General features: G+C 42.1%; 1 protein-coding gene across 1 annotated transcript; it reads left to right on the top strand.

The window, feature by feature from the left end:
• Window positions 1-61,616: 61,616 nt before the first annotated feature.
• On the top strand, window positions 61,617-66,038 carry Lratd1 (LRAT domain containing 1). Its single transcript, XM_057791303.1, has 2 exons — window positions 61,617-61,873; window positions 62,892-66,038. The coding sequence occupies exon 2, from the start codon at window positions 62,928-62,930 to the stop codon at window positions 63,804-63,806; it is 879 nt and encodes a 292-aa protein (XP_057647286.1). The 5' UTR covers window positions 61,617-61,873; window positions 62,892-62,927; the 3' UTR covers window positions 63,807-66,038.
• The last annotated feature ends 6,051 nt before the right edge of the window (window positions 66,039-72,089 follow it).

The raw sequence follows: 72,089 nt of genomic DNA, 5'->3' as shown, positions 1-72,089 counted from the left end.
CTCCACCAACAGTGCCCTAGGAAGAAAGAACTCTCTAAAAACCAAAAAAGCATAAAATCTGGAAATATAGTTTTATGTGCTTTAATATTCTTCTTTCCAAAGTCGGAGAAAGTTGAACCGGCCTGCAGATCACAGGCCACCTGAGAGATACTATGTTACCTTCTGAGTTTTCGTTTTCCTGTCTGTTGTCTATGTGATAAAACAAGGCTTCATGTCCTAGGGCAGGAATATGAGGAGGTGGGAAGTAAAAGTCTTTCTCAGCTCACACGAAAATAAACCCCCATCGTGATCAATGGTAGTACTCACACACAGTTAAAACAATCAACACAAGGAGAACAGCTTACCAGATAGTTTCAAAACCACACTTTAAAGCCAGTAAGTGTCATTTCTACATACAGAATCTTAGAGAAAAATCCCAGGAGGCCTCTTCTGCTAAATTGGAATGTGCTTGGCATCCTGGGTCTCTCTTTTATCTGTTACTCAGGATTCCACCAACACTGGCATGGGACCATCTGGATTGAGAACTCAGTCTTAGGGCTCAGAAATTAGATTTGTCAATCAGAGGGTCAATGGCTCTTTCTCATGAATGCACACACACACACACACACACACACACACACACACACATCAGAACCTGGCTTCTGTCTTCCTCATTCTCTCAGGACAGCCTAGCTATTTTGGATCTCCCCTGAGAGTTCTAGTTTGTTCTTTTCTGGGGAAGACACAGTTTCCATATAGGAAAACACATCAAGAAAACACGTCAGTTACTATTGTCACCACATCTTGGGTTGATTTTCTATTAAGAGTCCTCTGTGCTCATTCATCACAGTTCCCTTCTTGGGAAAAATCAACAGCTGTAAGCACAGTGAATTCTCTCCTGCATTGATTGTCTACCCAATGCCAATGCCTTGCTTTACATGTCCATTAAAATGTAAGCAAATATGAGAGTTTGCTCAGCCTCTTGCATTGGTGTTATTCCACAAGCTCCTTTCACACAAGGATCTTGGGTTATTCACCAGAGGGCAGGGCCTGCCAGAGCCAATCCATCACAAAGGGCAGTGACTAGTAGAAAGGATGAATGAACACATGAGCAGTTAAAATTGTGTGTTGTTATAGGGTGCTAAGGATAGTCATTGGTGTAAGAAGACTGGTTTCAGAGATCAGTTAGAGCAAAGGTATTCTGTCCTGACAACCTCCCAGAATTTTCCCAACATGACAGAAGGTAGGAAAAAGTGAAAGAAAGGGACGGGGGGGGGGGGAGAGAAGGGGAGTGATTTACAGACTCATTTCTCATAGTGAACTGAAAATTTTTAGGAGTTATCTATAAACCCAGGAAGAGTTCATCTTAAAATAATTAAAGAAATCATGAATCAAGAAAGAAATTAATTGAAGACACTGATGTAGCTGATGTTATTGCCAGTTATAGGTCACATAAACCCTTAATGTGGTCATGCATATTTTGTACAACTAAGAAGTCAGGACCATCATATACAGCAAATGGGGCCAACAGAGAATTGACTGCATGGTTGGCTATAACATTTTAACTATCTTGAGAACTCAATATACAACATACAGCATCAATGCCCTGCTCCACACAGTGAATAAACCACCTGACAGAGAAGTTCTGCATCCATTTCCACTTCCTGAGCCCACTGAGCCCTGCATTCATGTCATAAACGGGGAGAGCTGAATGACCTTAGAACCCTGAAGTTCTTTCTTCCATTTCAAGCTCCTGTTACAGGCAACCAAACAACTACATTTTAATTCCACAAATAAGAAAATGCATGAGTTTCCAGTACCACAGATCAAGAGAAGCAAAAGAGCATAGAACACTGTGTGATTAATAATCTTGAATTATAAATGTGGATAGCACCACAGACTTTTGGATTAGGCCATGCTTTCCTGGTCCCTCTATCTCTTAGTAGAAGTATGGACCCATTTTCTTTAGCTACAGCTCTTGAGTTTCATTTCCTCTTCTACAAAAGGGACATGATTGTCCACACTTTTCCATTTTGGCAAGAGTCTATATATCTAACAGCTCTCTACCAAGTGTTCTGTGATCATGATATCTTGATATAAAGATAAAATTGTTGTTGCTATGGAAAAGAAGAAGAGGAGGAAAAGCAGCAGAAAGATAAAACAGAAATAGGGATAGCACTGATTCCCAAAAGTGGCAGGAACTAAGGTACAAGGAGAAGGGAATAGGAAGAGTGGAAAGAAACTGGGGAGAACCATCTGACGATAGTCTCTATATATACAGACTGACACACAAACTGGAAAAAGTTTTCTCCCTTGTGTAGAATGTAAAACTAATACTCAAGAGCTACAGATTCAGAAAGTAGGGTCATAGTGTTTCTAGAGAAGGGGGAACCAGAAAACATGTCTCCTGGTTCAAAAGTCTGGCTTCATCAGAGGGAAGGCAGACAACGGGAGAGGATTCCTTAGGATTCTTTACATAGTCTGGCAACTTTATCTCTGCACCTGCTATTTGAAGAAAAAAATTATCTTCTGCCTCAGCCTGGGCAAGCATAGATAAGACTCAGAACTAATCTATCGCGGTAGAGCCAGCCTAATGTACCATCAGCTCAGCCACAGATTATCTGTACATATATATACATATATATATATATGTATATATATGTACAGGGTCTTGTTGGTGAAGGCATTGATGCCAAATTTAACAATCTGAGTTTGATTCCTAGGACCCACATGATAGAAGAGAACAGATTCTCATGAATTGTCCTCAGATCTTCCAACACACACACACACACACACACACACACACACACACACACACACACACTGCTCCTAAATAAATAAAACAAAATAAGGCTCATGTATTTTCTTCTAGAGGAAGTAAAAAATCTGAGGAAGCAGAAGTGGCATCTTGTGGAGCCCTAGGGTGAGTGCCAGTGCCAAGAGTCAGATGAAACCACAGGAGAACGGAGTCCGGGTCTTGGAGTATCCAATCTACCCTAGATAGGAGTCTCACTTTTTCCTTTAGGGTTTAGCATGAGTCAGTTCTTCTCATAAACGTCTCCTGCCTTTTCCATTTTAAAGCCATAATCATATCCCATGCATTGCATGTGGTCACCACCTTTTTCTCTCCCGGTTGTATAAAAATTTGTCTCTCTGAAGCATCCCCTGGGTAGTAAGATTAACTTCATGACTGGTACCGGCAGTAGTGAACAGATGTTTACAATTTCCAAGCATTTTGAATCTTTCATCTCATCTGAGTCTCTTAACTCAAAGGGCAAGTAGGGTAGAAATCAACAATTTCATAAGTAAGAACCCTCAATTCCAGCAGTTCAACAAAAGTGAGCAGACAGAGAAGCCTACCTCCCATTTCTAATCCACTAAAGAACCTCCTGCTTAGAGGAGGCAAGGAATCCCACCAAAAGGATGTGTACTCCCTACACTTCAGTCTCTTCATGCATCCTGTGCTTTAAAGTTCTTCGATGGTTCACCCTTTCTCAATGTGAAAAGCTTTGGGAACTACTTAAACTAAAATTCCTATCCATTTTTTTTTAAATCACATTTTGTTTAAAAGCTGGTAATGTTGAGAGCAGGATAAAATAGTCTTCCTTAGAGAAGAGCTCTCCAACCAGTTGAGTGATACTAAATGGTCAGCCTTTGAAGCATAAATTATATAGACAGAACAGATTTTTTAAAAGTAAGTAAAAAAAAAAAGTAGAGGCAATGGGATACATAGGAAAGTTTGTAAGGTGAAATTATACAATTATAATGTCAAAAAATATTTTAAAAACCAAATAACCATGAATTTTTAGGAAAGCATGTGGTTGCAGTGAGTTCATCATTAATGTACAGTTGAGACATCTGCTACCTTATAACTAGCCATGAACCATAAATGAAAGGCAACGTGGGTACTGAGCCTTTGTGAACTTGCAGATTCAGGACTAGTTAACTACTACAAACCTGTCAAAATGTTCTGAAACCCTGATCCATCGTCATTTCATGAGCAGAGTGAAGAATACTCAAGTGAATCATATGTTCAGACCTAGAATGTTCCCCGTAACCCTGGAGTAACAGACACCTACCAATAAGCCATGAGAACTCTTGTTTTGTTGCAGGGTTTCTGTCCACATGGCTGCAGCCTGGCAGGATTCTTAGCAGCCAACCAATCACATTATACTTGAGCTCATAGAGCAATGACTTTCCCAAGTCATAAAGTAACTTCAAAATGATACTCAGAGTGGAGTTGTAGAGTCAACAGTCTGAGGCTAAGTCCTTTTCTATTTAGTTTTGAAAACTTTTAGATGAATTTACTTGAAATTAAAGCAATTATAACTTAACTCCTTTTAAAAGTTTAAAAAAATCTGCAATGTAATCCTTATTTTGTCTTCTTTAAAAATCCTTGGAACCAGGTTAAGTATAGAATAGGAGAAATTGCACAGATGTCTTCAGAGTTTGAGGAAAGAAATTCTCAACATCACTCATGACATTTGTTTTAAATTTTGAATAAAATGCAAATACAAGCCAGCTTTTAGGGCATAGCACTGTTAACAATTTGCCCAGAAGATTAACAAACAGGAAACATTATAAAAAATAAAGCTTGACAAATTTGAAGATGAGGGTGGAGCCACAGGGGAGATGAAAGGTAGCTATCAAGGCCAGCAAGGCCAGGTATGATAGGAATGGAGCATCCGGCAGCATTGGTCTATTCACTGATGAGTTTGAACAGCAACCTGGTCCTAGCACTTCTTAGAACTGCCTTTGGTCATTGCGCCTTTTGAATTGCTTCCTTAAATATTTACCTCATGCCGTGTTTCTGCCCTCTGAGAATTAGACCATGCTAGTATGATCAGTCCCTTTACAAAAAGTAAACCAATTTGGGAAGGAATACAATATTCTTGTGTTACCACTAACCATCAGCCAGGAAAGCCAATAGACGTGATTGCCGCAGGGCACTGTTGAGACTTGATTGGGAAATCACTTGACTTGCAGAATTGCCAAACATTTGGGCATTGTGTCACCACACTGTCTGAACACCTACAGAGTTCACTTTTAAAAACTGCCTGACCGAGATAAACTAACAAATAAAATCACACAAAAGTATCTTATTACATTTGAAGTACATTTGCAATTTTGTATTGGTCTCCATTCATAACACACAGCCCGTGGGTTGCAAGTTGAATAGGCTTGTGGGTTCACTCCCTCTCTTGCACAGTCCCACACCTAAGCCTTATGTATCTACGTTAAAAGGAGTGACATAATTCAGAAGAAATTATTAGTCATTTTGTGTAACCATCTCCTATTATTTGAAACAATACATCCTGGAGGGAGGCTCCTTTAAGACCCAAAAAGAACACACACATCATCATCATCATCATCATTATCAGGAGGTTTCTCTGATGTAGAAGCCCTCTATGGCAGATCCCCATGGTCTTCGAAGCAGTAACAACTTTGAAGAAAAGACTCTTTGCCCAACTGCTGAGCCTCACAGACGTCAGGCACAAAGCCCTGGGGATGTAGGTTTGGGAGCCCATGCATCAGTGGGCTTTCTGCGGTTGGAGCCACCCTTGAGCCTTCTGTATTTGTAACTCCTCAAGCATGCTCCATAAGTAAGCCTAGTCAACTCATTACTTCACAGTGGGAATCATTACTTCAGTCGGCTTTTTGGTCCCATCTCAGCAATGAGCAGACATTCGTTCATGTGCCTCAGGAAAAGGTCACACAAGGGTCTGCTTGCAGGTGCTTATAATGTGAACTTTGAGATCCTAAGACACTGAATAATGGCATATTTGTTTCATGGAAAAAAATCTCAGACAAACCTAATCTGAAGCACATAAAACAAGCTTCCAGGCCATTTGAACCATTTTCTACCATAACAGGTTTAGGGCAAGATCCTGGATTCTCTGTACCTCAGCAGGGGGGATCATCTCGAATGTGCTGCTCTTCAGTCTTGTCACACCTTGTACACCATCTGCAGAGGCTACAGGCATCGCAGGAAACATCTGTTCGCACCACCCACCTTCAGCGCATCTACTTTCTGAAGACCCTGGGACTATCATGTGTAGGCTAGAAGAGTTCATTCCCCCTTTGGCCTAGCTCATTTTCCAAGATCTGGCTGATATATCCTGACTGGCTGCATTGCTAACACATTGCTTTATATAATTATGCAAATGTGAATGCTCTTTGCAAACTGACAGTAATTGCCATACTGAAAATTCACTACACTGGTCATATTTCCTGGGAGCACTCCTTAGGAGGAGGGTGGTGAGTGACCTCTTCATTTGTCTGAGCAAATATGAAAGAAAATTATTGACTCTGTTTTTTAAATATTTACTTGCTTCCCCGTCAGAATAATTTACATCAATAAGCGTATCAGGTGCTTGTGTTCATGGCGTGCATTGGAATTTCACCCTCCCTAGCACTCAAGGCTATTTCCGTTCTAGGGCTCCAGCTGTTTAAGCTCCTCTGCCACCAGGAAATGAAATTTGTATTTAAGATGTTACATTCTGCAGGCTCTGTGCTGAGGAATGAACCTTCTTAGCATCACCCTTGGAAAGAAACCCCAATCGCACATTAGCTTCCCACAATTCTGTTGAGACTCGGTTTGACCCGCCTTTGTTTTAAGTACTCTGATAATTTTTAAATAAACTTTCCTTCCTGTCCATGATCGCACCCATGTGCACCTTATCAATAAGCTGGAAATGCATGTAGCAAGGGTGATTAATCAATTGGGCCTGTTGTGATTAGATAATTAATAAAGGAAACGTACTTGACAAAAGGGATAGATTTTAAATTTTTAATGCCTTATCATGAATTAGTGAGCAGAATTTTAATGGGCACTTCAACTTCCTACTGTTCAATTTGGCAAGGAAGAAAAAGGCAGCCTTTCTGGGTTTTCTGGGCAGTGTGGAGAGTAGTGAAGATCTGGCTGGATCCAGGGGGTGGTGTTTCTAAGTAATGAGCTATGCTGATCATTGTGACATTCAGGCCTCACTTTACCTGTCTGCACATGCAGGGGTAACCAGCAGTGGCTAATATCCTTATCATTTGTTCTTGGTATACAGTGGTGAGCATCAAGCTGAAGATCTTGCCATACTGGACAAACATTTTTCCCCTGAGCTCCACCTCAGTCCCACAAAGAACTTGGTGTTATGTATTCAGAGTACTCTACAGCCAGCCAACCAAACAAAAGAAAAGGGGAAAATAAGATGCTTACCAAATTCCATTTCTCAAGATAGATGTCAGAAAATGCCTTTTTTGAACTCTTTAAAAAATTCTCAATGTCTCAAGGTGGGAAAAGTCATTATTTAAATACAAGGTAGTTGAGTTTATTAGAGACCTAAGAGTTTCACACATCTGTGCATTTGTCCTAGACCTCCAGATTAAACTGGGCTGGCTAGCCCAAGAGTTAAAGGAGTCCACCGCCTCTCCTGCTCCAGTAGTGGCATTACAAGTATCCACTAGTATGCATGATTTATAAATTCTCGAGGTCAAATTTCATCCTTAGTGTTGCAAAGCAAGAATTTTGACAACTGACCCCTCTCCCTAGACCCCAGGCTAGAGAGCTATTCAACATCACTAAAACACTGCAATTCCCTGAATCATCATAATACTAGAAGATATACAAGATCACATTTTGCTCTAAAATTCTACAGAATTGTATAATGAAAGACTGCCCAAACCCATATCTAGATATTTTTTAAAATTATAGACCCTCTTAAGATGGCTTTCCCTAACTGAGCTTTCTGTTTGCAAAAAGGTAGTAGTGTCAATTTTAGGTGGAAGACTGGCTCCTATGTTTTTCCAATTTAATCTCATGATTAATTTGATAATAGAAGAGCCTAGAATTTTATTGAATTACACTCTAATGACTGCTATTACACCTTGAAGCTTTACATTTCTTTTCTAATTGTGATTTACAGAACAATCTTTGAACAGTTGACTTATTTCAATTGTTATGTTAATGTATTTTTGATGGGGAAATACAGTATACTAACAGACTATGAATCTTTATGCATTTTGTGCATACCGTACAGAAGAAATGACAATTGCATACCTTGAATTACATTACCGTTACCTTTTATTCTGCTGCCTCTGAGAAATGTAGGTAAAAGTGACATTGCTTATCCTGTTGTTTGTGGTCACTACCAAGCATATAAGATGCAGCAGCCATCTGAAAGCACCATATGATCTAAAGAATTTTGAAGTAATTGGAATTCATAAAAATTAGTTACAATAATTGACAGCTTGGATATTGATTATTAAAAAGAATGTAAGATCATGTGATATAATTTATTCAGACTAAACAGGTTATATTTGGGGATATATATATTTGTAGCCATAATTTTAAAAAAGGACCATGAATTTGAATGATGCCAAGGATGGGTGAATGGGATGGTTTGAATGAAAGAAGGGATGGCAGAATTAATATAATTGTAGTCTCAAAGTAAAAGAAAAATACTGCTTCTTAATAATTAACTAAACTTTACAAATATCACATGGAAATGGAAAATGGAATTCAGGTTATTTTTTCCTTCAATTCCTAAACAACAGATTTGTCACATGTAAGGGGAAATGAATTTCTCTAAATTTATAGAAAAATGGAGGTTATTACAGGAACAATTAAATCAAATGAGACAAAGTAAAGCAGAATATAAATGAAGCCCATTATAGATAAATATGACAGAAAATTCATGCCACATGGATTTGCTAAATGTAGTAATTGGGATATTTTTATAACCTAGAATAGATTACAATGCTCCAAATAAATGACTTAATCTAACAAAGAATTGCTACTATTATTTTTCATTTTTTCAACTAAAAAATCGTAAATTGTTCATTCGTTGTGAAGATTTTTGCTGAGTTTTTCAAACCATGGCATCGGATCACAGAATGTTAGAACAGTAGAAATGGGTGAAGACTCAGAAATGATCCAGTGACAGGGGCCCTTGATTGACGACTGGTGAGATGGAATCAGAAACTCACTTTGCTTTTCACTTCTAAGTAGGATGTTTACTGACTTCCATGATGCTTCAAGACCATACTTGGCACAAGGTTTCTAGTAGCTAAGAGCATGGCTCCCCAGGAAGTGGGCCATTGTATTGATAAGAGTTTTTTCTCGTGGGAAAGAAAACCATGGCTTCCTTTGAAGATGCATTCCAGAAGCTTCTATCCTGGTGTACCTATATGGAGGAGTCTGTCTAAAAACTGGCTTCTAGGAAGGGTTCACTCTGCAATAGACTGGGGTGACGTCACCAGGAACAACAGGTACTTATGGCAGAGTCATGGTCTCATAGATAAAATACTTTTTTAAAGACACAGAAGGAACTTTAACGAACAATATTTTTGGTGTTTGAGGCTAATTACTATGGGGGTGGGAAGAGACAAACTGAAAATGTCAGCCTTTTCCGGGCGCTGAAGAAGAGGAAAGAGCAACAGAAATGCCATTTGTGCTTTCTGACTTAGAGGACAGAGCGCTAGCAACCTCAGCGATGGAGGAGCAGTTGTAGAAAGGGACTCTTGGACTGTGAACATGCCCCGAGTGCCAAAAGCCTTAGGGGTTTTCCTGGTGTGAAAGGGGGAAGTGCAATCTAAAACTATACCTTTCTGAATTAGAGCTCGGAAAGCGGCAGGCTTCTACAAGCAGTGTATCAAGGGAGGGCCTTCTGGAGACTGTAAATACATTCCTCACAACAGAGACAGACATTCTGATCATTGCCTAACACACCTTCTGATACATCACATTTCTTTTCAACCATATGGCTTCAGTCTTTCCTCATGGTGGAAAATAAAAATTTTCTACTTGTCACAAGGGGTCTTGACCTTTGTCTGGAGAACAGGAGCTCCTATCAGCTACACCCAATGCTAATGCCAACGAATGAAGATGCAAGCTGTAGAGACTAGTGGCAGTTAACCATCCTGTTTGTATCAGAGCATGGCAGGAAGTTGGCATTCCTGCACCTGAAGCAGATCTCCAGATATGGGAGGTGTTTTCTGTCTGAATTAGGAAGGATCTCATCAGCCAGGAATCACATTATTTTTATCAGAGGAGGCTGATATGAATAGCCATTACATCTCAGATGTATGGGAAGTAGTTGATTGCAAATGGCCTGTTTTATTCCCCATCTCTCTGTCTCGCAGCCTCTATCCACAAGCTGCTCCGAAAAACAAAATCCACGAAGGCTCAGAGAGGATTTGGTGCTCAAAACAGAGAATGGGAGGAAAGTATGGCCCAAGATTCAAAAAGCTATGTGTACCTTCTACAGCAAGAACCATGAGCAAAATCCCTACTAAGGCTAATCACTGCATCTTTACTTCTTTAACACCCTGAGACAATTGTTCATTTGAGGGAAAAAAGTAAAGAAAGGAAGGAAGAGTAGTTAAGGTGTGAAATGTAAGAGCAAGGTTACCATGGACTCTGGTGTAGCCTGTTAGATAGAAACTCCTAGTTTCTCCACAAAACACCACTTCAATGGCGAAGGGAGTAATTTGAAATACACCACAAAATCAGGAGGAGATGGTTGTAAAAGTTGAGGTAGAGAAATGAGGCCAAAGGATTTTTATGTTATTAAGATTATAGCTAATGCTCAGGTTCTAGTTATCCCAAGCACTGCACCATAACCTCCATTGCCCCTCACTCACCTTCAGTAAATGTCAGTCACAGCGTCGGTTGAAGCCACTTTTGAGATTGAAAACATAGGAGCAGGCCTTTTAGACTGAAGTCTACGTCTATGACATTGGTGTGGTAGGAGGCAGGAACCAGAACCCAATGAAAAGGCACTTGTGAGGCAGGCTCGCTGTGCACAGGTTCCCACTTGAACCTTACTGGTTACTTCTCTCGTTGCCATGACTTGATACCTAGGGGCAAACAACGTAAGGGAGTACGGATTCACTCTGATTTACAGTTTAAGAAGGCACGCAGTGCACCAGGTGGGACAGTCACAGTAGCCACAAGTTGAGGTAGCTAGCCACATCCCATCCACATCCATGAAGGAAAGAGAGTGAGATTGCGGCCTGTGCTCAGTTCCTTCTGTCTTCTTCATTCAATCTGCAACCTAGTACAAGGAAAGTTGCTGCAGACAATCAGGCTGGGTATTCTTTTCTCAGTCAATACTTTCTGGTAACACCCTCAAAGACACACAGACTCCGAGGTCCGTTGCCATGGAGGTTCTAGGTCCCAGAAAACAGTAATCTCCTGCATCTTCATCTACACTTCTGGCACTGCCTGCCTCTGGAGAGCTAGGACAGGCACACACTCACAGCTCATATGAGCTAGGTTCTTTGCTTCCAGGGAAACAGAAGAGACTGAAGATCTACAATTCAGGACAAGGGTGTTGTCGAGGTTCAGAATATCATGCCAAGGCAGATATACTGTCTTCTGCTTAAAAACTATAGGTGAGACATTTAAAAAAGAAAAAAGAAAATGAAAAAGAAAGCCTGCCTTCAGTTCACATCCCAAGAAAGCACAAAAAGGAGCTTGACACAGAGAAATAAAGCATTAAGGGACATTGATTTCCAGAAAGAACTAAGACAGGCTCTGAGTGCTCACAGCTGGTTTCTGCTCTTGGAATGCACATTTCAGAACACTTGACATGTTCTACAGTTTCCTTGATATCTACAAGTGAAAAAGAGAAGTAGAAACTAGGTCCAACCATTGTCACCCAGTATCCAATGACTGGAAAACACTTAAGTCGCCCGAAGAAGACCTAGTGGTGTCGTGTGCAATGGGAGGCTTAGCTCAGCTGTTTCCAAATCTGAGAACAACCTATATAAGAAGCAAGAGACAACTTTCAAAGTCAACTGGGAGAAGAAAAATGCAAACGAGGTCCAGAGTCGGGGGTGGGGTGTATAAATTTGCGTGGTACTAAGCCATGCAGTATGTAAGGAAGTCGGGTCATTCCAACTACTTGATTAAACAACTAATCATAATCAGTAATGCTGTATGACTTAGCTAACCTGATTAAGGAAGATGTGTGAAGCTGTCATATTACACCTGCAACAGCAGAGTGATGTCTATGGCATTGGAATGTCAGGAGAATATTTCACTTGGGTATATAGGTGTTGCCTCTGTGACGACTTCTTTAACATCTATTCAGCCTGCTCTTGGCTTTCCTGAATATGAATTTTTATCTTTCTTCCAGTGTAGAAAATCTCTAGTTCTAGAGTTTAAATGACCTGCATATTAATTCTGACTTGCGGTTTACAAACGGGAATCCGCAAGCACAGTATTGATCCTCCCTCATCCAGGGTTGCCTCTCATAGCCTTCTATGGGGATGCAATGGGAGCATGTGTGCAAGTCACACAGCAGGACTGCCTCACATGACACTCTCCTGGTGATTAGCTGCTGTTAGTACTCCCCAGGTATCCTCAGCAATTTTTCAGTGTGTCAGACATATTTGCACTTTTTTTTTTTTTTGGTTTTTCAAGACAGGGTCTCTCTGTAGCTTTGAAGCCTGTCCTGGAACTGGCTCTTGTAGACCAGTCTGGCCTCAAACTCACAGAGATCCGCCTGCCTCTGCCTCCTGAGTGCTGGTATTAAAGGCATGCGCCACCACCCAGCTTATTTGCACATTTCAAGAGCTCTCTACCTCTGCTGACAACATTAAAATCTCAGTTTGCGTATGGTCAGAATCATGAGAAAAACACATGATTCTGACTTCCTAATGTTGTCAGCGTTACATGAGCAGCCATGATAAAAGCCAGCAAAAGAAGGAGCATGGTCAAGAGATCAAACGAGGAAAGCAGAAGGAGAGGAAAGGAGAAGGAAATAGAATCCTAATCTGAAGATATAAAATGCTTCAGAATTCCAAGCGTCATTAGCTCCAGCAAGAACCAACAGTCAAAAAGTCTGGGGCAGTGGTTCCACCGGCAAAGGGCTTGCCACACAAGCCTGAGTACCCAGATTTGATGCTCGGCACACACAGAAAAGCTTGGCGTGTGCCTGCCAACAATGCTAGGGCTGGCGATGTGAAAACCGGGATGATCTCTAGGGCTCTCTGGCCAGCCAGTCTTGCTGAATCAACAAACTCCAGGCTCAATAAGAAGTCCTATATCAGAAAGGTAACTAGATAAGGAGCTATCCACTATACCCTGATGGGCTCTTCCAAACCCATGGTCATGCTAGTAATCCTGGATAGACTCAATGGGCTTCAAAAAAGAAAAAAAAAAAGAAAGGAAGGAAAGAAGGATGGAAGGGAAGGACAGAGGGAAAGAAAGAGATGTATGAAGCTGTCAAAGAACACATTCTATTAAAATTTTCAAAAATTAGGTTGAGAGCAATTGGAGAAGACTTGTGATGTCAATCCCTGAATCACATAGTCAAGGCACACACACATTCACATGTACCTTCCCCCTACACACACGCACATAAGTGCACACACACATGCACACACCAAGATGTCATAAGTAGAAAAACACCAAAAACCCCACTCCTGACTTCACTGAACAGATTGGAATCAAAATGCAGAGTAAAAATATTGTTTAAACTTAGTGTCAGATTATTTGCATAGGTGTCTGAGAAACCTGAAGAATTTGCTTCCTCTTGTGCCCCAACATCCACAATATCTCATTATATAAATGCAAATATTTAAAAATAAAGAAATCTGAAATACTTCTGATTGAAACATCTTGAATAAAATGCACTCGACATGTCTTAAAACAGTTAGACTGTTGAACATTACAAGAAAATATGAGCCAGTGGTGATACGGATTCTCAAAGATGGGGAACAGTTTGTGCTTGTCTATGTGGTCAGCAGCAACTTATTTCCCACAATGTCTGTCTTTTAATAGTCAATATTATGAATGCACTTCATTAAGCTAAAGCCTGTACTTTCCACTGAAATAAATCCAATAAAAGCTAAGATCTATTGGTAAGAACATCAGCCAATTGTCTACTATGTATTCTGGGGTAAGTATAAAGATCCAAAGACAGTTGCTAACAATGTTTATCTGTAATGCTTCAACAGCAACAGATACGCAAACAGCAAGCAAGCTCAAAAAGTAACAAAATGTGTCACTGTTTGCCCTGAACTTTGTTCATCTAATTTACCACCTCCCAACGGCCCTTCAGACACAAATAAATATTTCTCTCCGATGGAAAGCTAATTTATTTTGAACTCATCTGATACAAAAACAATGCTATTTCCATTTTCACTTCAAATTATTTGCTTAAAACTCAAATCTTTAAACAGCTTTAAAGGTAAGCCTGTGTGGACAGCATAGAGACGCAAACAGTCCTAAGTGAAAATTCCACGTCTGCGAACATTGATTACACAGAGTAGATATTAGGAAGCCAGCCCAGTAGGTGGATATCTCAGATAAAATAACATGACTTGCTGGCCATGGTGTCAGGCAGGTTCTAAGCTCCCTGTAGAACAATAGCAATTGTTCCACCAACAAAATTATTGCTTACAGAAAGAGCGATCTGATCAATGTCACCTCAAATAAATAATAGCAACAAATCAGATACTAAAACACTGGTTCGCCTTGAGCTATGAGAGTCAAGGCTGTTTGTATACTTTCATCTCATCCTGTATCTCTGGAACTAGAACATTCCTGACCCAGCAAAAGTGCTTCAGACACGCTGAATGGGCTAATGAAGAGCTTGGGGAAATCGCTTTCAAATAGCTCCCTTCAGAAATACCATGATTCCCTTTCCTTCCCAGGAGTCACACCTGCCGCTTGAGCAATTTGCATGAGAAAGAATGTCCTGCCTGGTGAGAGCCCTACAGTCAAGGATCCTGTGTGTCCCTTCAATCAGTTAAATACAAACTATTTCTGTCTTTTCAGGAGGAAAGTGAAGTCAGCTCCAGGACCAAAGAACACCAGTACTAAATAGTACACTCCGAAATCCTCCTGCTTTCCCCAGCTGTGTGGTCTTGAGGTCTCAGAAATAACCAACAGTTAATAGACCTCAAGCATTTCTGTAGCTATGGGAAGTCAGAGATAGAGTCAACAAGGAAGAGAAATAAAGTACAGAAATGGTATGTGTGTTTTTCCCTTCCACAGAAAGAAGAAATCGTCCTTAATTTGCCCACACACTATATCGTGCCTTAAAAGATCAAATCAAAGTACTTGAGAACGGTTGCCACATAAAACAGCCGATAGCATCTTTATGCAGCCAGGCTCGTGCCACTGTATTTCAGTAAATCTGCAGCTTATGAAAAAGAATGTGCAAAAAGCACTGGGGGAGAAGAGAGAGAGAGGAACACCCAGCTGCTAATAAAGAAGCATCTGACATGGAAGACAGGAAGAAAGTGGCCAAGGGTTTTAAAATGTGATCCAATTCAAAACGCTCCTCCGGGATGTCACTTTAAAGTTGAATCAATTCAGAAGCTACTGGTTTTTGAACTTGAGCCCCCAAATTTATACATACAAATAAAAAAAAAGCCCTTCTGCTCATGTTTTAGCTGGTAGAGAAGAAAACAAAATGGTGATGTGGAGGGGAGGAGTGGGTCAGTTTTAATTCTATTCTTTTGGTGATGGGAAAAGATTATAAACACGAGCTGGTCTCCGCTAATCATTTGTTCTGAACAAACAGAAATGAGTGTTTCAAAGAGTTCAAAGCATCTTGTTCCATCAAAAGGAAAAACAGGCTGAAAAAATACACTGAATTCAGACAACAGCACAAATGCTCAGGGGATCAACAGGTCGGACCATCCTCCCAATATCCCCCTCTGTGTATTTATCCAATGACCCTGTCTTCAAGGTCGACTAGCCGGAGGGATGCACCAAAGGGTAACAAATGTTATCCAAGACTGGCTTTTTTTTTTCTTTCAAAAAAAGAAACAGAAAACAAAGCTGGACAGCTGAATCAGAAGCCCTTGTTGGAGCAAAATGCCCAGAAACAGTACAGTCAGTCCAATAAAGGTATACACCGACTCAGGTGAATAGGAGAGGGCTGCCAGCTATGGGCTAGGACACAAACACACAATTCTCCACTGCAGGCTCTTTGGTAGTATGTCCTAGAATAAGCTAAAATGATTGCAATAAGAAATCGGTAAAAAGACAATCATTTAAAAACCATATGTCAGTGTATTAGCAAGACTTTTGTACACAGAACTTCAATTTTCCGGTTAAGAAACTCCTTGCTTGCTTAGACCATTTACTAATCTATTAGTCCGACTCTTGGCCACAAACTCTTCAGATTCTACCACAGATCTTTAAAGACCTCCTTAGGCTGCCGACCTTCCCACCGTGATTCAGATCCTGCTTTAAATGCGGAGGCAGGTGCATTGCTGCCATCTGCCACTTTGAATGAGGATCGTATTGGTGACGAGCACAACCTCCAGGGCCTTGTGAGCTGGCTTGGAAGGTGAAGTGTCTGCTACACAAGCCTGGCGACCTGAGTTCGATCCCCAAAACTGACACAAAAGTAGAAGGAGAGAACTTACTCCAAAATGTGGTTCTCTGATTACCACACATGTGTTGCAGCGATGTGATACATCGCACCCACCCACCCCCGGCTCTACTTAACCCCAATAATTTTTAAAACGTTATCTTAAAGGATTACAACATCCACTCCATAAACGTGAATATATATATGAAAAGGTGTGTATAGTAACACAGGTCACAAGTTTGGTAAAAACAGGGGAAGTGTTTTAACACATTCTGTTTGCCTCTCCTTAAAATCCTTGCAGATCTGTCCCACCTGTTGTGAAGGCTTGCAGGAGCCAAGAACTCATTCTTCTACCTGCTGAGTTTTATCATTCAAAGTAATTTCAAGAAATAGTAGTAAAAAGGGGGAATGTGAAGTCTTTACTAATTCTAGAAATTGTATAAGAACCAGTCACCTGGGGTTTCTTGATAAAACCAATTTGGAGACTATTATTCAGACCTGCGAACAAATGAGTGTCCTTCTAAAGTTGTTTCTCATAATGAGGTCTATAGACAAACTCCTGTGGTTTCTTACCCACTCATAGGCGGCATACCATGTGAGGACGGTGGATAAATGGAGTATTATCCCGCTAGCTTCCCTTTCACTGATTGGTGCACCAAGAAAAGAAAGAGAAACACAGCTCTCAGCAGCCATAAGAGTAGGGGCCCAAAGAAAGTTCTAGAAAAAGAAAAAAGAAAGAAAGAAACAGGCGTTTCTGCACACAGTGTTCTCTGTTCGCAGGGAAGAGAGCATGCCTCCTCTGACATAGGAAGAAAAGTCCCCTCTCTCATTTCCAGATTCTCTTAAACTATTACATCAAAAACCAGGAAGTTGATCAGCAGGCATACCTAGAGAAGAAGACCACTGGTGCATGGAAGGGCCCCCTTGTTCTCCCTATGACAATTCAAGCATTTACCCAGAAGTCCTTACAATGAGCCAGAATAGAACATTAGCTAAACAAGCCTCACCGAAGCTGAGAATTCATCATGATTCTATATCTCATTTCAAATTAGGTTCCAGCCACGCCATCTGGACAAGGTGTGCATTGCACATGGATGTGAAAATGCCCCATATTAATGTGGATGTCCCCATTCCTGCATTCCAGAGGACGCGAGATCAAAACGAATCTTCCACTGAAAGGCTAGTAAATGGAAATCAAAGTTCTCTGGAGCCTGTGTTAGAGAAATAGTGATCCCCCAAACTCTCTAGAGCCTGCGTGAGAGAAATTGTGATCCCCCAAACTCTCTAGAGCCTGCGTGAGAGAAATAGTGATCCCCCAAACTCTCTGGAGCCTGTGTGAGAGAAATAGTGATCCCCCAAGTTTCTGGAGCCTGTGTGAGAGAAATTGTGATCCCCCAAACTCTCTGGAGCCTGTGTGAGAGAAATAGTTTCTGGAGCCTAACGTGGAAAAGGGACTTTGAAATTTTAAGTAGAATCAGAGTATAATAGAAATTATCCTTAATTACCTGGGTGGACCCAATGTAGTAGTCACAATTTGTGGGCAGGAAGGAGGAATCTGAAGCAGGGGGATGACAGTGTAGGAAGGATTCAGTCTTACGTTGCTGGGTTGGATAACAGAGGAAGAAAACAAGAGGTGGTGTGTATAGGTAGTCTCTTTGAAGCTACGGAAGGTAAAGAATTCTCCCTGCAGCCAACTGTAGGCAATGGTAAACCTGCTAAAACCTGAATTCCAGCATATTGAGACCCATTTCAGGCATATAGAAACAAAAGAAAAACGTGGCTGCTTGAAGCCATGGCATATGTAATTATGTCTTAGGTCTGCCCAAACATGACTAAACTTTTTTCCATTTCACATCTTCTGTCTCAGCCAGATGCTGCACACTGGGGGGTAGGGGCCACCTTATTCTAAACAGTTATAGCTGTTTGCTCCTTTCTGGCATGATGGGACAGGAAATTCAACTTCCTTAGCTCCATTTCCATGAGATTTGGAAAAGAGTTACAGCAGCACATCAGTTCCTACACAGAGTTGGCAGATGACACAGGCCAATCTCCACCACCATTCTGAGGTAGCTCTCGTGTACAGAGCTGGTCCCAGCTCTTCAGACATGAGCCAGAGAGTACACAGCTCACTGTGCTATTATCCTCCAACAGTCACAAAGGTGGGCTCACTTTTATAGATGCCCATACTGTCCACCCAGTGTGGCAGGAAAATAGGGCAGAGAGAGATTTCAGAGACATCAAGGTTAATGTATGAAAGAAATCAGTGCCTGGCAGTGGTGGCACACATCCTTAATCCCAGCACTGGGGAGGTAGAGGCCAGCCTGTCCTATGGTGCTAGTTCCAGGGCAGCTAGGTCTGTTACACAGAGTCTCTGTCTCAAAAACAAAACAGTGACTGAAGACGGATACCTCTCCCCTCGCTTCAAACTACCGTAAGAGAACACAGCATGCTCAAGAGAAGCCTACATCTCTAGACACGGGAGGGTAAATGACTCATAAAAGCTAACCATACTTGTGGCTGAGGGACCATCCAAGTTCTTAACCTTGGATTTCTAGCTCTGTCCTATTTCCTTTCTCCAGACTGCTTCTCTCTTTCTTAATAAATTAACTCGGCTTCTAGCACTGTACACGTGTCCCTGGTCCAACTCTTTGTTCTGGGACATAAAAACCTGGAAATCTCAGCTTATGCCCTCTGGCTCCAGATCCGTGCTTATAGCAGCAGGGTCGAGATCTAATGCCAGTGAAGACATCTCCTACTGAGAGCAGAACTATGACTTTCTATTTCTTGAAAGAAAAATAAATGTCTATTGCAAGCCTCTCCAAGAGGGACAATTGCCATATCCTGCCCTCTTCCAAGTCTTAGAAACTCTCTTTAGCATAGCCCCTCTGAAAGTTTCTCTCCATTTTGAACTGTGCATTCCAGAACCAAAGAGTGAACTATGTGGTCTCTGTCCAGAGATCTGTCTCTTATGAGGCTTACCCACATTTATACATCAGATCTACCTCCATCCCTTGTTTCCTTGAGACTGTTTAGTCTCCACTCACAGCAAGATTCCCAAGCACATTTTTTCCCTCCACATTCATGGCTTCGGATCTTTCCTCTCACAGTCTGTAGATTTAAGGGGCTTTTGTCTTACTGGTCATCTTGCCCATCATCTCCATCGGTCTCTGTTTAAAAATCCCCTTCAGTAAATTCCCAGATGTCAAAGCATGTGTGGCTACAGAAGTCAGGAAGAATCAACATGCCCAGACCACATGCTCCTGGCCACGCCTCCCATTCTTCCATGCTAGCATTTTCCAGACTTTAAATAACTTTTCTTTCTGCAACCAAATTTATTTCTTCTATCTCTTCTCTATCATAGATAGCTACATCTCTGAGGGATCTCTTTTCTCTCTTTTCATCTTCTTTCTCAACAGCTGGATGAAGTTGAACAGACTTTAAGCCACTTTCAAAGTTCCCTCTGTCTCTTCTACACTCGTGTGGAACCAAGCGTGGCAGCTGGATCATTAGTTTTACTTTCTTTCATCTTGCTCTTGGGCCAATCGTACATGCCTCCGGGTCCTCTCTTTGTGCAGGCAGACATTGCTTCCCCAAGGGTGAGCAGGGCCACTTAAGGTGAGTTTGACCCCCTGGAATGGAAAGCACAACGTAGAACCCATCATCCTCCAGCTCACTTGAAAAGCCAAAGAGGAAGAAAATTTGCCGAAAGCACTGAGGTCCATGCTGTGGTCTCCTGCTAAACAGGGATACCTGTCAGACATATGCAGCTATCGTGCCTCCACCAGATCTACTAAATCAGATCCTCTGAGGGCGGATCTCCAGCCATCACTCTTTTCTTTTTTTTCCACCAGACCTCCAGGCAATCCGCACTAATGTTAAAATGAAAGAGGCACCGGCCTCATGCTCATGAAATACTAATGAAGCCAATGGGTTCTGTACTAGTAGAGGGGAACACGAATGTCAGAAAAGAAGAGACACACTCCAAGCCTTTCCCTTTATGGAAAGAGAAAAAACAGCACCCATATCCATATCCTGTATCAGCTATCACGTGCACTATACATTTTCCATCCCATAGGATGATCCTATAGAGTGAAAAGACAGATGAGAAACTTAGAAGCAATTCCAAATTGTTGAATCCCTCTCCTCACTGCTCTCTAGTTCCCCATTGCTACTAAAGCTGTTATTTTGAATATTGCACTGGCTCGGAGGTTATAGTTAGCTACTCTATAGGGTGAAGTCTAAGCTACCTAGAACCTACTCAGCTTTAATGTGCAGTCTTCCTGGTTCTGTGCCTCAGATAAAAATTGGGGGCTTTGAGATATAAAAGCAAAGGATCTCTCTCAGGCTTCCTTAAAGCAGAAGCCCAAGGAAGGAGGTTACAGGACAAATGTTGAGCTACATTCCCAGATGTACATGCATAACAGCCCTGAAGTGGCCTGTGCATCTGCTTTTGCCAAGGGCCACATGCAGGGCAGGTACAGGAGTCGCTTGCCGATCTCCTGTTGACTAATCCTTCCCTATATACCTGACGATCACCTGTTGACTAATCCTGCCCTATATACCTGTCGATCACCTGCTGACTAATCCTTTCCTATATACCTGTCGATCACCTGTTTGGTAATCCTGCCCTGCATACTTAATAACGTGAAGCCTGGCATGCAAGTACTGACTAATTAAGGAATGATGTCCTGATGCCACGGTGGTAGTTTCCATTGTCAAACATTGCCACTGCATAAAACTTCCGTGCATCTCTTCTCAAAACATTCCAACGTGTCCCACCAGGATAATATTTTCTTTTCCCATTTCAAACGCAATGACGTCCACAGTTGTTTTTAGGGAAGTATCTAACTCTTCCGTGACGTCATCCTTGAAAGGCGGGGCCCAGAGGTGACTCAGCATTGCACCTGGAGGAACAGCAGCCAGGGAGACTCTAGACTCATGGATATATATCTTCTTTCATTATCATCCTGGCCGAGCCTTTTTTCAAAGGACGGGCTTCTGTCTCTAACAGCAGATGGCCCCTTAGCTGTGTCATGTAAAGGCATAGACAAAAATTTTACCAATTTTTTTTTCTCCTTCAGAGTCTCAAAAAAAAAAAAAAAACCCAAATTCTGTTTAAATGACTTATTACCTTATTTCCAGATACTGTGATAGAAACTGTGCTTGCACAATGGCAAAATGAAAGATTACCAGGACCCACTCAGACATTTTTACCTGCATCAAAGAGTTTAGGAGCCATTTGGAGAAATCATTTGTGTTAACTTTACTAACCTTTAGAAATAGCTTTCCTTCCATGCACAGTTTTTTGTTTTTTTTTTTTACATCCATTTCATGAAATAAAACATAGACATTTCCTAATACACTGAAGTCAAAAGTCAGCATTCCAGTTCGGCTTTGCTACTAGCTGCTCCATGGCCTTAGGTAAAATAATTGACCCTGTTAAGTCCTGATTTTCTTATAGCGAAAAAGGAGACAAGAAAGTACAAATGTCTGGTCTTTAGATCCCTTTGCTCTACATAGTGAAGAAGGGAGTGAGTAAATGCTTCACTGAATTCTGGAGACTGAAATATGTGTTAGCCTAAGGTGCATGGTTTTAGTGCTGGGCATTTCACAGTTCTAACCAAGATATTTTGCACATACACAATTTTCTTTTCTCCTTCCATTCTCACGCTTGTGTGATGTACTTGTGTGTTTGTGTGTTTGTCTTTGAGTGGACACATGTTACTGGTGAACATGAATACATGTTTGTGCATGTGGAGGCCTGGGTCTTATGATGAGGATTCTTCCTGTCTCTCCTCTACTTTATTCACTGAGGCAGGGGCTCTCTGTCAAGCCGAGAGCTCACCAGTACGAAACTGGGGCTTACTTTCGATCTGGAAACTGTGTCAGCCTGGGTTGAAAACATGGCCCTGATTTTTTTTTTTTTACTTATTTATTTATTTTTATTCTTTTTTTAATTAAAATTTCCACCTGCTCCCCATTTCCCATTTCCCTCCCCTCCTCCCAAATATTGCCCTCCCCCCACTTCCCTCCTCCTATCCCCACTCCTCTTCTCCTCCCCCCACTCCATTCCCCCTCCCTCTCGATACTGAAGAGCAGTCCAAATTCCCTGCCCTGCGGGAAGACCAAGGTCCTTCTATCTACGTCCAGAAAGGTGAGCGTCCAAACAGGCTAAGCTCCCACAAAGCCAGTTCATGTATTAGGATCGAAACCTAGTGCCATTGTCCTTGGCTTCTCATCAGTCTTCATTGACCGCCATGCTCAGAGAGTCCGGAATCAACCCATGCTTATTCAGTCCCAGACCAGCTGGCCTTGGTGGGCTCCCAATAAATCAGTTCCACTGTCACAGTGGGTGGGTGCATCCCTCGTGGTCCTGATTTTTTGCTCATGTTCTCCCTCCTTCTGCTCCTCATTTGTACCTTAAGAGCTCAGACCGTTGCTCCAAATTGAGACTCTGTCTCTACCTCGATCCATCGCCAGATGAAGGTTCTAAGGTGATATGCAAGATATTCATCAGTATAGGATAGGGTCATTTCAGGTTCCCTCTCCTTAGTTGCCCAAGGTACCAGCTGGGGACATATTCCTGGACACCTGCGAACCCCTCAAGAGTCAAGTCTCTTGCCAACCCTAAGATGGCTCCCTTAGATAGGATATATACTTCGCTGCTCCCGTATCCATCCTTCCTATATCCCAACCATCCCAATCCTCCGAGCTCCTCCCATCCTCCCCTTCTCATATTTCTCATCCCATTTCCCCTTTGCCCCATGAACATGGCCCTGATTTAAAACACCCTAGAGTTCGTGGCTGTTGACCAACACCATGAGTATTTGACTCTCCGACTATGCACGTCACAGACAATGGCAGACAGCATGCAGAAACTCTCTCATTTTATTTTGCAGGTTCAGCTAATTCTGGTAATTGAGATTCACTGCCTAATTAACTTCAAATGACTATATAGGGAGCAACATGATTCTGTTATTTTCTAAATATCAAGGTTTATCCTTATACTAAAAACCAAATTACGCATAATGGAAGGTCTCTTTGTTCTTATCATATTGTCTGCGAAGTGACATCCTTATAGAATTATACAATATCAGTGCCCTACCCTCTGTTTACAAGGCAGAGCTCAGAGGGTACCACAGGTTAATGACGGTACAGGCCTCACACACACTTGGTGATGAAGACCTGCCTTGAGGACGCTCTCACGGCAGCTTAGCTCTCTTTCAAATTGGCCATTGAATGTACATCTAATCAATCCTGTATGCGTTCTACAAACAGGTTTTATTTCTGTTTTTATTATTCATGATTTATTGATTCTAAGTTAAGGGTCTTCACATTGGGCAACAGTGTGGCAGAGTTGATAGAAAAGAAAAAAGATTCCTTCTTTGAAAAATTTTTCTCAAGTATTTGTTTATTTTTCATAATCTACCAATAAGACAAGCTAACACCCTGTCCTATTGCTTGGGAAGTAATGAGTTATGGAGGTACTGGGGTGGCATACATTAACTCGGTTATCTTTTTCCTGGGGTTCATGACACTTGGAACAATTTATAACACAGCACGACCAGGCAAGCACTGTCCTCCCTAGATCACTGAAGGGGCCAGGCTAGCCCTGAGTGATGTTCTAGGATCTGAGACTGATAGAGATTAGGGAAGGGAATTCAAGAAGAGTCAAGAGTATCAGGGACCAGGGAAACTGAATCTGAGCTACGTCCTAGCATCACTGTAGAGAAACCAAGCATCCAGTGGGAGGGCTGTTCCCTCAAGAATAAATTTTAAATGTTAAACACTGGGTAGATTCTGGAGAATGAACTATGAAGAAACAGTAAGTTCCTCTCTGTCATGTTTAGAGTGTTCTGATTTGTTTACTACATCCTGGTCCCTTGAGTTTACTTTCTGAACAGATAGAAGACAGGTGGAGGTTAATTAGCTATCTACATGTTTTTCTCTTCATTCTTTTGCAAGAGATCAATCGCAAAGCAGTAACACCGTTGACAGAGATGCATGCGGGAGCCATGCTGGAATCCTAAAGTTGGCCTACACAGATGGTGGTCCTCAGATTCACTCTTCCAAAAGAATATTTAGTTGAATCCTTAGTATTTCAAAGTTTCCCAGGGAAAAGCTCATTTTCCTGAGGAAAGGGGCAAGATCCTAGGTTCCTGAAAGTGGGTGTTGTCTGAACCTGCCTGGGCCACTGCAAAGTGTAGCTACACTGCAAAGTCCAAAAGCTCACACCTAGTATTGTATAAAGTTAGCCTGGGCCCAGCGGTAGACACACCTTCAATGCTCCTACTCATGGAAGCTCAGGCTTTTGGCTTCAAAGACCTGGCCACCACTTCCTGCACAGTGCCCAGCACACACTAGCATCCCACACCCTGTAAGTAGCAGCACCACTTTTGCTTGACTGAGCCTAAACATCTAATGAGCTACCTTACATCAAAGTAGTTTCTCTAATTGAACCAACGTCTCTCCCTAAGTCCAAACTAGGCCTCTACTACAGAGACTGTTGATATACTGGGCTGTGTCCATTGAGAAAGTAAGACTTGCTCCAGGTATTTTCTCTGGATACAATTTACCAAGGTCTCATCCTTCTCAACTTCGACTTTGCCAAAGCAGAAATAAAACTCCTTTCCCTCCCATCAGTATCACAAACTTAGTATGGAGAAAAAGATACTGAGAAGATTGAAGAATCAGCATTGTTACGGCTCCTTGTGATTTTGAACGTATAGTAGAGGGTGTTTGAAGACCATGTGTTTGAAGATTTCAATCATGAGGCAGAAAAGGCAAAAATGAGTGAATTATCTGATTACATGAAAGTGATCAGCTTCAGAAGGAATACAGTAATTAATGTATTTATGAATCAATTAATTAACATACTAATTAACCAATTAACGAATGTATTATCAATTAATTAATTATGACATCTTCTAAGGGTACTTGTTTAACCATTGCTAACCTTTAAGAAGCGCCATTCCCGCACCAGCTGCCTAACTGCAGGTCATTCTCAGCTGGTGGGAGGAAAGCAAGCATGATGGCCGCACAGCGGATCAAAGTCACCATTTATACTCCATAGGAGTAAGCAGAGCTGGTCACAGCAATGAGTTCCAGGATGGGAGTAAAATTGTCTGGAAGGTACAAAGGGCTTGTTATTTATGGGCGGTGAGATTCATAAGCAGGCCACAGTCTTCAGGCCTAACTATGTTTATGCCTCTAATTAATCTTTAAAGATAAACATGTTCATGGCCCTTTCTTTCAGCTTTAGGCAAAATATTCAAATAGGGGGAAAAAAACAGATTATAAAACTTTCTGTCTGACTCAAATTATGGCTTTGGTTTTATCTAGCTCTCCACTTCAGTCAGCCATTTAACTTGTCTATAGATGCGGGGATGACCAAAGTCTGTGGATGCTAACAGGGGCATACATCAACAGAGTGGTGAGGGGACAAGGGAGATGGCTCTGTGAGTCAGACCACTTGCTTGGCCAGCATGAGGATCAGTTTGCACACCCATCACCTATGGAAAACCTGGCAAAGATAAGGCTGAAGAGCCAAAGTAATTCCTGTGCTAGTAGTTAGAGACCAGCAGATCCTCAGAGCTCCCTGGCTAGCCAGTCATGCCAAAAGAGCAAACGTCTTGTGTAGTGAGTAACATTGCCTCAGGGCAAGAAGGTGAAAAACCTGTAGAGTAAGACACCTAACACACCTAACATCCTTCTCTGCTCTTCCTGGGAATTCAAAAAAGTATGTACATCTGCACAATTATAGCAGCATACTACAGAGAGAGGAGGAGAGAGACAGAGAGAGAAAAAGAGACAGAAAGAGACAGAGAGAGAGAAGGAAAGATAGAAGGAAGGAGGGAGGGAGGGAGGAAGAAAGAGAAAGTGCCGTCTCATGAATCTGATCCACTATGCCCAGGGTAAACCCTCAAATTCAGAGCAAGTTGTTGCAATGGAGTAGACTTCTGCTAAGCATCTTTATGTCTGTAGAACGGCATGCCTAAGTGTCTGTCTGTCCGTGGATTGGCATGCCATCTCTTTGTATGTCTGTCTGTCAGCAGACTGGCATGCTGTCTCGTCTCTTACAGATCACTTGCATGATAACACTTTAAAGAGTTAATTATTTCCCCAGTGTGGAGATGAGGACAGGAATTCTGCCTGCTGATCATGGTGACAGACGCTGAGGTCTGAAGCCACCTTGGCTTGTTTTTTGGAAAGCATCACAAAGAAGAGCCATGCTTGCTATCACAGAGATTCACATCACAAAGATCAACGTGGAAAACAAGGTCATTTTAAGAGGGGTATAAGCATGACTCCTTAGCAGTCTGGAAGTGTAGGAAGGACACAACATGAAACCATCCATACAGAGGCTTGCCTGTTTGGGCACAAGGCAGGGAAGCTGAAGACACAGAGTTCTTAGACAAATTTAAAATGTTGCTCTTTATCCTTAATTAAGGAGAAAAGTTAACAGCTCAAGCATGTTCTATTTTTAAATGCCCTTCACACCTCGCCAACTGATCTGGAGAAATCTCCAACTCAAAAACCCTCAAAATAACCTTCCATATGAGATGGTTGTATTTTCTATTGAAAGCCAGGTGAGGAGGAATCCAGCCTTGGAGGAAGGTTTGATGAAGCCTTGTGAACCCAGGTACCACACAAAAAAAGGGCACCAGCAAAAACTATCTCCCCTTCCTCAGACATATCAGATGTAGACATAGTGTCTTGGGAAACTTGGGGAAGAAGCAGTGTGACCAGTTGTTGAGCCTTATCTGTTCATCACCAGCTTCTCCAGCAAACTCTCCATGTCAAGGGAAGAGGTATTTTCACCCCATGTTTTATAAGTTTCTTGTAGAGTACTGGTTCAAGGAATAATATTTGAGCTCTCTAGGCCAAATACAAGTCACTAGAAGCCTTTATTTTATTTTAATAGGGAAGAAACATTGCTAAGAGCACTCGATGAAGCTAGTCTTTGAAAGAGTAGAAAATTATGAGAACATATTAGGAATGAACAACTAAAATTTAACCTGTATAAACATTACACAGCAAAAGGAAAATTATGGAAACAAACCCTTGGGGTTTGTTTATGTACATAAGCCCATGCTGTGTAGAGTATGTGTGGAGTCCAGGGGTCAAGGTATTCACTTGTACCCCACCTCTTTGTAGAAACAGTCTCTCATTGAGCTTGGAGCTCACCCATTCAGCCAGACTGCCTGGAGAGCAAGTCCCAGGGACACTCCTGTCCCATTCTCCCTGGCCCTCTCACTAACATGCCTGGCTTTTTACAGAGGTGCCTAAGAATTTTTTTCAACTAAGTCATCTCCTCAGTCCCAAACTCAAGTTTAATGACAGAAGAATTGCTAAGTAAGTTATGTTCACTCTACATGATTTGAGGATAAGACAGGGCAACCATTATGGTTTGTTTGTCTGGTGTTGTTACAGATAATGTTCTTACTCTGTGGCTAAGACTGAAGTAAAACTCACTATGTGGCCCTGGCTGGCCTCAGACTCATGGTGACTCGCCCCCTGCATGCTGGGATTTTAGGCAGGAGCCATCATATCTGGCTTCTGATTTTTTTTAATCACAGAAGAAAATATTTACAACCTAATATTACAGGAAAGATGCAAATCACATATCTTCAGGTAAGGGAGATGAGTGAGTGGACAGATGGATGATGGAGGGAGAGATAGTTCCAATAGGAGAAGGAGCAGAAAAGGAAATTACAAAGATCTTGGAGTAGGATTTACCTTAGAGTTGATGTTTCCAAGATCAGTTTTTATGTTTTACTCTTTTATTTCTTTAGTTCTGCTGTGCCTTGATCTAAAAGCAATTTGAAGTTGCTTACAAAATATATACAAGATAAAATTAAATTTGAGAAAATGTAAGCAGGTGGGGAATGAATATAAGGAAGATAAGATATAGCCTGCGGGGTGGCTGGTATATGAAATACATTCTGTGAAGCCCTACATATCAGAGAAGGATCAGCCATAAATTCACTACTAAGCTTCCTAGCCACCAATACAGAAAGGGAGACACAATAGGCTATGTAACTCTGAAAGACAAAACAAGGCATTAAAAAGACAGTAACAACAATAAACCGTGTTATTACATTTTAGAAAACAAGGAGCAAGTGTTTCCCATGATGCTCTTGCTCAAGAGGACATTGCAGACAGTGATGAATGGCAGTGGTAACGCTTGTTGACCTCTCTAGCCTAGCCAATAGCTTACAACATCCTCAGTCAGTAAGTCCTTTGTGTATCTGAAGGCAAAGGGCCAGACTGCAAGAAAACACAATAGCATCTACATGGTGGATGGTTCTTAATCGTCAGGCCCTCTGCTAAGTGACTTCCTGAATTCCTTTGTTTTATCCTCTCAGACTCTCCTCAGCATCATGGCTATCCCTTATGAACATAAATATAGGCGTGGAGAATAATTCAAGTTCAATTAGCAATCAAGTGGCTGGTCCACATACCCCTGGTTTACCATTCTGTTCTATTGCTTCACAGCCTAGGGGAGAAAAAAAGGAGGGGTGAGTTTTCCCTACAGACCAACATCACACTGTTGAATGAAGCTCAATGAAAAGAGCTCATGAACAATCATTTTTCTCTTTCTTTTTTTGTGAATTTTCCAATCATTTGCCAAAATCTACATTTACTTTAAATTACCCAAACTTAGGACCCTATGACTGTCCAAGTCCACTTGTCTCACTTGATTTTGAATTGATCCTCAGAGTTCATGAAGCATGTCTTTCTTTCTACCTTACAGTACACACAGGTGCACAGAGGTGAACCTGGTCCTTATCATAAAATTCCTACAAATCACGTGGAAAGACTGTCAGTCACCTAAGGATGTCTGTGAGCTCACTGCTCACCATGAACTTAAGCTCCCCCGACCCAGGATCTGCATGTGTGTCTATGTGTCTCTGTATAGCTGTGTAGGCGGAGACTGCTCTTTCATTTCCTGGTCACTCAGACCTGATTAATCACACAAAAACTATATTAATTACAACACTGCTTGGCCTATTAGCTCAGGTTTCTTATTAACTAACTCTTACATCTTAAATTAACCCATTTCTAGTTATTCTGTGTGTCGCCACAAGGCTGTGGCTTGCTGGGTAAAGTTCCAGCATCTGTCTCCTTTGTCAGCTACATGGCATCACTTTGACTCTACCTACTCTCCCTCTATGTCCCTTCCAAATTGGCTATGTTATGCTCTGCCATAGGCCGAAGCAGCTTTACTCACTAGCCAATAAAAGCTGCACATATACAGAAGGACTTCCCACATCATCTGTGTGTCTCTGTGTGTGAGCATATTGCATGTACATGAGTGTCCTAGTGTGTATATCTATGCATTTTCATGTGGAGCACAGAGGAGAAATTCAGGTTCCCACACTCCCCTGTCTGGTCTCCATTTGAATGCTTTGAGATAGTCTCTTACTGAATCACAAGCTTAGGTTTCTTCAAGGCTCGCTGGCCAGAAAGTTCTACAGATCTGCCTACTTGAAACCCCATGTGCTGAGGTTCCAGGCACATGAAATCTTTGAACTCAGGCTTTGAACTCAGGTTATCACACTTGCAGAGCAAACTCTCTTACCCACTGAGAGCCATTTTCCCAGGCCCGTTTACATCAGGAATCTTACTATGGAGGAGGCGCCTCTGCCTCCATTAAATGACTTAATCCTAACCATGCCACCTTAATCTATATCTTATTATACCCAGTATATAAAGGGAAATAGCAAATCCCAAGAATTTTAAACAAACTAGCCAAAACAAGTTAGTAGAATTGGTCATGTTGGTTGGAATTAAGCACTCTTGGGAACTTATACCTGCAGTGCAAACAAGAATATGTTTATTGGGGTATTCCCAAAGCATGTCAAAAGCAAGAGAAAGTGTGAGCAGCATTTGACCAAGAAATTCCCTTTGGTAGGCTATTTTAAGAAGTCAAATTTAATTCAAAGTAGAATATAGAGTGTAGGGTATTTCCTGCAATTTTGTTTACAATATGGCAAGAATGGAAACCAAATGCCCAAAAGTAATAGTTGATTTAAGTATATTGGGATCTATCTTTATAATGAAATAGCATACATCTATGTCAATTTTGTCTGTCAGAAATGTTTATTAACTTCACAGTGTTTTTATTTTAGGCATTTAAAATGAGATAGTTGGGCTTCAAAATAATTTTTATAACATAATCTCATTTCTTCAGTATTGCAAAATGTGTAAGAGAAAAATATCGTAAAATTGCTGAATGTTGATGTTTTTCAGGAGTAAGACCTCCCTGGGAACTTTAGTTTCTTCTCCTTACCTGGCTATATTCTCTGTGTGTCTGTAATGAGCATTCATTGCTTTGTAGAGGAAAAAAGAGAAAAAATTTCAATGTGATGGAGTTATGAACATGCATATCAGAGATTTGGTTTTTCAAGTCTATCTCTACAAGTGAGAAGAGTCAAGATGTGACTGAAAAGGCTGATCAAGCTGGTCAGTGTGATCAATTACATTTGTCCATGGCAATGACAGAGAAGAGCTAAAGATTTAAATATCTATTTCACTGTGTTGCAGTTTACAGAAATCTTCTCTCTCTCTCTCTCTCTCTCTCTCTCTCTCTCTCTCTCTCTCTCTCTCCCCTGTATGTGTGTGTTATATGTATTTGTTTACAATTGTATGTGTTGTATGTATATATTTACAAATGTGTTGGGGTGTGCTTAAATATGCAGAGGCCAGAGGACAATGCCAGTGTGATGTTTTTTCTTTAAACAGAAAGGAGGAGGAGATGTGGGATTCCCCCTTTGCATGCTGTGAATACGATTGGTTAATTAATAAAGAAAACTGACTTGGCCTGATGGGGCAAAAGAATAGAGGTAGGCAGGGAAAACTAAACTGAATGCTGGGAGAAAAAAAGAGCAGAGTCAAGAAGAAGCCATGTAGCCCAGCCAGAGACAGACACCAGAATTTTAGCCAGGAAGCCACAGCCATGTGGTCAAGCACAGATTAATAGAAATGAGTTAAATTAATATGTGTTAGCTAATAAGAAGTTAGAGCTAATGGGCTAAGCGCTGATTTAATTAATACAGTTTCCGTGTGATTATTTCGTGAGTCTGGGAAGCCAGGAAACAAGCAAGCAACCTTCTTCCTACACCAGTGTCCTGCTTGATCACTTGCCAGCTTAGTCCCTTGAGACAGGGTCTATCACGTATTTACTGAGACGGACTAACCAGCCAGTGATTCCCCAGCAATCATCCTCTCTCGGCCTCCATTGCCCACTAAGCACAGACAGCTACATCCAGCTTTTCTATGGGTGCTTAGGATTCACACTCAGGGCCTCCTGATTTCACAGCAAATGCTTTGGGAGGCTGACCCATCTCTCTTAAACCCCAGAAAACCACCTATGTAAGTGTGGGTCTACCCCTTCAGAAAGGCCCACTTAAGAGGTTCAACGGCAACAACAAAAGTAACTCAAAGGTTTCCCTCTAAACGGCTGCATGTTAAAAATTAAAGCCAGGACTAAAGAGAGATGTGGGAATAAGTACACTTTTTATGCTTGCAGGAAATTTTCTTTCTTCTAACTGTTCCCCCTCTTTCATTTCGCAAGAACACACCTACTCCAACACACGCAAAAGTGGTTTATTATAGCTTTTATGCACACAGAAAGCATTTGGTAATCAAAGATAATTCTTCTCCCACATGAATAAATGCAATTCGGACTTGTCTGTCACTAAAAGGCCTCAAAGGAATGGAAGACATAAATGGGCATGATTTTGGTTCTAAACTGTTTTTAAAATATGTTCCAGCACGTTTAATAACCGAGGAAGTGAATGCCTGTCAGCACATCTCTTTCCTGAAAGCTCGTGCATGCCTTGCTGAATATGAAGATGAATCCTGGCCTTTCATCTAAAACAGCATCTGATAAAGTAAATGTTTTCAGTTATCCCCTTTCTCTGGGTCTGAGGAAGTCTTATCCTTTCATGTCCGTAATAGAAAGGCTTGTCACTGGAAACCACAAATATGAACTCCTTTGCTCAGACTCCCATTCACGAGGTGCCAGGTAGAAGTTCTTTCCTCTTGTTCCAGAAAGAGAAAGGAAAGAAATGCGAGCTCCCAGGGAAAATGTCAAATGCTGAGAAGTCACTGCCCAAAAGGTACTGGGGGTGTGATTCCCACTTCACAATTTCCACTAAGTATTGAAGGATTTGAATGTCCCAGTTCATGGTTGCCACCTCTTCCCATTGCACTCGGCCATCAGCCCTCTGTGCTGGAAGCTGCTTACTTGACGTCCTGTACAACGCCCCTCCTTTGCCCTGGTCAGTGGCACATTCCAGAAACACTTCTCTTCCCACCTTCCCCAGAAAAGTCACCACTCCATCTCTAGGGTGGCTTCCAGTAACTTCCAGAGGATTCTGTTCTTTCATGAGTCACTCTTATCTCAGTTTATATGGATTGTCTCTACCAGAAAGCAACATTTCTGAAAGCTAAGTCTGAACAGTAATTTTTCTCCAACCGAACATTTGGCGTGGGTCTTGTCTCAAAAAATAAGAATTCTATAGAAGCTGCTTACCCATCTCAGAAAATTATTTTAGATGACTGGAAATAGTGAGGAAAAACAAAAGAGAAATTAGGATACAGAAAGAAATGGATACTGTGGAAAGGGATTCATGAAGGGATAGACCCACACTGATGGATCAGTCAGCGCAATCGTGAGGACCTGAGTTCAGATCCTCAGCACCCAGTTGGGCTGCCCCAGATGAGAGGGGATATTACCATGTTAAATTAAGAATTTTGTGGCCAAAGTTTTCTTCTGCATTACATGCATTATTTTTGACAATAATGAAGAAACAAATAGGATGTTGGCATTAAAATTTCTATGCCCCTAGAAGAGAAGAAAGTATAGTGCTGAAACACTTATAGACTAATCTATAAACATCTGTATAATTTCATATATATATATATATATATGTGTGTGTGTGTGTGTGTGTGTGTGTGTGTGTGTGTGTGTATGTATATATATATTGTAAAGAGGCTTCTAGTTAGTTCCTGGCCGCTTAGCCCCAAAATAATTGCACAGATATAAAACATTGCTTGGCCCATTAGCTCTAGCTTCTTATTGGCTAACTCTTATATCTTAATTTAACCCATTTCTAGTAATCTGTGTATCGCCATGTGGCTGTGGCTTATCGGATAAAGTTCTATCCAGTTCCTGTGGGGCTACATGGCTTCCCTCTAACTCCACCTCCTTTCTCCCAGCCTTCTGTTTAGTTTTCCCCAGCTAGCTCTGTTCCCCTACAGCTCTGCCATAGGCCCAAAACAGTTCTTTTATTCATTAATGGTAATCACAGCATATAGAGGGGAATCCCACATCATATGTAAAATAGTAAAATAAACTTGAAACGCTGACAATTAGTGTGTTAGCCTAAGTTTGATAATCATTTACAAACATCAATATAGTTTTCCTCACCTTGCATACAAATACACTGTGATGTTTCTCTAAGTATATTCCATGGAGTAGGTAGTGGGAGAGAACAAAATGAAACAGTCCCCTAGTCAAAAGATTTTGAAATGAGGTATTTAGAAAATCGCTCCTTTGCCATACTGTCGATGTCTTTAAAATATTGTTGTATATTTGAATACCTACAACTGTAGGTTATTTCCCAAATCAGATGACTATAAAACCTCTTTTTGGTACTATATCTCCTAGGAGTAGTGTTCTTAGAAACCGTTTTAGAAAATGAAGTTCCACAAACTAGAGGCGTTCTGCTGATGGAGAAAGACCGCCAAAGCAATAGAGAGCAGTTCCACAGGGACCTCGTGCCACCAATGCCAAGCAAGGCATCTGGCGTTTGTTCTTTGCTTTCCAATCTATTTTAAAATAGCCACATACAGTAAGTTAGTGCTTCACCTGTAGCTCCAGATGATTGTAGGTACAGAGCAGATATCAACTCTTTTTAATATGAAAATATGAATAGTTTACTGAGAAATTTATGCTGGATACATAGAAATTAAAATATTCTGGATGTGTTGAGTTTATCATAAAGCATATTTAAGGTAATCCCCCTCTTTTTTATCATCATCATTTTTAATTGGGCTCTAGAAGATTTAAAATTATAGATACAACTTGCTTTGTATTTTTTAGACGTTCCTCTCTGAGTTATTAAATCAGTTGGCTATTTCAGAACACCTCAGATTTTGTTCATCAACTTTCCAAACACTTAAAAAAATAATCACTACCATCTTCACATCATTTTGTGTGTGTGTGTGTATGTGTGTGTGTGTATGCGCGTGCGTGCGTATGTGTGTGTGTACAGTAAGACTTGTGCACGGTGCATGTGTGGAAGATATAGGACCACTTTCAGGAGTTGGTTCTGAAGGGATAGCAACCCACTCTAACATTTGGCTCTGGCAGGTCTTGCCCTTTTCCCCCATTCCCTCTGCCTTGCTAAATACTGGTAAGTTACTTTCCTAAATCTACCCACTAAGGTCTAGTCCCTTATTTGGCTACTCACACTTCCTGAGGATGGCTACCAAAGTAGAGAAATCAAACCCCCCTTTGATTCACCTAATTAACATGTCCAAATAAAATCAAAGACCTCATCCTAACACGGTGATTCCTCCTTTACCTTTCTAAACTGCCACCATCCTATGTGTCCTGTCTGTCTCCTCTCTATCCAGTATCAGTCCTTTGTCCCCCTGTGACAAATATCCCTGCCGCTTTCCCTTGTTCCCTTCTCCCTCACCCTCTGTCTCCTTTACCACTTCATCCATGCCTGTTCTAACACAGACCTCCCTTTGTCTCGTAAGAATGATACCTGCAAGGTGATTTGCTGCCATTTTTCTGCCTGAGTCAGAAAGCAGCAAGTTAAGCTTTTCTTCCCCACTTAATAAAGAATCTCGCTGTGGAAACAAGTGTTTGGGTTGATCTGGGCCTAATCTGGGGTCCAGGAGGAAGCACCCACAGTTCGGAGGTCTCCTTCAGGTTTTTTCCTTCCACCTTTTTAATACAGGGTCACGTTTGTTTCTCTTGCTGGACTACGTACTCACACAGTAAGCACCTCCAACTCACTGGTACCTAGCTCTAAACCTTTAAGATAAAATGTTGGGAGAGAGATGACATTTTAGAGGACCTGAGGCATACATGGCAACAGAACCTGACATCACATGTAACACTCTATGGCTAGAGGACGTGGAGGCTGGGATACTAACTGAGAAGAGCAAAGCTCCCAAAATGCTGCTGAGCGAGTGTTAAAATAACGGAGATAGTCAACTTAGAAAGAAAGAATGTTTAACTCTGGCTTTCACAGACTTCACTGCTTAGCTTCTTGGCTCTTTTGCCTTTGAGTCTGCAGAGAGGAGAACATCACAGTGGTATGACAGAAGAGAGAAATCTACTAGCCAGTGTGGCCTAGAAGCAAAGAAAAAGAAGAAACATTTAGAATCGTAGTGTCCCCTTCAAAGGAATGTCCCAGTAGCCAGACTTCTTCCCGAATCCCACTTTATCACAATTAGCCATGTGCAAGGACCCAAGCCTTTCACACGGTGGTCCTTGGGAAAATGTATCCAAATCATAGCAACTTGATTGACTGGGTCAACAAATTTTGTGTGATTTGTTCCATGCTTTTATGTTCATTTTATGTATGTGGGTATTTTGTTTGCATGTCTCTCTGTGTGCCACATGTATACAGCCCCCACCCACCCCAGAAGCCCGAAAAGGGCATCATATCCTCTGGAACTGGAGTTACAGACAGTTGTGAGTCACTATGCGGGTCCTAGAAATAGCATCTGTATCCTCTGGAAGAGTGGCCAGTACCCTTAACCAGTGAAGCATCTTTCCAGACCCCCCATTTTACTTTTGGAAATAGATATTCTCTTTGGGAAGTTTCTGGTAAAGGCTTATTAACTTCAGCACAAACAGGAAAGGTAAGTGGTTAAGATAAGGGAAAACAGACATGTTTCTGGTTGCCTGCTGGTGCCTGAGTCTCCCACCTGTTCCCTCAAGCCTCCTATGCGACTCAGGTAGAAAGGAAAGGAAAGATTTCACTCATGGAGGAAAATAATGTTGGCAGAATCACAAAAGGACCTTTTAGCTTGCTGAAACCAGTTCTGCTTCAGGAGACTCCTTTTCTTGACCTTCCCCTTTTGAAAAAAGAAGGAAGGAAGTGAAACTCATTTCAGATGAGTTGGGAAGAGAAAATGCCCAGACAAGGAAGTCTCTTTACATATTTGGATACCACATAATCACAGGGCCAAAATACTTTGAATTCCTGAAGCAGTGTCAGCAATATCTGAAGAAGAAAACGAGGAGAGAGTCATAGACGGCATCCTGAACCTGACTTTCTGTAGCGATCTGTTTAGAATATGAACGAGGAAAATCTTATGAGCCTTTTGAAGAATACCAACAACAGGGAAACAACATTAGATGCCATTTGCTAATGTGGAAAGAATTTGTGGGCACATGAGTGAGTACAATCACTCTGCATGTGGAAGCATGTCTAGGCTTTCCTAGGCTTCCAAAGTGCTTGTAATAACCGCTCCCAGTTAGGGTAGAAACTAAAAGCACCTTCATCATTTTCCAAAGCTATCCCAGGAAAGTGGCACTGGGCTCTTCCTGTCCCCTCTTCAAAGTCACATAGACTATGAAACTCCCAGCAATATCCATCCCCCTTCACAGGAAAGATGAAGTCAGACCGAGAGGAAAACGCTGATTCTCAACAGTCTTTAAACTGCACCATGGGAGAGCTAGGCTAGCGTCCTTCCCAGCCCTGCAACTCTTAATCCATTACACAGTACTGTGAGTTTGTTGAAAGAAGAACTGCAAAGACTCATCATCCATCCTGGAGTCATCAGACTGATTATCTAGACTTCACTGAATCTGTTTCACTTCAAGGAAGGATCCTGTGGTGTCTAACAGAAGACTATCCATGGCTCTGAATTTTCATGGTCACAAGTGATAGAGATCAAACGTTTATGTCTGATGTTCAAACCCATTTCAAATTTTAAAGAGAGAGAGAGAAAGAATGCAAGATGGAGTTTCAAGTGAATTATAGTTTTTAACATTAAAAATTGTTCAATATCTGTTTCATCCAACTAATCACTGCATGAGCTCAGCCTTGACATCTGAAGCAACTTTGGCTTCGCTTTGAATGAACAAAGCTCTGCTCAATTGTGACCATTAGGTATAACCTCAGAAAGTTTCTGAAGTGGATCCTGCCATTTCACAATAAAAGGTAATGATTTTCTGCATTATAGTTTAACTCACTATAGTAAGATGTATTAAGGATAACGCATGGTTGAGGTGAGCATACCATTGAGGTTGTAAGGGAAATCCTTATAGCCACTAAATACAGAATTTTTAAAGGGTAACTCTGGTTATGTAAATTGATACATTCAGACATCCATGAAGAAAAAAATATGCTTCTCTCTCATCCAATAATGGAATTAGAAAAAAATGACAGTTTTGCTATCATTTCTTTCAACTCCTTAATTTTACACACTGGGATATTGAGATTCCACCTAGGAAACAAAAAAGCCTTCTCCCCCCCAAAATAATGCTAGCCATTTATCACAGAGTGGCACGGTATTGTTATTAGGGAACGAGTCTTGAGGGAATCAGAAAATAAGAATGGCTGTTTACTTCCGTGAAATGTTGTATAGTTTAATCTGTTTTCTTTGTTTCTTTTGGGATGCTTTAAAGTCATGGGTGGAACAGGTGGTGTCTGTTGTTCGAGTTGTTCAATCTTTTTCTCCTAAAAAAATGGAGTTAGAAAGAAAGTTCCATCTTTTCCAAATACATATTTTAATTAAAAGAAAACCACAGCTGTGCCTCTTGGTCCAACATAATATCCAGGGCATTCCAAACAATATTACTTGTCAATTTGTTTACCTTGAAATGTTCAGTTTCAGAGCAGCCTGTGGAATGTTGACTGACCACCGTCCCACAGTTATTTAAGGATTGGCTAGTTGTTTCGTTACTGGTTGATTGGTTGGTTGGTTGACTGTTTAGTCAGTGCATTAGTCTGGGCTCGCCAGAGGAACAGGGCTGATATATAGGAGTTCCATGAGTGACTTACAGGCAGTAGTCCCAGGAGTCCAACAACTGATGCCTCCTCACAGAAAGGTCAAGGATCCAGTAGTTGTTGCATCTACTAGCCCAGATGTCTCAGCAGTCTCAGTCTGGTACTGGGGTCCTAGAGAGCTTCTGTTCCTTCATCTACATTGGAATCCCACAGACGGAGGTTCTAATGCCAGTAAAGGAATAGCCCAGCAACAAGGGTAGATGAGCCTGCCAGCATGAGTATGGTCAAGCAGGCAAAAAACAAAAGCTTCCTTCTTCCATGTCTTTTCATGTGGACTACCAAGAGAAGGTATGGCTTGGATTTAGAGTGAGTATTCGACCTCAAATGATCCAGTCAACAAATGTTCTTCACAGGTGTGCCCAGTTGCTTGCGTCTCAGTTTATTCTAGATGTAGTCAAAATATCAATCAAGATTAACCGTCACATTTGGTTCCTTGGTTCAGTTACTAGTTATTCTCTACTTGTCCCGCCTACTATTTTGAGGTAAGGATATCAACTCTCCAATTGCGTTAAATTTGAAAATATCCTTTGAGTATCTCAGATGTGAGGACATCTTCGAGGCATAGTAATTATTCTACATAAATAGTCCAAAATGACAGATTAAAATAAACAAGCAAGTAAGTACATCTCAAGGAATCAGAGAATTGATCAGAAAAAGAAAAAAAAAAAAGATTGTAGAACTCCAGGGAAGGAAGTCCTTGGCAGAAGGGCACAAGAGTCATTGGGTACTGATGGATTTACTGATCCTGGGTCTAAGCTGAAGGCTAGAAACATAGATAAGGTACTCAACTAAAATCAACAGGCGTGTAACCCCACAGGACTATGTGACTGAAACCTAAGAGAAGAAAGACTGAACAAAACAGAGTTAAAAGAATTAGAGAGAGCTCATACAGACTTTAAAACAGCCACCGTGAATATGCTGAAAAAATACAGGGAAATGTAGTCACACTAGACTAAGTTTTCATCACAGTTATAATTGGTTCATAAAAATATTCAAACATTTAGAGAGGAAATAATATTCAAATGAAATCTGATCAGAACAGTAAATAATAGACTCATGGGACAGTCTATTTGTTGATCGTGCTGGATGGTACTGTAGAAATACAAAAGACAATATGCTCTATTAGAACTAATCAGTTTAGCAAGCTACTGGCGACAGCTTTCTTATAAAAGTCAATTGTATTTCTTTATATTAGGAACAAATGATAAAAACTTGTAATTCAAAACCTTTAAAGATGTTCTTCATATTGTCTCGTGGAATTCTAGGTGCACTTGAGGCAAAAGCTGTTAAGCCGTTAAAGAAGAAGTTAAGACTGTGTCCCAGTGACTTTGTGACATTAGGCTAAGGCTTGACTGGAAGTGACCGAGACAGAAAGTAGAGAGCTCTGGACACAAACACCATTCTTATAAACTAGCTTTAGGTTACTTATCCTACCACCCTTTTATGCCTGCCTTCTTCCTGGTCCTCATTAAAGCTTGTCTTTTTTTGAGCCTCATTTTATATAGTTGCCCCATAAAACCAACCACAACATGGTCTTCGAAAGAAACCACGAGTCTTTCAAGTAACAATTTATGAGCCTCCTGAAAGTCACCATCTTATATCCTCCACATCTTTGCCACCAAGGCTCAATGTAATGTTAATCTAGGCTTATCACCTGAACAGATGAGTGTGGAGAGGCTGAAAATAAAAATTTCCGTTCAAAATAATATTACTAAGTAAAAACTATAGAAGTCAAACTGGTAGGAAGTAAAAACAAGATAGGGAAACAAAAGGTAAGCAACTAAATAATGAAATAATGGAGATTAATGTGGAGGTAAAGTAACAAGAACTCTTAGATGAGTGTGGCATAGTGGAACTGGTCGGCTTATATGAAGGAAAAGGGCACGTAAAAAATGGGCACAAGGCCCTAAAGAGATGGTTCAGCTGTTCAGAGCACTGGCGCTCTTCAAGAGGATATGGATTCAATTCCAAGGACCAACATGGAAGCTTACAGCTATGTATAATTTTGAACTCAAGGGATCTGATGCACTCTTCTGGCCTGCTTGGGCACTGGGCATATATGTGGTACACAGACATACATGCAGACAAAATGCCCCATACTCATACAATTTTGGAAAAAGCGTGAGCCAACTCAATTATCAGAATCATTTTCATTGGATCCCCTTTTCCACATCATACTCCTATCTTGCAAAGTAGACCATAAACTCTTGGAACTTTGGTTCGTTGTTAGTGCATAACAGTATCGATGCAGCTATAATGTCACTTCTCTATAGCTCAGTGTTGCTGAGCCATATAAGGGGAAGAAGCCAGCATCCCAACCAGCTGGCAGGGGAACATCCTGGAGGTTTTCTTGAATCAGGAGACATACTATAAAGTCTCTTCTAATATACTTAATTCCAAATTGGTGAGAAATTGTGTTAACAGTTTGGATACAAATTGGATACATATGCTAATTCTGTTCACTTTCTGAGCACCATGTGGCACATCCAAATCCACCCATTGGACTAATAAAGCGAAAATAAGACTGATCACCTGAGGATGGGGTTAGGTGGGTAGTTAATACAGAGCATCACAGTATGCAGTTTGCTTAAAATATTTGTTCTTTTTTTGCTTTATAAAAAGTGTTTGGATATAATGGCATCAACAATTCAATACAGGACTCATAACGCTAACATTTGACCATTTGACTTAATGATGGACAGACTTATCATTTCTGGACTTTACAATGTTACAAGTGCAGTACACATTCAAAACCAACTATCCTTAAACTATGATATCTTCCAAGACCAGTGATATGTAGGATGAAACCCTCTTGATGGACATGGATTGATGACATGGATTGATGGACATCTTTTTGACACTGGATAGCAGTAATGAGTCGGTCCTCTGATCACAGAGGGAACTACAAATTCCCTATACCACACTGTATTGAATGGTGGGAGCTATTGAGTGGAATAAAGGAATTTAATGCAGTTTGATATATTAAGGGTATATTGAGACAGAATCCCGTTGTATATTGAAGAGTGTCTGTTTTAAAATTATTGCACTTTCTTGAGAAATTCCCTCTAAGAGGCAAAAATGGATATTTTATGCATGCCCTTTCATCATTAATGTGATCCATAACATCACTTTTTGAATCTTCTTTCTCATTTCACTAACTCTCACTGTCCATTATTAAGCAAATAATTGAGCACCTCAGGCTATCAGGTATAATTTCTTTGCTTTCTTAATTCTTCTAATTTCTTTATGTTATAAACTCTGCATTTCCTTTCCTTCTCCAAAATGAGATGTTCTTTCTCTTAAAACTCAAATAACAAAGAACAATCCACAGCTTTTCCCAGGCTGTTGAACCTAATTGAAAATTGTCTTCCCCATAAAGACAAGCAACACCTACTTTTTTTTGTGACATGTCACAGTGACAATGTATTTTAAAAACAACCTTCAGCTTCATTATGCTGCCAGCCCCAAGGTACAATGTGGCGGGCACAGGTCAGCTGCAGACCCAGAGAAGAAAAATGAAAATATCTTCTGGAGGAGGTTAGAAAAGCACAAAGGAGAAAGGACATTGAAACCAGTGTCCCCAAGGCTGACAGAGACGCCCCTCATATACAGCCCGTTGATTTGGTAAAGATGCTCCCACCGCCTTATGATTCACTGATTCACGTGTCTTACTTATCAAACTAAAAACAAATTGCAACTTCTCAAAGGTAAAATCTTCAACTTCCTCTTGCACTTAGCCTCTCTCTAAAACATAAAAAGGTCACAGCACTAGAATGTCATCGAGAGGGGAATAATTAAGGACTAAAGAGAGACAGGATGAGGACCAGACATCATGGAATTTAAGGGTACACCAAGGCAATATATATACTTCCTTTCCTTCTGATATATATCAGACTAGGCTCATTTCAGACCGGGTGGCTCTCAGAAGTCCTTCAGAGCATAGCCTTAACTTCTCCTCTGATGCCTGCTTAGAAATTAGTCAAGGGCACCTACTGTTGGATCAAGAGGTCAAAGTTCTGTAGTAACTGCCATGGTCTGTACAGAGAGCAATGCAGTTCTCCTTGATCTCTGGAAGACCAGAATCAATCTTGGGACCAAGACAACGCTGAACCAAACGAGAATCAAACAGCACCACTTTGCTATGAAATAAACAGCTCGTATTTATTCATATGCAGTTGTTGTTTTCCTCTCTCCTTCTACATGTGCTACAATTCTCCCCAAACTAATTACCTAATTACAGATGGTGAAAGCATTTAAAGGATTAAGCTGAGATCCCTCGCATGTAATGTGGAGGTAGGGATGTCTATTAACTGCTCCACTGAAAAATAACCTACCCCCTTTCACTGCTGCTGACTCATTCATTAATCTACCCTCCACCCATATGTTTAACCAGCTTTAATCCCTCTAAGGTACGACAAAATACTACCAGCCATTTATACTAAACACTTTAATTAATCACATTAGCGGCCATGTGTTGACCCTCTCCTATTCTGCATGCCACTCACAGTTTCCTAGGGGAAAAAACCGGAACACACTTCTATCCAGGACCACAAGGCACAGAGTCACCGACATCTCAGACAAGAGAAGTCAAAACATGGCCACGTTCTTTTGACATGTGGATGTGCTGTTGTTTTTATTCTGCTCCATGGTTTGCAAAGGAGAAGAGTAAAGGATGTAGATAAGGATGAACATCCTGCTTAGAAGCATGGATGCTCCCAATGAAAGTCCCTGTACATCAGCCAGCACCCTGGGGAGAGTCATGGCTCAGAGAAAGCTGGGTAATACCATAGGACACAACTCTGAAACTTTGGGGGTATGGCACTTATATCCATATTTCACATGTGCAAATTACAGTGCGGGGCAGAGTGACACTGGTGTGGATTCTCAACCACGAATCCCAGCCCATTCACGTGACTTCGTACCCTACCATGAAAGGGAAGAGAGTCAAAGGCTAGAGAAGTACAAGCTGGCTTTATAATGCTTCCACCTGGGAGGCCAGTTGTCACCTTGAGACAAATCTTATAGTTTTACTCAACAACAAAGAGACTGAGATACACTTGGGTGTGCAGAAGAGAAGGGAAAGAAGATGATATTAGCTACTACTAATGTTCATCTAAAGACATGGGGTCCATTTGTCTTTATCAACTATTTATTGATTACTGAAATTAATAGCTTTGTTACAATGCAAGCTAAGTTATAAAGAATGTCATGTGTGTGTGGGCATGCCTACACACATGTGTTATATAAAAATGCTCATGTGGGGGAACGTGCACATGTATGAACTCATACATGGATGCCAGAAGTCAAAGAGGAGTGTCTTCCTAAACTCCCTCCACCTTCTTTATCTCTCTTAATTTGGAGCTCATTGATTCAGCTAAGCCAACTGGCCAATGCCTTCCAGGAACCCACCAATGAGATCCAATTCCGCCATTCATTGCTAGGGTTCCAGGTGTCTGTCATGCTCAGCCTTGACCTGAGGACTAGGGATCCTTTCCAGGTCCTCGCGCTGTAACAGCAGGCACTTTAACCACCATATTATCTCCCCAGCCCTGGCAAAGACTTTTCTACTGCCAAATGTTTCATTTGTTTTTATTTTGTCATGCTTCTCAGAGTAAGCATGAGTAAATTTTGAGTGGAAGGGTAGGAATTTGGGGAGGAACGCCCCCTCTACCACAGCTATGTTTCTACTGTATTGTTTCCTACCGGCCTTCTCAGTTTGGGTGCAGTGTAGAAAACTACAGAAACATTCTGAAGGGTTCTGTGTGGCTTTCTATGGATGAGGGTGGCATTCTTTTCAGTGAGATTTCACTTTGCTGATCCATTGGTTTCTGAGATGCTAAGCTGCTCAGTGAGTCTGAGTCTCTTCTACATGCCTGGCATGGCAGGTGCACTTGGGAGGCTGCTAAGGAAGGAATTTGTAAGAAGCAGGTAGGAGGCAGAAGTTCAACTACAGACCAGGTATACATGTTCAGCAGTTGGAATGATAGCTGAACCAATTCTTCCAGCAGCAGGGCATGAATAATTTGAAGAGTCAGTAGAATACCCAGGAAGCAGAATCTTGGTTTAAAGGAAAGGGTAAGAGCCAGGAGATAACCACTATACATTTTACAAAGTGCTGGAAAAAATCCCTTCTTCTGCTCTAGAAAGAGAAAGAAGGGAGAAAGTGAGTAGGGATAGAGAGATGGAGTGAGGAAGTGAAAGGGAAGGAGAGAGGGAAGGGGAAGGGAGGAGGGAAGGTGGAAGGGAATGGGGATGGAGGGAGGAGAGGGGAGAAAGAGGAAGGGAAGGTGAGGGAGGGTGAAGGAGGAAGGGATTTTGAAAGATAAAAAAGGTTGGAGGAAGAGAGGGAGGGAGGGGGAAGACAGACTACGAAGAAAAGAGGAAGTGCAGGAGGGAAAGGCTGCCTCAAACAAACTATATGATGACAGCAAGGCTTGAGGGTGGGGCTAGAATGTACAAAACAGAGTTTCCTCCGATTATGTCATTTTCTAACTTAGGACACTTTAGCACATGAGGTCTGGTGGAGAAAGGAGAACCATCATTCTGGACGATGCCACTCAAGAACACTTACAGAGTGGTTTATCATCGGCTTCCCCAGAGTCATCAGACACTTTAACATTTGAAAAAATGTGACAGGCATGGGAAGGTATCAAAATCAGCAAATTATCTTTAGATAGCTAATTATAAAGTAAGTAACCCTGCCCGGCGTGCCTTGAGAACCAGAATTTCATATGTGCCCCTTCCTGCAGTCCTACCCACTAGACTCCACTGTTCTGCCACCATGCGAATAACGTCCATGGCTCTCTTCGGTTTTACCTCCAATGACCACACATTGCCTTGTCTAATTATTCGAGCTCCCTCAACTGTAATTCTTCAGTGACCACGCTGTCCTAGAAGTAACAAATCTAGAGCACAAAGTTCAAAATGCTGGCCCAGAATGTTGGGAAATGAGGAGTGCGGAAGGCAAGCAGGTTTCATCTTTAGCTTCTGTCTGTGTCCAGAGGCCTCAGATGTAACACACAGTCAAGGACTGATTTGGTGTCTCATCTATATATAAGAGAGCAGGGAGGGGAGGGGAGAGGGGAGGGGAGGGGAGGGGAGGGGATGGGAGGGGAGGGGAGGGGAGGGGAGGGGAGGGGAGGGGAGAGAAAGAACAGAAGTAAAATGTCCAGACAGCAGTTATCCGGACAGAAGGAGACACTGACTTTGAGAACAGTCTGTGGGAGGGGCCTAGACCCTGGTTTATGTCAAATCCTTCATTTGAAAATCTTATTATTTCAAGGGGTTGTAAACAGCTCATCCTGTCAACACAACTAAGCTGAGCAGCTCAAGAAGCCCAGGCTTAGAAAGGAGCAGTGCATGACTCTTTCAAGGTCAAACACGCAAGTTACCACTCAAGCAGGAAATGGACCAGGTATGTAAAACCCCTTGAACATGTCAAGCGCCCAGCAAAAGGGAAGCCATAATGGATTTTCTTCACTTTTCAGGCCGGCCAGCCCCTTTGGTTTACTCTCTGCTTTGATGAAGTTCTGGGAAAGCGGCCAGGTCACTTCAGGGATTTAGATAAAGCTAACAGAAATAGATCTGCTCTTTTCCCTAAGCCCAACTTTGAGGCTGGAATTGAGTAAGCCAGCCAAGGATGGCTTGCTGTTCCCACACCAATGTATCAGAAGTCGCTGGGTAACCAATGATAAAAATGCCTCACCTCTACAGTGCACACACCACTCTATACCTTGCAAGGTTCTCTACAGTTTACAAGCTACCGGTGCATCCATCATCACGCATGATCAACACGCCATTAGGCTGGGAAGAGGCCAGGCTAGTATTTCATTCTTACTTGCAAAGGAAGTAACTGAATTGAAGCCCGGAGATGCCCCTGCTCCACTGTCATACTTTGTAACATGATGGAGCTGGGGAGACAATGCCTCGTGCTTTGTCTCATCATTAGGTGACATCGAAGGATCTTTTGAACAGCCACAATTATTTGTGTCTCCATCTTCATTCCTTTCCATATGTGGAACAGTGAATGATTTTGTTTTTTAGAGAAAATTAGATTTAAACATGATTTTAGCTAAAAGTATTTTTAGAATCATCGGTAAATGGGCTACTATTCTAAAATAATTTCTGTAATGTGATATGTCTGTATATCCTACTCAGCATGTTTCAACTATGAGGGACCTTATAAATTATCTCGGCTCAATTCTCTTTTGGAGGGTGAGGGCTGAAGAAAATAAAATCAAGCAAAAAGAAGTAACTTTTTCCAGCTGTCAGAAATCCATGGGGGAGTCACGATGAGGACGCATATTCAAGAGTGGTGATTCCAGGTCTCTTCTGTCCCAGTGACCCAAGTCAACCACCTTGTCTTCCATTAGAGAGGCACTCTGACCTGTGTGCACTTTAGTAACTCCCACAGAACAGGCTGCCAGGGGTCCGTCAGCATCCCTGAAAGTGTTCTATTTATTGCAGTGTTATGCAACAGAGCTCGCCATCTCCCTCAGTAACTTTTAGCTGAAATTTCCTCTCCTTGAGCCTTGTGTCCTCACCTGAAAAAAGAAAAATGCACACGATCCCTGTGCCTCCCAGGCCAAACTCAGATGGGAGGAAGGAAAAGCCCTTCCCTGTGTGCATGACCAAGTACACACTCTGTGTGATTTCATTGTGCCCCGGGGCCTCTATGTATCTCAGTTTCCCTGTTTGTAAAAGGAGCTCTTATGCCTTCGTAAAGAACATGATGCTCCTGTGGGATCTATAGATAGGAATACTGCCTGGTCTCCTCTAAATAAAACACATTCAGTTTACCAATACCCCCATTGGCTGGTTATTCATTTTTATCTCAGAGATCTATGTGAAATGGAGCTTTATTTGTTTAACTAGCATCACCTTTGCCCTTCTTGTGTGCACAGTACAATGGGAAAAGAAAACACACGGAAGGGGAAGACTGCTTCCCCGCCTTCACAAAGCAAAGAATTGCAAGACAGAAAGAAGGTCATGAAACAGAGGAGAGACAGGAGAGTCCTTTACAAAGCTGTTCAAGAGTGACAAGCAATGTGCCACGTTCATTACTCCTTTAAGAGACCAGATTCTCCTGCTGTTGGGAAAGGAACAAATAAAAGTGATTATAATAACTAGACATCCCTCCATGTGCTTCCTGTAAATGAAAATTCCTGCAAAGAAGCCATCTATTTAGGCTTATTGACTAATTAAAACTTCAAATATGTGAGAGGTTGGGACTTTGCAATTTCTAAGCCCAATTACTATTCAATAGGGACAATTTTTAGTGCCTTCTCTCTCTCTCTCTCTCTCTCTCTCTCTCTCTCTCTCTCTCCTGTCTGTCTGTCTGTCTGTCTGTCTGTCTAACTATCCACCTTTTGCCTCCCTCACTCCCAGATCTAAAGTTCTGTTATAAGCCAAACCTAAAATCCTGACAGCAAATTTAAAAAACAATAATAAGAAGAAAACCTTGGAATATATGTATTAACTGTACAGAAGTCTATCCACCCCCACTGCAAGAATGGAGAATTATTTCAGTTTACATCTAAGGCCATGTTTAAGATATTCTCCACTTAATATTTCCACCAATATATTTTTAAACGGCTTGATTTATAACTTTTTATGTTCTGTTACCATAAAGGTTCCATGTTCTTGCTTCCACATTGGAACACAGAACCTGAGATTACCTAACTTGTTGTTCCAGGGTCATGGTCACTCATGTTTTGGCTCCAAAATAAAATGTCTCTGATTCCCTTTGAGAGCTGTGTTTTTGTATTGACATTCACTAGGAACAAAGGGAATTCTACTCTGTCTGGTTTCTCTAGAAAGCCTCCTAGAGGCTTAAGCAAATTAAGCCTCCCCACTTAGTCCAGTTACAATTGGCAGCTTTTAAACTAAGGAAAGTGGATTGGAAGTCCAACCACAGATTGTCTGGGAGGTTGCAGAGGGAAATCCAGAATGCATTCTAAGAGAATATATATATATATCACACATGCATACCATAAAGCAATAATGCAAAAGCCAGTAAGTAGGGAGTCTGGGTCTGGCAGAATGGGAACAGAGGTGTCTTAGTTTCTCTTCTGGTGTGAGCAAATTTTCTGATAGAATCAATGTCTCAGAGTTGCAGGTTACAGTTCACCACAGCAGAGCAGTCACAGTGGCAAGCAAGAGCTTCGGGGAGCTGGTCTCATTGCATTATAAACAAGGACCAAAGAACAATGCATGCATGCATGCATGTGTGTTTAGATTATTTTCTCCACTTTATACAGTCCAGAATCCCCTGACCAAGGAATGATCTCACCATAATTAACATGTGTCTTCCCACATTAACTTAAGTCATTTAGACAATCTCCTACAACCATGCCAGGACACTTGACTCCCAGTAATTTTGGATTTTGTCTAGTTGATCCTAATCATCACAGAATGGTTTAGCACTGGCTCCTCCAGGTACTGTGATAATCCTTTTCCAAGGGCATCCAGCCGCTCATGGATATAATGACTGCAAAACTTCCCCATGGTCTGACTTCCTGTTCCATACCATGCTTCAGACAGCTTCCACTTTATGGATGCCTGTATCCATAGAATGCACAGTAACTTTCCAAACCAAACAATGCCTAGGGCCTTTCCCCTAAATATTGTGATTTAAGTTTGGACAGAACAGAGGAGTGATACCTTTAAGAATGTTTTAAGGTGCTCTCTCTTCTAATGTGTATTCCTGGTGAGACGCAAAATGTAGTTGATGTGGGAGTCTTCTGTTTTGTGTTGATTTCATTGGTTAAATAAAGAAACTGCCTTGGCCCTTTAATAAGACAGAAAATTAGGTAGGCGGAGTAGACAGAACAGAATGCTGGGAGAAAGAAGCCGAGTCAGGCAGTCACCATGGTTCTCCCACTCCAGACAGACACAGGTTAAGATCTTTCCTGGTAAGCCAGCTCGTGGTACTACACAGAATATTAGAAAGGGGTTAGATCAATATGTAAGAGCTAGCCAATAAGAGGTTCAAACTAATGGGCCAAGCAGTGTTTAAAAGAATACAGTTTCCGTGTAATTATTTCGGGGCATAAACTAGCCATGCGAGCGGCCGGGAGCTGGGGACGCAGCCCTGCCGCTCCTATTACTACATGTAGTCAGACACTTGTTTAATTCAATAGTAGGCAGAGTTCCAATAAAATACATTGGCAACTCAAAGCCAGTCAGTCAGAGACTTTGTGACTAAGACTGGCTCAAATCTCCTAATTCTGTTTTTTATTCAAGGTTCTCTTTATTAGGGGGATAAAAACAGCAATACTTTCAAAGTCTTAAGAGAATATGTTTGCCCTAATCAGGAGGGAAACGTTTAACTTCCTTTGGAAAGCAAGAAAATAAAAAGACACAGAAGATGCAGTAGTCGCAATTTTCTATTAAATCGTCCTGTGAATTAGGTAAGAGTTTCTGCCAATAGCTCAGCCTGCAAGGAGACTGCTTGAGGGTTTTGGTGCGTGGCTGCTGTCATCCAGATGGAATTCCCCTTTGCTTTCCAATCATTGCTATGATTATTTGTAATGTTTCTAAAAACGACTCGGTGGTAATACTTTAAAAATCAAAGTCCCATGGATGCATGAAGATTTCATTGTAAAATAAACAGCGGGGCAGGAGGAAATGATCACGGTTTCATTTTATTTAAGACATCTCCTTTTGATGAGGAGCCGTAAGAGCATTGGTTCTCAACCTTCCTACCATGCAACCATTTAATGCAGTTCCTCATGTTCTGGTGACCCCAACCCTATCATTATTTTTGTTGCTACTTCATGACTGTAATTTTACCACTGTTATGAATTGTAATATAAGTCTCTGTTTCCAAGTGGCCATAGTTGACTCCTGTGTGAGAGCTGTTTGATCCCCAAAAGGGTTTGCAAGTCACAGGTTGAGAACCAATGCACAAGAGCAAGAGGCAATTCGTCCAAATTTTAAATTGGTGGCTTCATATCAACACAGAAATATTAAGGGAAAAGATGTTAAACGACATTGTTACAAGCAAGTAGGTAAACAGAGGCCCAGTTTCCTGGAACCACAGAAACAGTTACCAAGGTGTCATCTGGGATGGGCATTTCTATATAACTAGGAGATTCTGGTACATGCCTGCATCTCCCAAATAAGCTTAATGGTCAGAAGCAGACAAGTTTCATTCCTTCAGTTTTCCTTATAATCACGAACACAAAGTATAAGTCGAATAAGCAGAATATGATTAAGAGCTTCTCAAAGTGCCATAATGAACACCGTCCATTTTCTGACCTGAAATAAGGAAGTAAAGTCAAGTACACGAGAGGATCAACTGTTATTTTTAAAGAACAGGAAAACAGAAATAGGACAAGACTAATGCTTGGTCATCAACTTACCATGTATCTGAGGAAATCTATTTTCATTAGATAATAAAAATACATGATATGATTGCATTCAAAATGTATCCATATGGCACTTCAGCAACACAATCTGTCAGTGTGTGGTACTTACATAAAATATACGCAAGATGTATTTATGAATCAAGAAAGACAATGTGATTTTTTTAAAAGAAAAAAGGATCCATAATGTAATTTAGTTTATATCCCATAAGATACCAAGGAGTGGGGTTTGATTGTGCATGACAGACTACACCTTGCTGTGATAATAAGTTGGCTCCTGACTCGTGGGAGCTAACCAGGATAAGGTTCACATGCTGCATTGCTCTTGGTCGCTCCTACAAAATTTTAAATTAGAGACGTCATCCGCTGTCATTTCCCTCTTTCAACCTTATCATATTGGAGTTCTTCCTTCAGGACACATGGACAGAAGGGGATGCTCCCAAGTGCCCAAGCCCAAAGTGACATACATGCTCTGTTCTGCTCATGCTCCCAGTGATGAGGGTCACGGAGTTAAGACTCTAATGACAGGAGACGAGATACACAATCTCCTTGCCTAACCAGGAAGGGACAAGTTCATCTCACAGAGGAGAGTAAAGGTGAGAGTCAGACACAGAAAAGAGCGGCGTCATTCTTTGTAACTGAACAAAGTTTCCAAGGAGTAAGTGAAGAGTGGCTTTCCGGAACAGATTTAGTGGAAATGCCAGAGCCTGCATCCTGTGGAAGGAGGACAAGAGCCAGTGTGCAGGATCCAGGAAGTAGGGATCTCTTTTTGGTGGAGGTGAAAGGCACTGGTGAACAGTGAGTGAGACATGGAAGAAAAGTATTCATATAGAGTTGGCGCTGGATCATATTTCAACACGAAAAAAAGCGCAAAACAACATTTTGGGGGAGCAACATTGGGGCTGGGAAAGTCACCCACTCTCTTAAACTTATCCCACAAACACAATCACCCACATAGTCAGTCACTAATCCACAGTGGTTATATCTTCTACCTAGATCTCAAACGCAACATACTCCTCTATGGGCCTACCTCCTATGCTTTCTACTAGGCCCTTAAGGTTGACTTACTGCTTACTGCCAGCTAAATACTTAAGTTCATGCAGAATTCATATATTGAAACAATAATCCTCATTGTGGTGGCATTTTGAATTTAGATGATGTACATTGGAAGAACAATTATTATGAAAGTAGGGTGCGTGATAGCATTAGTGTTACCCTAACATAGAGAACTCTCCCCGTTCCTCAGTGGATAACCCGACAGCAAGTGAATAGCTATTTATAAGCTTGGAAATGAGTTCATACCGAACCGGAGCAGGATGCTATCTTGAAGTCCAGATTCCTACACAGAAGTAAGTCTTTGTTGGTGACAAACTCTTGTGTGGTCTTTGGTGCTGCATTCTGAAGTGACTAAGACTCTGGTCATCTTGCCAATGTTCCGTTAGTAATATCAGGCCTCTGGTGCCTCTGATCCAGTATACCTCCGGACACATGGTGTCCCAGAAGGTTCTTTCTTAATCGTGCCTACTCCACACTCATCCGGCATCAACCATACACCATACAGAATCACTCACACATCCACAGATGTGACTTCTAGTCTGAGGCTGCCATGAGAGACAATGACAGCAAGAGCATATTATAACCTTCATAGCACCAGAAGTGTAGACCAAGAGTAAAGGTTTGTGAGGGCTTGCATGTCCTATAACTTAGTAGAAGGACAGATCAGTCTGTGACACAGTGGGAGAAAGCCAGAGAGCACAGGGACAAACAGGGAGAACTCAGTGACAACTCATGCCACCAGAGGCACTCATCCATCATGTAGGTGGAGTCCTCTTACAATCCTAACTCGGAATTTAATACAAATAAACTTCAAGATTGAGCTTTGGCATGGACATTATACTATAGCACCTTTCCATTATTTCCTGCTCAGGAATGCCCTGTTTAGGTAATGTCTCTTCTCCAAGCAGCCTTATCCTGAATGCGCACACAGTTCGCGATTCCCTCCCTCCTCTGGGCTTTACAGAATGGTTCCCATTAGCTTCCTTTAGTCTGCATTTGTTCATGCCCTAGTGTTCTCTGCCCATGAAATGCCGGCTCCACAGAGATGTGTCTTCTCCACTGTGGAATGATTACTAATTATTATTATTAGAGATAATACTGACTATTGTTAAAGATGAATGAGACAGAAGTCTTTAATTAGACTGAATACTTACTGGGACCTTCTTCTGATGCAGACATTGTGCTAAATAAATGAACATATTCTCATATTTAATGCTGATTAAAGCTCCCTATAGAGGGCTATCATTTTCTGTATTTTATAGGTAAGGTGAATTAGGGATCAAGTATCTCATGCAAGCCTATACAGCTGTCAAGTAGCGAGACCACAGCTTCAAATTATGTATGGGAAAATAGGACCTTTGTGCTAAAGCCATTCTGTGATAAGTGAACAAGCTCTGATGTTAGGATCAGAGGAAAAGACACAAGACAATTAAAACAATAACAGTGCTAGAGGAATGATGGAACGGGCACAATAGGACATATATAAATTCAGTTCCCTGCCCTTGGCAATGTAGACAACAGACTGAGTGTGTGTTTGTAGTAGTTACTAAGTATACATTTTTAAATAGAAACTGTATTAACTACTGGTCGTCTGTGATTAGAGTCAAACTTTGACATCTTGAAAACGTTTGAATACTTCATTATGAGAAAGATAAATGTTAAGCAAGAAACAAACAAATCACCATGGAGTGTTAGAAAAATATCCCATGGCACAGGAAGAAAGCACTCTGAAGAACAATTATGGCACACATCCATGCAGCCCCTGTTCTTTTTGCTGTTATAATAATAATAATAATAATAATCAGTTACCCACTTATATTTTATATTTATATTAAAGTGTCTCTGTCAATAAATAATAATTATTAATGTCTGCCTCTGATTCTTTACTCTGTGGTTCAACTGGTAAAAGGAAGTAATTTGAAGGCAGGGAGTAGAGAAGCATACGCAATATTGAAGGAAAGGGAGAGAGGAAGGAAGCAGAGAAAAAGGGGAAAGAAGAGGAGAAGTGGGGGAAGAAAAATGAGGTGAGGAGGGGAGAGGAGTAAGGGGAAAATGTTGGGAGTAAAAAGAAGATGATGGGAGGAAGGGAGTAGAGAAAGAAGGCAGAGAGCAGGAAAGTGGGGAGGGAAAAGAAAGGAAAGGCTGGGAAGGGAAAAGGAGAAAGGGGCAGCCTTGGCTGTTAAGAATTGCCAATTTAATTTTTTTTGCACCACTGTGTATTAACCTTCTGTCTATCTCCCGGATAGCACTCAGTGATGGGAATAAAAGTGTGATCATTGCAAATATCTAATGAGTCTGCACTCTCGCTGCATTCCCAGATGTGACCAATCAGCAGCGAAGAACAACGGGGGGGAGGGGGGGGGGAGAGAGAGAGAGAGAGAGAGAAGAAAGGGACAAAGCCCAGACTTGCCACGCTGCTTTGGCATGCAAATTGTTATCTTTTCAAATCAACTTAGTGTGAACAAGTCTAAAATGACTTTCACTTCTGTTGGAATGGGCCAGAAATGCTGCAGAGCAAAATCCCAAGTGTTTACTAAGGAACTACCTCCTGGAAGGGTTGTTGCTGTATTGGAGAGTTCAAAACTGACTTGTGCTTTGCTAGTAACTGTCAAACACTAGGCAGCAAGCCTTGTATGCTATTTTAAATGCATCTTCTTTCCTTTTCTTTTAAACTTAATTATTTTTATTTCGTGTGCATTGGTGTTTTGCCTACATGTATATCTGTGAGGGTGTCAGATCTTGGAGTAGTTGAGAGCTGCAATTGGGTGGTGAGAGTTGAACCTGGGTCCTTTAGAAGAACAGCCAGTGCTCTTAACTGCTGAGCCATCTCTCCAGCCCCTTTGAAGAGTCAATCCTGACATTGTTTCTATGGGTTGGGGATGAGTCTGGTAATCTGCATTTGTTGTTTTAAATGGTGGCAGTGGTAATGGTGGTGATAGCAGTGGTGGTGGCAGTGGCGGCGGTGGCGTTGGTGGTGGTGGTGTGTGTGTGTGATCACTATTCTTAGTTGCCAACTTGACGACAACTGGAACTACCTAAAACCCAAAGAGATGGATACACTTGTTTTTCTTAATTAAATTATTTTCAGTGGGAAGATCCAACTTTCATACGGATCCTTTGGTTAAAGGGAGATCCACCTTTAACCTGGGCCACACCTTCTATTGGCAGCCTATATAAAAGACATGAAAAAGGAAGCCCTTGCCATTTGCCTGCTTGCTCTTGCTTTCATTGGAAATCCATTCCTTCACTGACCTTAAACCTACTTCTTCAGGATCCCAGGTTATATTGAAGACCAGCAGAGACATCCAGCCTCATGGACTGAACAATTACTGAATACTTGTTCCATTGGTAGGCAGCCATTGTTGGACCACTAGTTCTGTTCCCTTAGAGAACTGTGTGTGTGTGTGTGTGTATTTGTGTGTGCAAATGTGCATATTGTGCCCCATGGAAGTCAGAGGAAAGAATCAATCGATCTCTATTGTTCTCAAACTTATTCCCTTATAACAGAGTCTCTCATTGAACTTGGAGCTTGCTGTTTCTTCAGTAGCTGGTTAGCTAGCACAAGTGATACTCTTGTCTCCCTTCAGTGTGCACCCATCCCCAATACCTTACCAGTGTTACAATTGTACTGGACTATGCCTGAATTTTTGTAGGTAATTTGGGGATTTGAATACAGGTCATCACACTTACTCAATGGTACTCTTGCCCACTGAACCATGTCCAGCATGGAGATTCTGCATTTTTCTCATCCATACCAATGATGTCGGAGGACCATTTGAAAGCCCAATGGCTGCATATTACATAGCTGTCATTCTTGTATGGGACCTATTTTAAAACATGTGTTATATGTTAGTATGTTCAAGGTAGCAAAAAAAAAAAAGAAAATGAAACAACCACAAACACTGAAAGCTTGGTGCTTACGCTAGAGACCATCATGTATGCATGAATTGAGTCTGGCCAATTCCATGAAGTTATAGTAGGTACAAAGTCTCATTCATGTTTGACAGAAGGCATGTAAATTTGATTATTCTTGGGGGTTTTCCCTCAAGGACTTCTTAGTCTGCACAAGAAAATAAAATGAAATAAAAAATCCATCTATGACATGAGTTGGTTTTGAAGAAGTGTTTTGACATCTTTGACATCTCACGGCCAACACACACTCCGTGTTATAAGAACACAAAGGATGGCCATGGTTAGAATGGACTGAGGAGACATAGATTAGAATGTCTGGCACTTGAAAGAGCTGTACATGTTGAGTGGAAGCTGGATGAAGAAGGAAACAAAACCAAACAAACAAAAAAGAAATAACTGAGATATGTGTAGTTGCAACTCAGGATAACCTCAAAAAGCTACAGAAAACCTCCCCCAAAGCATGTCTGAGAGTGCAAGAGGACACACAGGAAGACACACAAGAGGACACACCTATGCTCAGTGTAGGCATCCTTGCATAATATAAACACTGGAAAATATGAAACACATAACTCCTGAAGGCTTTTTTGGAGACTATTCATGAGTCTTTAGAAATTCAATGGTAAGATGTCACTAAAGGTACTTTAATAAAAATTCATTTATAGACAGGAATTGAAACTGAAACAAACAAAAATAATAACAAATGGTGAAAGTCAAATTCAAACTCCCAGGAGGCCAGCTAAAGAGAAGCAGAACATATGAATGTTCATACATGAGAACAGGTAAAGGAAGCAGGGTTCTATGTCCATACATGAGAACAGGTGAAGGAAGCAGGGTTCTATGTCCGTACATGAGAACAGGTGAAGGAAGCAGGGTTTCTGTTACTCTTAGCCTTAAGGTTACCCCACCGTTTATGTAGTCAAGAAGAATAAGACAGCAGGGAGGATATTTAGTGAACATGAATAAGTTCATCGCAGGGAGCTATGGGAATTTTGAGAGAACGCTAGGGGGAACTGAGATGGGACACAATGAAGGCAAGGCTGCCATTGCAGATTCCTTAATTTCTGAAATTGTATCATAGATTAGTATGTGTGAAGGACCACCACCTCAAGTTATCTGGGTGATATGAACTTGCTGGAAGACCTCAGGGTCCCCGGGCAAGTCAATCTTGTAAACAGGAAGATATTAAGAGAAAAATAAACATGGAACGAGTTGTTATTCTGAGATGAACAAACTCTATAGAGTAGCTGTTATTACAGATAAGCACTAATATTCCAGAGTCTTCACCCAATATGGTTTGTTTCTTTTTACCACAGCCCAACACATTTGAGAAAGGACATTATCTGCTGTACACAGCCACTCAGGAACTATGGTCTCCTTCTGTCTAATGATGCTTCCATCTTGGAGATCTTAGGAATTCTAGCATGGGTCCTTCAAGGACAATCACATTAACCATTCAGAAGATCAATCTGAGAGTGAATGATTTAGTCTACATCCATTCACACTGCATTCTGGGTCTAGGCATTTAGCAAGATGTCCTAAAGAAAGCAATGGGCTTGGTGAAGCAGCAGCCTCTGCTCCCAAGTGGCTACAAAATATTCTTTAGTACAGATCTTGGTAAGCATGCCAACTGCCTAAGAAAGCCAAGGACAGGAAATGGGACAGTTTATTTCACTAAGTGATACATGCTAAAAGTAGGACAGATAATTAAAAACAAGAGCATTGCTTAGCAGACAATGATAGAAATCAGTGTTGAGGGAAAACATACACTGCTGAGTTGTTTCCTCCAGAGTCAGCGGAAGGGATGACACAGCCTAATCCAAGAATCCCAAAACCCTCTGGTCATGAAGCAGGAGCAAAGAGGGAAAGAAGAAAAATGGCACCAATAGAAAAAGTAACATGCAGAGATAGAACCATTAAGACTCTCCAAGATTTCCCTATCTCTGTTATTCACACTTGAAATGTTCATCTAAATGATTCAAAGTCTTCCGGATACCCAGGTGTGATTAGTCCAAGAGTTCACACATATAAATGCTCAAAGAGTTTTAGATATAGACCTGCTCTCAGGGTGCTCAAAAGGCTCTTCAAACCCTTCGAAGAAATTCCATACTTTGGATAAGGACAGCCTTGGACACCTAAGCTATAGCTGCTACCATAACTGAAGCATAGGATTCTCTCACTGATTCTGTCAATAATAATAATAATAATAAGAATAATAATAATAATAATAATAATAATAATAATAATAAGAAGAAGAAGAAGAAGAAGAAGAAGAAGAAGAAGAAGAAAGGACTGATGAAGCAGTGTGCCAGGCACTATATGCAGATCCACAAATGTGCAGCAACCCCTTGAGGCAGATGCTATTATTATCTATCCTTTTATACAGATAAGAAACTGACAGCCAAGGTAAGCTTCCAAGTGTTGAAGCACACAGTTCAAACTTAGCTGACATCCAGTTGAGCTTTTAACTACTATCTTCTAGTTTTGATGCCTCTGTAATTCTTCTATGTAGAAACATGGAGTGGGCTTAAAAAAATTAACAAAAAACAATTCACAAACATTATCTTCTGGTGAACGTGAGCATTTCCAAATGCTGGGTTCTTTCTATTTTTTCTCTTTGTAATTGTCAAAGTTTATATAGAGCAGACACATAGACCTCACTGATGGGATTCCCCTCTGTATGCTATGAATATGTCTTATACCATTGGTTAATATAGAAGCTGCTTTGACCTATAGCAGGGCAGAATACAGCCAAGCAAGATATATGTATATATATATATATATATATATATATATATATATATATAGAGAGAGAGAGAGAGAGAGAGAGAGAGAGAGAGTAGGCAGAGTCAGAGAGATGCCAAGTAGCTGCCGAAGGAGACAGACGCCAGATCCTTACCAGTAGCCACAGCCTTTGCCAATACACAGATTAATAGAAATGAGTTAGTATAAGATGTAAGAGCTAGTTAATAAGAAGCCTGAGCCAATAGGCCAAGTAGTGTTGTAATTAATAAAGTTTCTGTTTGATTATTCTGGTCTGGGTGACCGAGAATAAACAAGTAGTCTCTGCCTACACCTCACTTTACTCTTAGCATCCTTCTTCCCCCAGTTTCATTATGTTTCCGAGGGCCTCCTGGGTATGTATTCTCCCTTGTGAATAAAGCAATCAGCTTTTCATCCTGGCAGGGGAGAGGGAATGGAAGAGAGAAACAAAATATGCATAGTGGCATTTAAACTTTAAGGAAAGTGACACATTATTTTACATGAAATATCCTTAGGAGCTGTAGGATACTAAGAAGCAAGAGCAGTCGGCTCATTCTGCACTCTGGGTGGTACGAAACACAACAGGTAGGACTGAATGACTTCTAGGTTACCCAGGTGTGTGACGCTGACCTTGGGAATGGAGGGCTAAAACTTAAGGTTATTTAAAATCAAAAGCTGCACTGCTTTTAATGACTTCATCTCCTATATTTGATCAGACCCCACCTCCCCAACATTCCAAAGTCCAGTCAATAACAAGAAAATAGCCCTTCATGATTTCAGAAATTACTTGTTAAACTCTCTTGACTTCCTAGCCAAGACACGACGAGTTGCTTGTTACGTATGAAAATATTACAAGGGCTAATGAAACCTGAAGTTAGTACTTTCAAGGACAACTTGCTTTCTAACAACTTCTATGTGAACTGTCTTAGTTACTATTCTATTGCTGTGGAGAGACACGATGACCAAAAGGCAATTTATAAAACAAAAACATTTATTCAGGGGTTAGTGTTTCAGAGGGTTAGAGTCCATGAACATCATGATGGGAACATGGCAGTAGGAACGTGTGCATGGTGCTGGAGCATTAGCTTAGACTTTACAACCATATTCACAAGTGCAAGGGAAAGAGGGGGGGTGACTCAGAGACAGAGAGAATTGGAAATTGCCTGGACTTCTGAAACCTCAAAGTCCACCCATAATGACACATCTCTTCCAACATGGCCACACCTCCTAATCCTGCTCAAACAGTTCCACCAACTAACCAAGAACACAAAAATATGAGCCTATTCAACCCACCACTTGAACAATGGCCAATTTTCAGAAATGATTTAAGCAAAAACAACTATACAGACGGCTGATTTAAAATCATCTCTTTCATCAATACTTATTAAGTTTCTGCTTTGAGAAATCACTACACTCCAGGGCAATGAAGGTAGATAGCACAGCCATGAAAACAAAGCCAAAAAGAGCATCAAGTGGAGGCCATGCATCTTGGAAAGATCCGGGGAGACAGTTTAGCAGAACGAGTCAGACGTCTCGCACCATTCTCCTATGAACTTGGGCCAACCAGCCAGCTTCTTTGAAAACACTTGGCTTTTGTTGCTTTTTTTATATATATACTGTAACACAAGATTTAGTCCGTCTACAAACACTACAGTTTATTTAAAAACTAACTGGACTTCCCATAAACTTTGACTAGATTGTTGGTGCTGCCTGACCTTGGGATCTGTCAGATAATTCGGGAAGACCCTATAGAAGTCTGGGGAAGAAATGGTCCACTTAACCTCTCAGTGCAGAGAAGGTGGCCGCTGTGGTCATTTTCCCTTTGGTTGCTACTGATGAAGCCCATCCTGCGTCAGCCAATGGGAGGAAAGTCCAGAACTAAGCTATGTTGTCAGCAGCCTAAAGCACACGTTCAGTTAGGCAGGTAAATGGAAACAGGTTTGTAATGAAAGGAAACAGGCTCTGAGTGTGTACCAGCTTACCAAAGGGCAGAAGGGGGTACGGTGTATAGAAACATTGGCTTGAGTGTAAGGTAGCATTAAGACAGGAACCAGAGCGCACGCCTTTAATACCAGCACTCGGGAGGCAGAGGCAGGCGGATCTCTGTGAGTTCGAGACCAGCCTGGTCTACAAGAGCTAGTTCCAGGACAGGCTCCAAAACCACAGAGAAACCTTGTCTCAACCCCCCCCCCCAAAAAAAAAGACAGGAACCAAAAATTCTAAGAACTCTTCCATAACACAGGACAATGAAGTTTGGAAAATGTTAGCCTAGAATTTTCATTTACGAAGGTCATCTTGTAGCACCCAGTATATTTAGCAAGTTCATTCTCTGAGTTTCTATCCTCAAGGATTAACAGACACCTCCTCCCCCAACCCCGCAACCCCACCCCCACCCCAAACCAAACCAAACAAAATTCCTTAGTTCTAGAATTGTGAAGCAGTTTCGTGTACTAGTAACAGCTAGCAGCGTTTGAAATTCAATCCTTTCATGAGAAATGGGAGGCTGAAGTCACAGGCCCATTCAGGGAAGGAGGCAGCTAAGGCTCAAACATTCTGGTAGCCTTTGACTCCTATGGGGGCTCTCCTTTTAAATTCTGGCGCGCTGGGTCAGCACTTTCACTTGGCTCAAAGGACAGGCGCTGAGCGCCGTCCTGCAAATTCCTAAGGCGTCTGTGACTGACAGGAACAGAAGCGACTCCGCGACAGTCAGGAGCCAAACAAGACTCCGAAGTCCCATCAAAGCCCCAAGTGCTAGCCTCAAAGACACGGTTTCAGGTTCCCTGCCACTCGCAGTGCCTGAACCACGCAGTGTGGATTTTTTTTTTCCTCCTCCACCCCCAAACTCAGCTTTCCTTCTGGAATCTGTCCCCTTGGAATACAGAACACGAACGCGGGCGGACTGTGTTCTCAGTTGCCAGGGACTCGGTTGCAAAGGAGCAGCTGGGTGCACAAACCACGCCCCTGGTGCGCTCCCCCACGGTGCTAACACCTACGCTCCCAAGGCAGTGAGATTGGGGAACGCGGGGGCTGGGAAAGGCGGAGCATAAAGGAACCCCGCCCCTGATCCCACCCTCAGAAGGGATTGGCAGGGCTCGGGCACTCGCCCCGGCCAATGGGCGCGTTCCGGGGCGGGCCTGGAAAACGGCTGTTCAGGCGATTTAAGAGTCGTCGGCGCGGCTGTGGAAAGCAGAGTGGAGCCAGGACTTGCCAGGTGGAGCAGACGCCAAAGCCAGCGTAGACACGGAGCGCACCAGCACCGCTCTGGGCACCTCACCGCACTGCTTGCCTCCGGGTAGATCTGAACCGCAGTCCCACGCGCCGCCAGGACCCACTCGCCACTGCCGCCTCCACAGCACCCATGGGGACCTGGAGACTTTAAAAGGAGTTTGGGGTTTCGGGAACAGGGAAATCACGGGTACGGATAAGCCGCTTTCTTTGCCTTAAAAAAAATGGTTTTTCTTCGTCCGATTGTGTGGATCGTGCGCTGGGGTAGGAAAGAGAGGGGCTCTTTGGGTTGAAAGCAGACCTCTTTTACCCCCCCACACACACTCACACACACACACACACACACCGCACTAATACTCACCACCCGTTTCGCCTTGCTTCCCCTGTCTCTTTGTTAGGTTATTTTAGACAGAGCCGCCTCGCCCTGGCGCAGTCCGACTGACTCTGCTAGCGAGAAGGCAAGCAAGGAGTGAGAGGGCAGAGTGTACCTGCCTGCGTGGGCAGGTGTGCCCCGGTGCTTGAGTGTCCGTGCATTGGCAAGTGTGCAGGCGTACGTCCGGAATTGTGTAGGAATGGGGAGGGGGGAGGCTGACAATGTGTGGTCGTCAAGATGTGTCATTGTGGGTGTATGACATTAACACTGTGGGTGTATGTACCAGGCTGTCAGTGTCTGGACTCCAAGTGTGCAAAATGTTGCTGATGTCAAATGAATGCATTTAGAGAGTCTGTCATTGTGGAAGCTGCTGTCAGGGATGGGGTGTGACCCAGCGCAAAACGGGCAGGTGGGCTGCACAGGATGGCAACCACGATGTGAGCTCAGCTTGCTCTAGCTTTGGGTCTTAGGGCTTCATTTGACACCCACCTTTCCGTCTGGGTGTCCATCTCCCACCCTGCCAGAACCTGCGCTCTCTTAGCCCACTTGAACCCCGCATGCTCTCTAGCCCGCCTGTGGTTTCTCCTGTGGAAGTTACAGGGCAGGGTTCCCGGGCAGAGTCGGAGGCTGGTTAAGAGGTATGGTGTCTGCTCTGGCCTTCTTCTGTGTCCCCTTTCCTACCCCAGGGAGGACCTGCAAAGTTGACAGGCGCAGGCGACTTTGGTGCTGGTGCTTAGCCAAGCTGCAGGCCCCTGGAAAACTGAACATCCTGGGAAGGGGACACCAGGAGGGTCATCCCCGACTCTGATGGTGTCTGTCCTCTCTCCCTTGTTAGATCTCAGTTCCTGGCCCTGGCCTCGCCGCGTCATTGATGGGCAACCAACTGGACCGCATCACCCACCTCAACTACAGCGAGTTGCCCACTGGGGACCCATCTGGGATTGAGAAGGACGAGCTGCGGGTCGGGGTTGCCTACTTCTTCTCGGATGAGGAGGAGGACCTGGACGAACGCGGGCAGCCGGACAAGTTTGGTGTGAAGGGCCCTCCAGGTTGCAGCCCCTGCCCAGAGAGCCCCAGCCGCCACCACCACCACCTGCTGCACCAACTCGTCCTCAACGAGACTCAGTTTTCAGCCTTCCGGGGCCAGGAATGCATCTTTTCCAAAGTAACCGGCGGCCCTCAGGGCGCCGACTTGAGTGTCTACGCGGTCACCGCACTGCCAGCGATCTGCGAGCCCGGCGACCTGCTGGAGCTGCTGTGGTTACAGCCCGCGTCCGAGCAGCCTGCTCCAGCCCCACACTGGGCCGTCTACGTGGGCGGCGGGCAGATCATCCACCTGCACCAAGGCGAGATCCGCCAGGACAGCCTGTACCAGGCGGGCGCGGCCAACGTGGGCCGGGTGGTGAATAGCTGGTACCGCTACCGCCCGCTGGTGGCCGAGCTGGTGGTGCAGAACGCCTGTGGCCACCTGGGCCTCAAGAGCGAGGAGATCTGCTGGACGAACTCCGAGAGCTTCGCCGCCTGGTGCCGCTTTGGAAAGCGCGAGTTCAAGGCTGGCGGGGAGGTTCCGGCAGGCACGCCACCTCCGCAGCAGCAGTATTATCTCAAGGTGCATCTGGAGGAGAACAAAGTCCACACGGCCCGCTTCCACAGCCTGGAGGACCTCATCCGCGAGAAGCGCCGCATAGACGCCAGTGGTCGCCTGCGAGTGCTGCAGGAGCTTGAGGACTTCGTGGACGACAAGGAGTAGCCCAGAGCAGCAGCCTTCCGCGCTTTTTCTCACGTCCGGAGCTCCTTTCCTGTTCCCGCAGTTTTGCACCCCACGCCCCCTAGCTCGCCCGTCCAGGGCCAGCGGCTGGAATCTTCAGGAACTCACAACGGCTCTGGGCGGGCGCAGCTACGCTCCCCTAAGACAGCCCTTGGTGTTGGTGACCATGCCGGGGTGACCCAGCCTGCGCCTTTTCCCTGGGTTGTGGAAACGGGGAAACGGGGAGTGGGCAAAGGGGAGCAAGGACACGACCCTTCCCGCGAGCCAATGGTTAGTGATCTTTCACCAGACAAGGCAAATACCCTTTAGTCACAGGGGACCGTCACCCCCCAGATGCGCACATACAGACCAGTTGGAGGTGAGAATTGTTCTTTGGGGGGCACAATTGAACTCCCGAGGGGATGTGTCCCCGGATCTCAGAAACGGAGTCTGTCCTGTGTACTTGGGAGCACTTCGGGGACTCCAGATTACCCTGAGGCTGCTAGGAACTGTTTTGCAGGTCTCCAGCCCAAGGTCTCCTGACAATGCATTCCAGACTCTGGGCTGAGCTAGATAGGTTTGGCTTCCCTGTTTGCACAGCTGGAAGCAGACGCCAGCTCCCAGACTGACCAACCCTTGACAAAAGGGAAGCCTTATGGGTCCCAGGAGAAAAATGGCTCAGCACCTCTTAGAGGAAGGAGGGCCTGCCCGCTCCGGAAAAGGAGTTAATTCACCTGGTATGTGGTCTTTTGAATGTAGGAAGGAGGAGGCTTTTTGCTCGGAACCCCTTGATTGCTTCCCTCCTTGCTCTGAGTTTCAGAGAATCTGGTTTTCCAAGGGACTGGAGGAGAAGAAGGCAGGGAGAATCTACAACATTCCAGAAACCAGCATTAGGACAGCCTAGCCAGTGTCTTTTTCTAACTAGAAGATCTTAGAAGGCAGAGGGGAGATGGAGGTTGTTTTTAAAACCGAAACAGCAGTTTTCCAACGTTGTCAACAAAGCCTACAGTGTCGATGCTTCTCTTGATCATATTTAGCAACCTGCTAATGAAATTTCAAATTGAAATTTTTATTTTCATGGCTTTAATCCATGATAGCTTAAATACTGGGGGCCATTAGGAGTGGAATTAAGCTAAGAGTTTAGCTGACATTGCCTTTCACTCTGGTTTTTCTCAACTCTTAAGAGAATTCTGTTTGGGGATATTATATTTACTTTTTCCCCCCTGGCTTTATGGAGTTGCCCTGTGATGGTGGAGCTATTCATTAGTGTGTATATTGTACTGAATTTTTGTCAGTTCAAGAGTCTGCTGCTTTGGTGATTGCTAGCAAGTTCCATGAGGGTTCTTTTTTTCATGTTGTATATCATCATCATAAACTTCATCATTTCATCTTTGCACCTCACCTCTTGGTCCCTTTCAAAAGGAATCAAGAGTTGGTGGGCTTTGGGGCCCGCCTCTGTAGCCTGTCCTGCTGTTTATTCCTGAGAAGAGGGAGGCGCTTTTAGAACCAGGACAGAAGGTGTGTCTTTCCAAACACGGTTTCGTGAAGCTCCTTCCTTTGGGCAAGAGTTGTGGATTTTCTCCAAGGGATACAGCCACAGCCTAACTGGTCGTTACTTGATTCCATGTGCTAGACACACCTGAGAACATATACAGTCTCCTGAGAGAGTTTGTCAAATCACGGTGTTTAGCTAATGGTTGTGAGCAATTGCATAGTAGTGACAGATCTGTCTCAGTTGAACAGCAAATACTACGTCCAAAGCCAGTTCCTTGGCGTTTGAAAACAATGCAATAAAAACTAGTGGAAGTTAGCCGACAGGGAAATGCCTTTCTCATGCTAAAGGGTTTGTTTCTGTTTTGTGGGGATTTTTTTGTTGTTTTCTTTTGTTTTGTTTTGTTTTCATGTTGGATTCATCCTCTGATCTTGAGTCAAAAGGTCAAATCAATGAAATATGAACTAAAGTATTTTTCTGAAGCCAACGGAGTGATTTATTTTTTAAAACTGTGTATGCTTTTCCTTTCAGCACATCCAACAGCAAAACTTCGTAACAACTAAACTTAACCTTTGCATGTATGGAGAACTGAAAGTCATTTCTTTCTCTAACTTAGTCTTTTGGCAAATGACAGATCGGTGTCCATAAACCGAAATTCTCTATTGTGTCTCCACACGCCATATCCTTTCCTGTGTCCTCCTACTGTATCTTGGCTCCTGCTGAATTAAACACCATCCTAAGCACTTGTTCCCTTGGGACTCCTTCTTGACATTGTGTCTTCCACCTGTCAGTGAGTGGGCAAAAGAAGCGCATTGGTCTCTATCAGATCCCAAACTGAGTTACTCTTTTTATGAAATGTATATGCCGTGGCAAGAGGGGACTGGTTCATCAGCTTCCTACGTGCTGAAATTTGATGACAATGAAAACGAAAGCAAGACAGAGAAATACCATTTATGGTTAAATTGATTTACCAAAGACTTAGTGAATGATAATAGTTTTTCAAATTCACAATAAGAAAACAACGATCAAAAATTTTAAAGGGAGTTCTACGGTTTTTCATGTTCCTATGGAAATGATTGCTATCTCTTGGTCATTATTAGCACAAACCTTGCCAGAGTACATTTTAGAGAGAATCTTATCTAATTGCTTGATCAGGAAAAGGGGTTTCTAATTTATTTATTTATTTATTTTTGGTTTTTCAAGACAGGGTTTCTCTCTAGCTTTGGAACCTGTCCTGGAACTCACTCTATAGACCAGGCAGCCTCGAACTCACAGAGATCTGCCTGCCTCTGCCTCTCAAATGCTAGGTTTAAAGGCGTGCGCCACCACTGCCAGCTAAAGGATTTATATTTTTAAACATTATTGAGGCTGCTGTTGCTAGATCCTCAAAAGCTGAAGATCCTTTTGTAGCTGTCACTTGAGTTGTATTATGGGCGAACACTGTTTTCTCTAGAATGTACTAGCTGCAGGAATCAAGCCATGAGTCTCCTACCATTTGCAAAAGGACAATAACGTAGATTTATGCAGAGGGGGTGAAGCTGTGTTCTGTCCAACCCTCACCAAAGCAGAGGCCACCTCTACCTTTTCTCCCTTGCTAAGGGGCATATCTCCAAAGCAAACTACTATCAGAAAACAGAAATTTAAAATGCAGATGTTTCTCAGAGAGCTTTACTGCATTAAAAAGCAAGCAAACAACAACAGATGGGAAAGGTACATTGGGCAAACTTTTGAGAAATAAAGCTCTCGAATGCCATTACTCTTAAAGTATACTCTTTTGTTTGAAAAAGAAATCCTGTAGAAGTTGTATGTGCTAAATTGAAAAGAAGAAAAAAATCAGCTGTACCAGTGAGCTAAATTGGTAGGTGTAAAATGTCCTTCAGTATTTAACATTTAAGTGACCTTTATGACCGCATGTTAGTAAAAGAATTATATATGCTAATCGGCATTTAGAAAATATAATAGTTTGCCAGACACAGAAGCAAGTTTTAAGTTCATTGATGTTACATGATATTTTAAGTTCATGTTTCCTCTTCAATATCGTGTTTCTTTGATGAACACTTTTGAATGAATAATGGCATTTTTCAGAAATGTATTTTTTGATGTTTACAAAATGACGAATTTCCTGAGGCCTCAGTGTGTTTTTCCTCATGCTCTTCCAGCATCCCCTGATGACTGTTTCTCTTCTGTTTTCAGCATCTCTAAGAATTAAAAGGGTCAAGTCACCTAACACAGAGAGTAAAGTAAAAATGAAGGAAAATCAATAATACCTAACACAGCAATCGAAGGCCCCTAATATTCTCTTCTCCACATGCCTGTTCTTAAAGCTCCTTGCTGGTTTTGTGCTTTATTTTATGTTTGCCGTTGGTGCTGAACTGGAATTTGGGCTCTATGCATGATGGAGCTGTGGCCCATCATGTCTTTTCTTACAACAAATGAAGATACTGGCTTCTGTTTGCTTTTTGAGAGATCATTTGCCGCATGCAGGAAAGACTACCGATGAAAAATGCAGACTTCCCTGCTCCTTGAAATGTTAAGAGCTTCTGTTGGAGAATATTTCACTTAAGACCCTGTCAGTTCATTTTCTTTAATAGTTAAAGTTTTAACTATTAGAGGAATACACATATGTGCCTGTCCATAATGATATTCATGTACATTTCCATATATAAATTTCTGCCAGTAGCTAAACATTTTGTCACACACACACACACACAGGGTGGATAGAGGGACACACACACACAAGCCCATAGATTTTTTTTCTTTAAAGACCAAAATGAAAAGTAGCATAAAAATTATAAAAACAGAAGGCAGAATGTCAAGGGGTTAAGTGTTAACATATTTCATGCTTACTTGAGCAGCAAAGAGCTGTGGCTAAACCACCAAGCACAAACAAACAATAAACTTAAACAGTTAGCTTTTAGTTGCCCCCACCCGCCACACACACAGACACACAGAGACACACACACACACATACACACTTCCACCCACTGCTAATTACCATTTTAATTTTGTCTTGTGTGTTGAGACAGGGTCTCACTATGTAACCCTGGCTGGCCTGGAACTTTCAGTGTAGATCAGGCTATTGGCTTCAGCCTCAGAATGGTCCTCTTGCCTACACCTCTTGAAGACTGGAATTATGAACAGGTACTGCTATATCCAGCTTAGTTTCACCTTTTGGAATAGAAAAAAACATAATCAAAAGCAAGATTCAAAAGAAAGCTGAAAAGATCGGGAGGTGATTGATAAAGAATAAGGTTGAGGACAACAGTGGAGGCTATGAAACGTAATGAGTTAATAAGCTTTACAGTGGGGAATAACTATTCTCCGTTCTGAGGACAACAGAAGAAACCTAAGACCCTATTTTCCAACCTTTCAATAACGTATGAGGGTCTCTCGCTGCATGACTCAAAGTTTACCTTGGAGGCTGAATGTTACCTCACTGGATGCCACAATGTAAGTATTTCAAGTGTTTGAATATGTTGGGGCTGGAAAATGGTCTTTCCTGCCCTTGTTAGGAGGGCGAGTTCAGATCCACGCTTTGGGTGCAGCCGCCAGCTTCAGGCTTTCACCAGTTTCTCTGGTGTGGATGACAGCAGCTGGCGCATAGTAGGCACAACAGGTGTCTTGATTTGATGGTTTTCAGTAACTCAGTAACTCTTGATCACTCAGAAATTCAAAGAGCATACCATTTGCCTTAGGTATGGAGGTGACATAAGCTTCCATTGCTAAAATTGACAAGGACTCCTCTGAGAGCTTACAGAACTCCTCCTCAGGAGGCTTGGGCCCGAGGGCTTCATATTCAAGGGTGTCTGGAATATTCAGTTTTGCCTCTAGAAAAATCTAGGGATTCAAAAAATGTAAAAGCTCTTGTCTTGTCTTTTGGTTGGAAAGATGAAAGCAAACTATTAATTCTGACTCTGGCTTCTCCCACATTTGTGTCTCTCTCACCTCAAAGAGGGATTTTTCTTGCACACAACCACAAGATTATTCATTCAGAGGAAGTTATTATTGCAGCTCTTGCTACAGTCATAAGACATAAAAACGTTCTTCGTTTGTAGACAAAGACAGAACGCAGACTTACCTCGCTAGGATAATTAGATTTGATGCCATTTGGTCAGGGTTTTTTGTTTTGTTTTTTTAATTAAACATTACTCATTAGTAGACACTAAGATAATTGCTATGCTTGTCAGCTTTTATAATCCATTTATTTTTGCATGTTAATGTAAGTTTCAAACTTAGTTTTATCTGAACAGTAGGTATTTATGAAATACTGGGTATGAATAGAGCCAATATCTTAATTTCCAGTTCAAAATAAATGCTCCGAAAGTCAGTGTAAGCCAGGCACACACGTATCGTCCAAACCTCTGGATTCTGAGTCAGGAAAAGTGTAAACTTGAGCCAGCCTGAGCCACACTTTGAAAGTCCATCAAAACAACAATCCAAGGTTCAAGCAACAATAGTGACATCATATTTGACTTCTTTTCTCTCTTTCTTACTTTCTTCTTTCTTTTTCTCTCTTTATTTATTATTTTTATTGCCTTCAGTAGCAATTGTCTGTGACATCAATTCAGATCTTAATATTCTGTACATGTCCCAGAGGGAAACATGAGAGTATTTCATTGTAAGTATACTGATGTTTGTTATCAACAAATAAGTTATTATAAGTTCAGTTATTTCTCTGCCTCCAATAGTTCTACAGCATGCCAGCTTTTCACCAAGTATGAAGCCCACTGTCTTCAGGTTTCAGATGCTGCTAAACAGTGCACACATCTGTGAGAGTCACTGAGGATAATTTTAACAGGCTGCAGTTCCCAATTGCACACTCGGTCTTTTGTTTCCGACTGGTAGCATGTCTCTGGGGTTGCAGGATCTAAGCCCAAAAGAAGCATGGCTCAGGATCGTGCTGCCGGATACAGCTCACAGAACTATAGTGTGCTTCCATTAGATCTAAATCCCAGATAAATGGCAAACAGTTGTTAGAGAATCTATGCATTATATCTATGATATAGCTAAGAGTAGAAGCTATGCTTAGTGAAACTAGATGATAAATGATCACACCGTGTCTGGCTATATTCAGGAGGATGTGTGGCATCTCTAAGGAGTCGCCTTAGTGTAGACCCAGAGGTTCAGAATTGTCAAACTAAGAGCAGACGGCCTACCCACAGCTTTAGGGCTTTCATACCTCTTATGTGTCTTTTGGGCCCAAACTGTGTTCATATGCAGGAATAAGCAAGCAGAGATTTCAGAGCCCTAGGAAGACTAGTTCACAGGCCCCATAATTACTCAGGGAGTTGGATGTGTCTTTGTGAAAGAGGATTGCCAAAAGGCTTTCAAGCATCCCCACCTACCCTCCTATTTGATTTTGCTTTACAGGATATGCCATTGAGGTTTTGTGTGTGGTGTGTGTGTGTGTGTGTGTGTGTGTAAACATTTCCTGAATACAACGAGAAATACACTACAGCAGTGTTTTAATTACACGTGTTATTTACTCAAGTTGGGTCCCCACCTGATACCCTGTTGTTCCCATGGCTTCCTCACTTGTCTCTCCCCCATGGTTTTTCTGTCTGAACACCTGTGGCCATGGTGATTTTTCCACACACAGTTTTGTTGCTCACAAGATTCATCACCACAGAGGCTAGTAGGACAATCATGATCCTATACAGTGTGAACCTGTCCCTTTCCAACTGCATGTCCTACAGCTGTAAGGTTCAAGCCACCTACATTTTGTAGAACGTGCAGTTTTAATGCAGGCTTCCATGACATCCTATCCTGTCCATTTTACCATCTCTCCCATCTCAGTTTAGAACAACAAACCCATATTTATTTACCTTTCCTGACCAAGATCCACCCAAATCCATAGAGCAATTTTGGTCATTTTCTTCTGGAAATTTCCATTGTACTTTGCCTAGAACACTGACACATACTCTTTCCTCTGTGATAAATGTCAGTTGGGTCTCTCCTTTCATGCCTGTTTGGTCTGCAGGGGACAAGGAGACCCTGTACTTGCTCATGTTGTGTAGCTGCAAAGCCTATTACTATCTAATTGAATGGATGGGAAAACCTGAAGAGGGCAGAGATAGTTTTCCATGGTAAAAAAATTACCAAAATTTGAACATGAATTTCTGTGGGACTCTCTATACATCACTCAGTGCGAAACTACTTTCTATTCAGGAAACTAGCTCAAACCATGAAAGCTTCCTATTGCACTCTATTGCACTATATTGTGGGAACTGCAGCCCTGAGTTGATATCCCTGCCCCCATTTGAGGTGCTTATCTGCAAGGAAAACATAATAAATTCCCTCTGCTCCTGGAGCGGGGAAGGAAGGAATTTTGAGTGCATGGTGACCGGTCCTTGATCCCTGCCAGGGTCAGGTTACAGTCCCTTCGCAGCCCCCTCCTCATTTGGTGCCATGGTATAAAGCCACCCCCAGTAAGACAATAAAGGGAAGCTGTTCCACCTCAACCTCGTGCTCTGTGTATTCATTCAACCTGGACACTCTCTGCCGAGATTCTTGGTTCCAGCCCGCGCTGGCGCGGCACTATATTGCAAATTTTGCTCTATATTACAATATATTGCGCTATATTCCAATGGTGAAGAGTTTAGCTATACATAGTATAAAAGTTTTCTCTGTCTTCAGCATAGTGATATATACATTTCTTTATGAATGACCTTCATAATTGTCATGCCTATGGGAATACACTCTGGGTAACTTAACTTCTGCCTAGGTTACACAACTTAGCTGCAAATTTTATAGGCAACCAAGGACTGGATTTCAAAATATAGACATGAAACAAG

This window comes from Chionomys nivalis, chromosome 1 (assembly GCF_950005125.1).
Source record: "Chionomys nivalis chromosome 1, mChiNiv1.1, whole genome shotgun sequence".
Taxonomy (NCBI): domain Eukaryota; kingdom Metazoa; phylum Chordata; class Mammalia; order Rodentia; family Cricetidae; genus Chionomys; species Chionomys nivalis.
This window is presented reverse-complemented; position numbering and strand designations above follow the sequence as displayed.

Coding starts and splice junctions, on each gene's coding strand:
- Lratd1 (XM_057791303.1), top strand. CDS start 62,928: ATGGGCAACCAACTGGACCGCATCACCCACCTCAACTACAGCGAGTTG.